The sequence below is a fragment of the Chenopodium album genome, chromosome 5 (genome assembly GCF_948465745.1).
Source record: "Chenopodium album chromosome 5, dcCheAlbu1.1, whole genome shotgun sequence".
NCBI lineage: Eukaryota > Viridiplantae > Streptophyta > Magnoliopsida > Caryophyllales > Amaranthaceae > Chenopodium > Chenopodium album.
This window is the reverse complement of record NC_137838.1, coordinates 64,724,851-64,796,939: the sequence shown is the minus strand read 5'-3', so window position 1 is coordinate 64,796,939 and position 72,089 is coordinate 64,724,851. Positions and strand designations below refer to the sequence as shown.

Here is a 72,089-nt window from a genome sequence, read left to right as displayed (position 1 = left end):
TCATAGACAGTGTGAGCAATTGTATATCTTCTTTACTTTCTGGTTCTGGAAGGCTATCCATGGCGTCGAAGAAGGTCTCCTCGTTTTCTTCAATGACATGGATTTCTTTGACAGTTTTAATGAGAGACGATGGGTCAACCTCGTTTTCCTCATCAGAGATAGCCAAGGTATGAGCGAGAGGTGCATTATCAATACTTGGCTTCTTACTGGCAGGGGGCAATGGCAGCTTGTTGTTGTCGATTAAGTCTTTGATAGCTTCCTTAAGCTTCCAACAGTTTTCGGTGAGATGGCCCCTACCTTGGTGATACTAACAGTGTGTATTGCGGTTCCAATTATCCGACCTCTTTTCAACTGGTGGGTCCCCAAATGGTCCAATAGGAGTTATAAGACATTTTGCATTTAATCGATCGCATGCGGTGTCATAACTCATGCCAATAGGAGTAAAGTTCCTCCTAAATGGTTTCTTTTGTCCTTGGTTATTCATAGCAAGGACTTCACCTATGTTAAAAGTGCTAACGTTGTTTGAGTGGGTGGTTTTGGAAGAAGAAGGGTAGTCATTCTTCTTTCCTTTCCAGCCACTGTTGGAGTTATTGTTGGCAGCTTTTAACTTAGCCAAGTCGTCTTCAATATTGATCCCAATGTCGTAGACAGCCTTGAAGGTATGGATATTGTTTTGATATTTGAGATGCTTGGAATATTTTTCTTGAAGGTTTTTGATGAACAACGTTACAGATTCTTTTTCATTTGGCACCTCGATCATCTTAGCTGAGGTTTCTCTCCATTTATTAAAGAAAGTGGTGAAACCTTCATTTTTTTTCTGCTTGAGGATTTCAAGCTCCCTATGGTCAGTCTCAACTTGAATGTTGCATTTGTACCTATCAACGAAAGCATTTGCTATGGATTCCCAGGTGGAGGTCTTTTCTTTTTTGAGAGAAAAGAACCATTGTTGGCAAACGGTCTCAAGAGATAGTGAGAACAGAGAGGGGAACACCTTCTTATCGTTACCCTTAATACCCATTATTGTTTCGAAGGATCTTAAATGAAAAAAAGGGTTATCAGTTGCTTTGAATTTCGGGATGTCGTTGCCATTGAACTTCTACGGAAGAAGATCTTTGTCCACCGAGACCCCTTGTGAAGTAAGCCCTTGAAACTTGTAGTCGCTAGATAGCTTGCTTAGACTCTCTTGCATGAGGTCCATCTGTTGTTGTTTCACAAGATCATCGATTTTAAGTGTGAGGAGCATCAGTGCCTCAGTCAAGGTAACCAGTTGGTTCCTAAGCTCATTAACTTCTTCTTGTGTTGCCATTATTGTCCTAGCTTTCCTCTTACGAGCTATGGGTTTGTCGAAAAGTTGAACTTGTACGAAAAGGTTGTCTTTGATGAACCGTCCTTCCTTTCTTGACAACGCGCTGCAATTTAAACCAATTTGCGTTTTAATTACTAGACTCTAATCGACTTGACTTTACGGTTTTTTAAAGAGGAAAAATTAAAAAATGGGTGCATATTTTTTAGGCAAAAATAATGTGTATATTTTTAACGAACTAAGTATAGTTTTAAAATTATAGGATTAATATCCGACTTACCCCCTAAAAAAAAGGCTGAAAAAAAAACGCGCATACAAGACTCTCTTAGACATGGTCAAAGTGTGTGTATTGGTGTGTGCGTTGAGTGTAAGTGACATATTTGGACTCTTGTGTAAGACCATGGGACTTAGTACCTAAACTCAATTAATGACTCAACTAAGTACTATTGACAGCGAAAATTAACCAAATTAATTAGCGAACTGGTTAATTAAACACAAAGTGATGACTCGATCAATAATCCGAACTGTCGTCAAAACGACAGGACTGGCTCCTCTCTTTGCAGTGTAGCGCCAGATAACAGAGCTGTCACCAGGCGCCACACTCCACAGAGTGGCGCTACAGTTTAGATTTTGGCGCCAATGCTGGAGCTTCAATCTAAGACTGTTTTCGGTGTTATTAATCAACAGGGCATGCCTAAAGTCGTTCTCCAAAGATCGGGATATGGTTTAGTCAATAGAGGGTCCATAGTTAATTTTTCAGATGCACCACGCGGAAGCCTAACCGTGAAGGGTTGGCGCGAGTGGATTGGACACCGCAAGTTTTAGAAAAACTCGCTTCCATGGTTTGGTGAATTCAACATTCTCGGATGTACCCTTTGTTGCTCAGAGCGTTCAATCAGGTAGATGGAGCATGAATTCCCAGAGGGTTATGTCCATATGTAGAACACATATGGGTTTCAGAAAAGTGAGAAAAATTCAATCAGGAAGTAGGATCGAGCAAACAATACGAAAAACTGATCGAACTTAGAACGCATATTTCTGGTTCGGTATTAGAAGAATTTGGCGCCAGCAAACCGAGATTGGCGCCAAGTTTTAGATGTAGCGCCTTGCAAAAGAACTGGCGTCTGGCGCTAATGCTCTAGTCCTTTACTATAATTCCTACATGCCTCAGTAGCTTTCTGTGCTCAATAAAATTTTCCAGTTTCGCGCAGTGTTATTTCGGTCCTAGTTGTGAAATATATTTCTCAAATTTCCTACGTGTAAAATCCTATGTTTTAACTTATTACGGATGGTCTTTCCAATAAGATCTTTTTTTTAAGCATATGACAATAATGTTAATCAAAATTACGCAGCTGAAATACTTAAAACGTTTCGAGTCTCATCCACTCATTCTAAATCATTGCCGAAACAAATTCAGGAACTAAAATGGAAATCCTCCCCAGCGGAGTCGCCAAAAACTGTAGGGAATATTTCAAGCGTTAATCCCCTAGCTTGAACCCCACTGTGATCATATACTAAAGTACGGTGGCGTCCAAAGGGAAAGAAGATAGAGCAAAAGAGTCCCCAACAAGTTTTTTTAGGAACTTGTAAATCGTTCACGAGGTGAAGGTTACACCCCTTAACGATTTAAGAGATCGTCAACTCCATAAGGTCTAGAACCAAATAGGGTTTTGGGGATGAAGGTACAAATCCAAGCTAAAAGAGATTGAACCTGCCCTAATAATAGGCCTCTACTTTATTCTGACCGTATTCATATGCGCTTTCTGACTAATATGCAATTAATAGGATTACCCTAAACCTGTTTATCTATGTTGGTTTAATATTAATGCACAAATAAAACTATTATTGGCGATCACTTGAATTATAATCATATTAACCCTAAACAAGATTATTAATTATCTTATTAAAAGTGATTACAACTTGTAGGGGTCGTTCGAAGTGCGCCTACGTTAAAAGCATGTGGTGAATATGCTTGGCACTCAAAGGAAGTGGAAATTGACATATATGATTAGGGACAAGGAAAGTAGGGAGCCGCCAACAAGTTTTTAAGGAACTTGTAAACCGTTCACGGATCATAAAAGGCAACCATGATTAAGGAACAACGATAGGAAACAACGATTGACCCGTGAAGGTTACACCCCATTCATAATCCATGAGATTACTAACTCCATAAGGTTCGGAACCACGAAAGGAGGATCGGGGATGATGGTACGAAGTGAGTCATGGAGTCACATTCGCCCGTATTGGCCTCTACTCGATTCTTATATTGAAAAGCATTCCTGTGATCTCAAAGGCATACAAACAATAATTCAATTCGCTCCAAACTATTATTTAACTAAATTGGTTTAAGATTAATGCACACATAATTCTAAAAATTTGGTGATCACTTGATTAAACAACAAGATTAAAAAGGAACCTAAACCGGTTGTCCAAATTATCTTATTAGTCGTGATTTTCAATTACATATTCCCTTTAAACATGCAATATGGTGATCAAAATAAATAATAGAATCAATATTAATATTAAAAGCAATTTAATCACAATTCCAACAACATAAAAAATTGTTAGAAAAATAATAATAATAAAAGAGCATGACCCTTACTTTGAATCTGTTTGTTTGCAATTACAAAATAATAAACGAGTTAGTAACTTCAAGGAAATAATAAAACAACAACTAAATTAAATTAAATAAGATAAGGTTGATTTTGGGGCCAAACCCTCAAACGATTCTACCTTTCACGCCTTGGCTTAAGGACAGAACCTCGAGTAAAATATGGACTCCTTTGAGTGCTTGAAGAAGGAATTTTAAAGTGAAAAGGGTAGGCTAGTGTTTAGGTTAAGAGCATAGAAGAGAGAAAAATAAGAATAATCGATTTCTGGTTGCCCCGTACATCATAAATGAGGGGGTATTTATAGGGAAATGTGCTGAGGGAGCACACGGAACCCTAAAATGATAAAAACCCTAAAAAAGTATCCCGTGACACGGTCAGACAGTACCGTGACACGGTTAGACTATACCGTCAGACGGTACAAGTTCTCGTGACACGGTCAGTTTTGGAGTGACGCGGGAAATTTTCAGAAAACGGGACGGAAAACGCGTTAAGGGTTTACGCGGAAAGGACACGGAACTTCCCGTGTCACGGCAGACCTCCCGTGTCACGGGAAGTCCCACCGTCAGACGGGAACATTTCCCGTGACACGGTCAAGCTGTACCGTGACACGGTCAGTTCCAGTCCATTTTTCCGTCTAAATTCAATTTTAACCCTAATTTCTTTCGGCTTTTTAAGTGTCGATTGATAATTTCGGGCTTTTTTTCTGACTTTTATTATTCGGGCTAAAATAAGAAAATAATAAAATAAAAATAAATAAAATATTTGGGCCAAAAATAAATAATAAAGGTTTGGGCTTAAAATTAATTAACAAGCTTGGGCTAAAATTAAAAATATGCTTTTACCAAACATCAAGACTAATCCATGGACCTTTCAAAGGTATGAATTTAATAAAAGACGATTTTTCAAGCACTCTCGGGATTAAATACTAAACGCGACCAACAGTGGCGGTGAAAGGTTATTTATCATCCGGTTTGGTTTTGGGGAGACATTTTTAGGTGTCTACAGAAGCCCCCACTTTGACTGAGTTTGTAGAAACATTAGTTTCGAAAACGATAGTCAAAGTAGTCGAGAGGGACGGAGAATGATTTAAGACGTTCTGCGATCCTAAATCACTCTGCATACGCCGATACCTGCAGAAAAATGTTAATTCCACAGATAAGAGAGTAAAGGGATAGAAACGTATCTAGCACCAGTGTGTCGGTGACAAACGAGTTTGGCAGCTTCCTAAGCTTGATTGAATCCACCGAGTGACATTTGTTGAAATGCTTCCCATGCTTGAGGAAAGCCGACTGAAGAGTTTGGTACCTTTCTAAGCCTGAAGAAAGCTACCGGATAATACTTTCCATGCCTGAGGAAAGTCGACGAACAAATTTGGTGTCATTCTATGCTTGAAGAAATCCACCGCTAATGCCTTCCATACTTGAGGAAAGCCGACAAAGGAATTTTGTGGTTTTCTATACTTGAAGAAAAATCCACAGATAACGCTTTCCAAGCCTGAGGAAAGCCGACTTGGCGGTTTTCTATACTTGAAGAAAAATCCACCGATAACGCTTTCCAAGCCTGAGGAAAGCCGACTTGGCAGTTTTCTATACTTGAAGAAAAATCCACCGATGATGCCTTCCATGCCTGAGGAAAGCCGACTTGGCGGTTTTCTATACTTGAAGAAAAATCCACCGATAACGCTTTCCAAGCCTGAGGAAAGCCGACTTGGCGGTTTTCTATACATGAAGAAAAATCCACCGATAACGCTTTCCAAGCCTGAGGAAAGCCGACGATTGCTGAAAATTGATAAGTGTATGATAGTTCAATTATCCCCGAACGCGGGCCGCAGATAATTCACAATTTTAAGCCGATTATCCGACCATATTAAATGCTTAAAATGCCGGAAAATAGGCTTTGACGCTTGCCAGGGGTAAAACGGTAATTTTAGCCCCCCTTAAATATCAGTTGGGATTTTCCGCGTAACTGTAGCGAAAAATAATCGCCCGATAAACTCGGAAAGTCAGCCAAACTGGTCAAAAAGCCAAGAATATTCCCTGACCAGACTCAGATTTGCCGCGCCACGTCAACAGATTCCCGTGACACGGTCAGGGATTCCCGTCTGACGGGACTAGTGTCCCGTGTCACGGGACACCTATTTTTTTCTTTTTTCTTTTTTTTCTTTTTCACTATTTGAATCAGTCAACAACGGCTCTTTTTTGTCCTTTTCTGCCTTTAAATCCGCGTGCACCATTTTGTTTTTTTTCATTTCACATTTCTTCTTGCTTTCACACTTGCTTTCACCATTCACCACTTTTGCTTCTCTCTCCCCAAAAGCTGTCGCGCCACGCCTGAGGTTAACCGCCGGCCGTCGAAGCTCGCCGTGACACGGTAACGGCGACCGTGACACGGTAACGGCGATCGTGACACGGTTAGTCTTATTTTTTTTCTTCTCCCTTTTTTTTTTATTTTGCTACGTTTTTTTTGGCTACTGTAATGCGCTGCTGCTGTTTCCGTTGCTGCTTCTGTTTGTGTCCCGGAGCTGCCGCCCAGATTGCCGGAGCTCCGTCGAGCTTGAAGGTTGCCGTGACACGGTTACTCTTGACCGTGAAACGGTTAGTCTTGCCCGTGTCGCGGCAGCTGCGCTGGTGGCCGAAACATGTTTTAAAGTTTTAGAGTTCGAATTTCACCAATCTTGTTGTAATTTCTCGATCTTATCCTCATTTTCGACCCTTTACAAACATTCATGTAAGCTCCCTTTGATTTTTTCTTTGAATTTGCTTCACATTAACAATTTCATGACAAACCCTAAAAAATCAATTTGGGGGTTTTTGATTTTAAAGCTTTATGTTGAAATTCTTGCCATGATTTTACTTGTATATGTGTACATGTATGTTTGTGAGAAATTTGAGACAAAAATTGCATGATTTGATGGAGAATTGAGCAAATCACCATTTTTGGGTGCTACTTTGTGAAATAATGTTCATGCTTTGAAATGGTGAAAAAAGATGGTGGTGAACCTTGTGAAATGATGTGTTGATTCATATTTTGCATATGTACTATATTGTCATGGAGAACATAGTATCATGCGGCTACGAGAACTGTAGTATTAGTTTGTCATGGAGAAACTAAATACCATAATTTTTGCCAATTTTTAGCCTTGAGGTAAAAATTTAGCATATAATTCAATAAACAACTAAATAGCTTAGGAAATGATGCTAAGTATTCAGATTGTTATTGTAAATATGCGACTTGAATTAAATGTTTAGGAAATGATGCTAAACATTTAGATTTTTATAATAGCATGCCTAGACGACGAGATTGCGACCTTTCTACCCGCGGCCGGCGTCGGGCTTTTCGGGAGGACACTCCCACTGTCCCTGAGGGCGTGGACGACGACGTCTTGGAGTCCAAGCCTCGGACTTCTACGAGTAGGGGTAGGTGGGTTCCACCTCCGTGGACCCCAGACCAGTTGGTTTTCTGCCATGAAAACCACATCTCTCACCGCGCACTCTCCGGCATAGTCGATGGCACACTTCGCCAGCATGGTTCCGGGGCCGGTGATTTGATCCCTCGACTTTACCAGATCATTACGGGGGATCCTGCTACGAGCGCCCTATGGGAGTCGTCTGGCTTGGTCGATTTCTACGCGGCGGTTGTAAGGTTTCGCAGCCCCTGGGGTTGTGGCGCGACGGTCGTTCGCGCATTGTTGGAGTATTTTTGGGATACTACCAACACGTTTCACTTTTCTTGGGGGGAGATGACAGTGACCCCCCTGGACTTCAGCATGATCAGCGGGCTGCGCTTTACTGACCGGGCAGTAGGCCAAATGTCTGATCTATCTTGGACATCGGCTGAGGTAGCTGATTTGTTGGGTCCAGTCGTTCAGCTCATCAGGACCCGACCGGTGTCTCGAAGTGGTCCTAGGAGTGGAAGATCGGAGTCAGCTTCAGTTCTTGCTCGCGGCTTCGATGTGGAGGATACGACGGCCGAGCAGCGGGTGCGGATCTTCATCTTGATCCTGATCTCTATGACCCTCTCTCCCGACAGGAGCTCACGCGTGCTCCTCTGCTACCTCCCCTCTTTGGCCAGGATTCCCGAGATAGGATCCTACAGCTGGGCCAGTCTTGGGTACGCGGATCTTCTTCTATCTCTACGTCATGGCTGCCGTCAGCTGAATGACGAGTCCCCTATCACCGTTTACGGCCTGTGGAGAGTCGTAGAGGTGATGATCTTTTCCCTTCTTGTTTCATTTCGGCTTGTTCGATTCGTGTGCTGAATGTTATTTTTGTTGCAGTTATGGTTCTACGAGTACTTCCCAGGCTTGGCTCCTCGTCGGCGTCGGGGAGTGGTCCATGACTTCCCCGTCGGAGCCAGCTGGCGTGACCGAGGAGAGTCACGGGTGGAGTCTGTTCCGGCGCTTCGTGGGCTACTACGCCGAGGCACCTCTTCCGTTGGCGTAAGGATTAGCTTTGTTGCGTTTTATCCTTCTGATGTTGTTTCTGTTGTTTCACGCCTAACTTTTTATGGTTTCCAGGTTCCCATCGATGTCCAGTATCGTCCTTGGGCCGGGATGACTGATTTACCCGAGGCCCTATGTCTTTCAGTGTACCATACCATTTTTGTTGGTATTGGGCACTTCGTCTGGTATTTGGGGGAGCGAGTCGTCCGTCAGCATAGCGGCGATCGCTTTGTGGTGCCTTCTTCCCCGCTAGAGTCGATGCTGGACTCCCGCTTGATCAGAGGGTTGATCAACAGGGGAGAGCGCTACACTATTCCGTGGCAGGAGCTCGTTCACATGGAGAGTGACTACGCGCGGGATTTGCTTCCCTCTCTGGCTCCTCCACCCCGTCTTCCCGAGGTATGATTTCTTTCGAGAATCTTCTTTGCTAGTCTCTGTTTTAAATAGTCGAATAACTTGATTATTCGATCATATTTTCAGATGACCATTCACCCTGTGGGGAAGATTCAGATTCCTCCTCAGTCTGTCCGCTACCCTGGGCCAATCGGTGTCACGGAGGATCATATTGCCGACGCGCCAGAGGGTTATAAACAGGCGCAGGAGTCAGTGCCCGAGGTTTTTGAGCCGGTGAGTTTTCTTTGACGCATTATCCACTCCTTTAATGCTGCTTATTACTGATTTTTCTTTGTTTTTATCCTCAACCTAACCGCCCAGAGGTGATGGGAATCATGAAGCTGGTGGACGCGCTAAAGTATTGCATCATCAAGCTTCGGCGTGGTGCGAGTTGTCGGAGCTCTAGCGACGTCCTTGAGGTATCACTTATTATTTTTTCATTTCTACCATTTGTTTATTTTGCATCATTGACACCTTTTGATTTTGTGTTTTTTCAGGAGCGACGGAGATCCCGCTCGCGCTCGAGGCCCAGAGGCTCGGACGAGGAGGAGCTTGGTCGTGGTAGACGATCTCTCGAGGCTCACCGGCGTTCTCAGCGAGAGCCGCAGACTACTCAGCCGTTCCAGGAGGCTCAGTGGCAATAGGGTCAGTCTTCTCAGTGTCCGTCATTTTCACAGCCTCCAGTTCCTGAGTTTGGGTCTCCTTTGAATCTTGGTTCATTCTCGGCCCCATTATCCGGGATTCCTCCACCACTGTCGGGCTTGTTCTTGGTTCCGCTGTATGGGACGATGCCTTCGCCGACGATTCCATTATCTTTGGGCCAGTCTACTCCGTTCTCCGGCTGGACGGGTCCTGCTTTGAGCTTGACTACTACTGGGCCTACGGGGACTAGTAGGGACACTACTCCCCGTACTCGGATGGTCGAGGGACTCTTCGGTTCGCCATTACCATACACACAGGGAGGTCCACATGCACAGGGTCAAGATGAGACTGATTCTGATTCTAGAGATTTTTGACCGAGGGTTTTTGTGCATACTGTGATGACACTTGACACATTTATGTATTATGACTCTTTGTACATTATTTACAGTTTATATATCTACTATTGTGTGTGTTAGTGTGTGTTTGAGACTCTTTGTGTGTGATTGTGTACTTATTAATGACACGACGAAAAATATAAGTGGAGTAATGGAGGGTACCGACCTTCCCCAAAAGAAAAGAAATAAATACTTAAAATAAAATTTCCCAAAAGAAAAGAATAGAAATAAAATAAAATGATGAGTAAATAAATATAAAAAATATTTTCGTAAAAAAAAAAAAACAAAACAAATATAAAGAAATAAAATAAAAAAAAAAGGTGAGAATTTTATTAGAAATAAAACTCTCGGAAATAAAATTTTAAAATAAAGATAAAAAAGGTGAGAATTTTATTAAAAATAAAACTCTCAGAAAAGACTAAAAAAAAAACGTTAAAGATAAGAAAATATAAAAAAAATCCAGATAGATACGGAAAAGATGAAAAAATCGGGCGCGTAAAGTGCCGTGACACGGCACTGTTCACCGTGTCATGGAAAAACCTGCCGTGTCACGGCAAAGGTTCCCGTGACACGGTGGAATTTCCCGTGTCATGGGAAGCGTATTATTCAGCGGTTAGTTTCACGCGTGCGAAAAGATAAATTCAGGGCAGTTCCGAGCGCTTTTGCTATAAAATAAGACCAGATTATTCATGATATGCATAATTACGAAACACAAAATAATTTAGAATTTCATATTTCAATAATCATGTCTCAGAATTTTGATAATACATTGCGCGACTGGTCTTATTCTTTGACCAATGCTGAAAAAAGAGAGTTAGAATTATTTCATGTCAGGGGTTTGCTAGCCCTGCGACATGTAGCTATTGAACATGATTTTCTTAGAGCAACATTAGACTATTGGAGTCCAGAAACGCATTCTTTCAAATTTGATTATGATGAAATCTGTCCTCTGCCGGAGGAATTTGGTGCAATCTTTGGATTTCCTGCTAGGAATCTTATAGCCATGCCTACCTTACGTGAATATTATTACCAAGACTTTGAACGCCATCTGAATCTAACAGATCCAGATTTAAATAGAATTGTTTGTGGTAATGAAGTAGACTTAGAAAAACTTGCTAACTTATATTTTAATCGCCCTGTCTCTGAGTCTTATCATGTGTATCGTAGAAGGGCATATATTTTTTGCATGTTTAGCAAGCTAATTTTTGCAAATGGTAGGGTAGGACATGCTTGTCTAGCGTCTATGCTTGACCATGTAGAATCCGGAAGATCTCCTATGCCAACGTGCTTTGGAGAAACATTTCGTGGCCTTGACGAGGCAAAATCTGATCGGAAAGCCATCAGGAAGGGCTCTCTGGTACTATTACAGGTAAAAATACGCTCTAAATAGCCCCCGTGACACAAAACAGTCACCGTGTCACGGTTAGGATCTGCCGTGACACGGTCAAAACTGCCGTGTCACGGGAATCTACAGTTTTTTTTTTTTTTTTTTTGGATTAATATTCCTTTTGTTTTCTTGTTTTGCAGATTTGGTTGATGGAGCGTTTGGAATTATTTGAAGCCCTCGACGATATTGAAAAATATGGCCCTTACGACTTAGTCCGTAGGAAGAAGAATTATTCTGCGAACATGTCGTATGAAGATTGGAAAAATTTCTTTGCAAAGAGAGAATTTACCATTCGTTGGGTGGTGCCTTGGTGGAGGCTTACTAGGATGGTTGGCACAAATGAAACTCCATATTGCCGTGTTCCTAGTATCTCCAAGCTGACCTTTTACTGTCCCTCTCGACTGATGCGGCAGTATGGACTTGAACAAGTAATTCCACGCTATAACGATAGTCCTCGTGAAGTATCGTTGCATGAAAGTAACGTTCACAAGTACGAGGCTTATTGGATTGGAAGACCTTTGTGGACCGTTTCTGCAAGTGACCAAGCTCTCCCTCCATTATCTAGTGCATACAAGGCGTGGTTGAATCCTAGAAGTAGGAGGGAACGATTCGGATCGCGCAAGTCTGATGTAAAGAGTCATCTTGGAGATAAGAAAACTCCTCTTAAAGATCGCCTAGGTCCCAGAACACGAGGAATTGAGTTTAAGACTCCTAAGATGCCAAGAAAGAAGACCTATGTAAAAGGAAAGGGTAAAGAAAAGATGGTGTATAGGGAGAAGCAACCGAAAAAGTTCAAGAAAGGTGAAAGGGGCGAAAGTTCGACTAGGGGTGTGACGGTTCGGGCTACAAAAGACACACTAATGGTGAAGGCCGACCTAATTGAACAAGAGAAGGATGTTCCTAAAGAGAAGAGAGATTAGATCAATAGTGCTTTGCATTTTATTATTTATAATTTTTTTTTAAAATAAGGCATATGATGCCGATATTATAGTCGCATTTATTTTAATAATAATAGCGCATTTATTTCTTAAATAAAAATTACAATGACTTTTATTTATTATCCAAGTCAAGGAGTCGGACGCAATGGAAGAACGAAAACAAAACACGAACAGGAAATTCGCAACGAATGCGCCAATAAATAAAACGGGAAACTGAAAATCTGCCGTGTCACGGTCAGAGGGTCCCGTGACACGGTTCAAATTCCCGCGTCACGGCAAATTTTTTTTTTTTTTTTTTTTTTTGGCAGACAGGGTGACGTGGCACGGAACAGTTCTCCCGTCAGACGGGAACAAATCCCGTCAGACGAGAATATCTCTCGTGTCGCAATGCTGAACCGACGCGCATATTAGATCAATAGAGGGAGGATTTTTTTTTATTTTAAAGTGGCCGGGCCCCCTCATGGGGTTGCCTACGTATCCTAAAAAGGAATCAGGCCAGACGTAGCTCTATTGGGTCATGAACCCATGCGACTAGGCGTAGAATTTCTTGAGTTGATCCAAGTTGGTTAAATTATGGAAGCCGTTACCGTCCATGTCTACTAATTGTGCCGCTCCGCCAGACAGGATGGCTTTAACAATATACGGGCCTGACCAGTTTGGTCTGAACTTTCCTCTTGGATCTAGCACATTTTTACGAAGTGCCTTAAGCACTAGGTCACCCTCTTTGATATTCCTGGTCTTGACTTTTTTATTAAAATGTCGTGCCATACGCTGTTGGTAGGTTTGGACATGATGCAAAGCTGCCAAGCGTTTTTCATCAAGTAAGACCAGTTCGTCGTATCTTGCTCTAATCCAGTCGACTTCATCTAGTTGGCTTTCCAATGCGATTCGGAGAGAAGGTATCTCGAGCTCGATTGGTTGTACAGCTTCGACGCCATAGACTAAAGAAAAAGGGGTAGCCCCTGTCGATGTACGAACAGAGATTCGATAACCCCAAAGGGCGAAATGTAGCTTACTTGGCCAATCCTTATAATTTTTCGTCATCTTTTTGATGATGGTCTTCACATTTTTGTTGGCCGATTCGACTGCTCCGTTCGTTTGTGGTCTGTAAGGTGATGATCGGTGATGTTTGATATGATATTTCTGCAACAATTCTGCGCATTCGGCTTGGAAATGTGTTCCATTGTCACTGATCATCTCATGTAGTACCCCATAGTGGCATATAATATTTTTCTCAATGAATTAAGCTACGTGTTTTGCCGTCAGCTTGGCATATGAGGCTGCCTCAACCCATTTGGTGAAGTAGTCGATTGCTACGAGAATGAATTCATGCCCCCCTTGTCCTGGTGGTGTGATTTTCCCAATGATGTCAATGCCCCAAGTGGAGAAAGGCCATGGAGAAGTATACGTGTAGAGAAGCGAAGGTTGAACATGCTGTAAGTTTGCGTAGATTTGACACTTCATACATTTCTTGACGTACTCGTGACAATCTCGCTCCATAGTAGTCCAATAGTAACCTTGTCGTTGAATCTTTTGGACTAACATCTTTGCATTCATGTGAGTTCCGCATATACCAGCATGAAGGTTTTCCATGGTTTTATGTGTTTCTTTCTTGGTTATACATAAGAGATTCCTTCTTGTTGCGGTTCTCTTGTGGAGTTCTCCCCTGATGAGCACATACTGTGAGGCAAGGAGCCTCAAAGCACGGCGTGCCCTTTTATCAGTATTAGGAGGATATTCTGCTCTTGTCACATAATTAAGGATGTCTGTATACCATGGTTCTTCATCTTCTTCCTGTAATTTTTGTTCATCATCGAGTGCATGAACATAAGCTGGTTCATATCTCCTCTCTATGGTCAGTGGCATCCTGATCGTGTCAGCTGGAATTCGCACCATTGATGCTAACTTAGCTAGTGCATCGACGAACTGGTTTTCTTCTCTTGGAAAATACGTATATTCCACTTCATCTAGTTGCTTCGTGAGAGTTTCCAGATGAGCTTGATACGTAGCGAGACTTTCACTCCTCACTTTCCATCTCTTAGAGATTTGGTTAATGATTAGTGAAGAGTCACCGTAGATTCTGAATTTCTTGATTCCCAAGGCGACAGCAGTTTCTAATCCCAAAATGCATGCTTCATATTCTGCGGCATTATTGGTGACATCAAAGTCGAGCTTCATGGAAATTGGGATGTGTTCTTCATTGGGCGATACGAGCAAGACTCCTACGCCACATCCTTTTTGGTTTGAAGCTCCATCGAAGTAGAGCGTCCAACTATCGTCTTCGGTCATGAGTAAATCTTCGTCAGGGAAATCGTACTCATCTTCTTCTTTTTCAGCTTCTTCTAGCGGAAAGTCTGCTAAGAAGTCAGAAACTGCAGAACCTTTGATGGCCTTTTGTGGCACAAATCTAAAGTCAAATTGAGCTAGATTGACTATCCACCTTGATAATTTGCCGTTGAGTGTTGCTTTCTCGAAGAGGTATTTGAGAGGATCCATCTTAGACACGACATGCACTGTATGAGTGAGCATGTAATGTCTCAGTTTCTGTGCGGCCCATACAAGTGCGAGACACAATTTCTCGAGTGGCGTGTATCGCGTCTCATATCCTTGGAGTTTCTTGCTCAAGTAATAGATTGCATTCTCCTTGCTTTCGATCTCTAGTGCTAGCATTGCCCCCATCATTTCTCTTGTGACCGTAAGGTAGAGTCGAAGAGGAAAGTCAGGTATTGCTGGCGCTAGCACGGGTGGGTTTGCCAAATACTCTTTGATTTTGTCGAAAGCCTTTTGGCAGTCATCATCCCATGTGACTGGGACATTCTTCTTAAGCTTCTTGAATATAGGTTCACATATCGCTGTGAGCTTTGATATGAACCTACTTATATACTGCAACCTTCCAATAAAGCCTTGAATCTCCTTCTCATTTTTGGGTGGAGGCATGGCCATGATCGCTTTTACTTTTGAAGGATCTATATCAATCCCTCGGGAATTGATCACATATCCAAGTAATTTGCCTGACGTGACTCCGAATGCACATTTTGCTGGATTTAATCTCATGTTGTACTTACGGAGTCTTTCAAAAAACTTGCGAAGTGCGGCGATATGGCCTGGGCGATTCTTAGACTTGACAATCATATCATCGACATAGACCTCCACCTCTTTGTGCATCATATCATGTAACAATGCTGTAGCTGCTCTTTGGTATGTGGCACCCGCGTTTTTCAACCCGAATGGCATTACCGTATAGCAATATGTACCCCACTGTGTGATGAATGTGGTTTTTTCCATGTCTTCTTCGGCCATCAATACCTGATTATATCCGGCGTAATCATCCATGAATGACAGGAGTGCATGGTTTGTTGTATTATCGACCAGAATGTCAATGTGAGGTAGAGGGAACCCATCTTTTGGGCTTGCTTTATTGAGATCCCTGTAATTAACACACATTCTGACCCTTCCATCCTTCTTTGGAACTAGAACCACATTTTCTATCCATTCCGGATACTTGGATACTTTGATGAAACCTGCGGCCAATTGCTTTCTGATTTCTTCCTTGATTTTAAGAGCCACATCTGGTTTCATTTGGCGCAGCTTTTGTTTGACATGCTTCAAACCTGGAATGAGTGGTATCGTATGCTGAGCTATATCCCTATCAATTCCTGGCATATCTTGGTATGACCAAGCAAATACATCGACAAATTCACTAAGCAAGTTAATTAGCTCTTTGCGTTCATCTTGACTTAGTGTTAATCCAATTTTTACTTCTTTAACAGTCATATCATTGGAAATATTAACTGTTTCTGTATCTTCAATAACTGCTGTTTTATTTTCGTGTTCTTCCATTGCTTTTATTATTTCTTTGTCATTTTTATCATTAGCAAAGCAATATTGATCAGGGCTAGGGGAATGACACGCATCGTAAGCAAAGGTATTCATTTCATTGAATTTATTGGCTAATACATCAAGAGAGGCAAGGTCGGCTGCGACCTCACCAGAATTATTAGGACTAGGAAGAGAGGATTCAACAAGAGACTCAGGGCTGAACTCTATAGCAGAAAGAGGGTCGGCCTCAAACTCTAAGGACTCATCTACAGACTTAGACTCAGACTCAGACTCGGACCCAGACGATTCAGACTCATCAAACATAGGACCCTCGCCAGCGGTTATTTCCAACTTCTCTCCACTCGGCGTAGTGATCCTCAATGTCTTGCGCCATCCCCTTGAAATGTTGTCAGCTTGGACGATTAACTCGGAGGGGTCGAAATCCTTGTTTGCTATGACGGCTTGAACGAGCTCAGAGTTATCATCGCAGACCGGCTTGGATTCATTCTTCTCCATTCCAAAAAGAAGGTTGATTCCCAGATCATCAGAGTTCAGGCTAGCTGACTTCTCGATTGTGGAGAGCTCTTCATCGATGAAGTCACAACCAAGGAACACCTCGAATCCCGGTTCACGGATCCCATTATGGACAAATGGTTCAGGGAATTCATAGCATGGGAAGTCTTCCCCTTCTCTGATGTACTGGCCATTGAGAGTGAACGGATATGGATCCATGGTCATTTCCGTCTTCGTGATTCGAGCGTTGTTGCGAGCTTTCATTTTCAATGCAGCTTGTTTGAGATCTTCTTTTGTTGGCGTGAATCCCAAGCCGAAAGTATCCTTCTTGAGCGCACCAGGATGGCCCCAAGATTTAGCAATTTTCTTCTTGAGCCCAAGGGTCATTCCAGGGAAATGACCTTGCTTCTTCATAATGGTGTTGATACTGGTGTTTGAATAGGGATTGAAGTCGAGATGACACTTTCCTCTTCTTTGATCACAAGAACATCATCTAGTGAAAACCCCCAAAGATCTTCATCTTCTTCATCATGTTCAACATGGACGATAGGAGTATCAATAACTTGAATGCGCATAGGAGAAGCATCGATAGTAATCGGAACCCCTCCAACTATGGCTTTCACTTTCTGGTGGAGCGATGATGGAATCGCCTTTAGCTCATGAAGCCAAGGGCGTCCTAACAACAGATTGAAAGAGGCCTTAATGTCCACCACCTGAAACTTGGTGCGACGTTCAATGGCCCCAGTAGTTATATTCAATATGATAGTACTCACGGCTTGACGGCGAGTATTATCGTAAGTTCGAATCCCTTGAGTGGAGGGAGTCAACTCTTCATTCTTTATACCCAACTTCCTTGCAGTACGGAGTGGGCACACATTGATTGCAGAGCCATTATCAACCAGGCTCATAGGAACATTCATATGCCTACACACTATAGTGAGGTGTAAGGCCTTATTATGTTGGTCCCCTTCCGGGGGTAGATCCTTATCAGAAAAGGAAATCAGATTACTGGTACTTGGCAGCTCAGTAGTGAGAAAGTTGACCAGTCCTTGGGGAGTCATGTCGTCATCGACTCCTATCTTCACCAGAGCATTCATTACAGCCTTTCGATGCTCGTGGGAAGTGGCCAAAAGCTTCCATACATTCATCTCCACCTTGGTCATTTGTAGTTGTTTGACCACATCGCTATTCACCGGGTCGATGGGATCAACTATCGGGTTTTATTGTGGTGAAGGTGGGTTAGGTTGTTGCAACCATCCACTTCTAGTGCGAACCTTGACCTCAAGGTCTCCCCAAACATCTTTACTGGTGCCGAGAGATGAACAGGCTATATCTTTGAGATATACATCTTCATCATCACTATCCCAAATCCCATTCACTTCTTCAGTGCTTGAGATAAATACAACTTCTGGCAGAGGTTCATTCACAGGTTGAATGAGTATTGACGGATCAAAGGAGACTTCATCTCCCATGATAGCCAAAGCATAAGAAAGAGGACCTGTTTGAATGTTAGGCTTCTTGCCCCCTGGAAGGACGGGAAGTTGGTTAGCATCTATCAGGTATTGGATTGCGTCTTTCAGCCTCCAACACTTCTCAGTGTTATGATCCTTGCCTTGATGATACTTGCAATAAGCATTGGGGTCATAGTTGGCGGTCCTATTCTCAGGTCGAGGTTCTGGAAATGGTCCAATTGGCATAATCAGTCCCTGACCATGAAGACGGTCATAAGCAGCATCATAAGTCATTCCCAAAGGCGTATAAACCCTCCTTTGCCTTTGGAATCTTTGAGGAGGAGCATTAAGGGCCAGCACATCATTGATGTTGATATTGTTGGTAGCATTATTGGGCTTAGAAGACGAAGAAGAAGGAGTGTCGTTCTTCTTGTTTTTCCAAGTACTGTTGTTATTGTTGCTACCAACAGATTTCATCAGTTCGTCTTCGATATTGATTCCAATATCGTATACAGCATCAAAGGTACTTAAGGGCAGAAACTTCAGGTGTTGCTTGTACTTATGAGTCAGGTTGGCAATGAACAAGCAAACCATTTCCTTCTCCTTGGGAGGATCCACCAAGAGCGCAGCTGTTTCTCTCCACCTACTTAGGTAAGTGGTGAAGCCTTCATTCTCTTTCTGTTTGAGAATGGAGAGTTCACGTTCAGAAGTCTTGGCCTGGATGTTACACTTGTACCGATTCATAAAGCTTTCAGTAACATCCTCCCAGGTCGCAACATGCTTGGATTCTAGAGAATAGAACCACTGTTGACAGGCATGCTCTAAGGAAAGAGGAAACACCGTAGGGAAGAGTGTCACATCTACTCCCTTAAGAGCCATAGTTGCAGAAAAAGCCTTCAAATGGAAAAGCGGGTTATCAGTAGGCTTGAACTTGGGAATATCAGCAGTAGAAAACTTCTCAGGAAGCTTCTCCCTTATGGACGAGGAGGTGATAGGCTGTTCCACATAAGTGAACTCTTCGGAAATCTTGCTCATCTGTTCCTTGATCTTGTCCATCGCAGCAGTAGTGACACTGTTTTGCTTGTCTTGCTCTACAGTGCTGACTCTAGTAGTGAGTATCTACATACTAATAGTAACATCTATCTGTCCTTTTCAGTGATTCAAATAGTTTCGGTTCAAGAGGTTTGATCTCGCCTCTCTTAAAGAGCATTTCGAACATTTGTGCATATAAGATCCCAATTGGAGTGTAAATTCTATTACTCTTCTTGGGTTTTTCAGTGACTTTTAAAGTAAAACACTTTGCCTCATAAGTCGTTCTCATGGGTGTGAATTCTCTCTTAGGTACATCTTTCGGGAGTGGAATCTCATCATATTTCTACTGAAGTTCTTTTATAGCCTTGAGAGCTTCACGTAGCAAACACGATCCTTCCATCATAGACAGTGTGAGCAATTGTATATCTTCTTTACTTTCTGGTTCTGGAAGGCTATCCATGGCGTCGAAGAAGATCTCCTCGTTTTCTTCAATGACATGGATTTCTTTGACAGGTTTAATGAGAGACGATGGGTCAACCTCGTTTTCCTCATCAGAGATAGCCAAGATATGAGCGAGAGGTGCATTATCAATACTTGGCTTCTTACTGGCAGGGGGCAATGGCAGCTTGTTGTTGTCGATTAAGTCTTTGATAGCTTCCTTAAGCTTCCAACAGTTTTCGGTGAGATGGCCTCTACCTTGGTGATACTAACAGTGTGCATTGCGGTTCCAATTATCCGACCTCTTTTCAACTGGTGGGTCCCCAAATGGTCCAATAGAAGTTATAAGACATTTTGCATTTAATCGATCGCATGCGGTGTAATAACTCATGCCAATAGGAGTAAAGTTCCTCCTAAATGGTTTCTTTTGTCCTTGGTTATTCATAGCGAGGACTTCACCTATGTTAAAAGTGCTAACGTTGTTTGAGTGGGTGGTTTTGGAAGAAGAAGGGTAGTCATTCTTCTTTCCTTTCCAGCCACTGTTGGAGTTATTGTTGGCAGCTTTTAACTTAGCCAAGTCGTCTTCAATATTGATCCCAATGTCGTAGACAGCCTTGAAGGTATGGATATTGTTTTGATATTTGAGATGCTTGGAATATTTTTCTTGAAGGTTTTTGATGAACAACGTTACAGATTCTTTTTCATTTGGCACCTCGATCATCTTAGCTGAGGTTTCTCTCCATTTATTAAAGAAAGTGGTGAAACCTTCATTTTTTTTCTGCTTGAGGATTTCAAGCTCCCTATGGTCAGTCTCAACTTGAATGTTGCATTTGTACCTATCAACGAAAGCATTTGCTATGGATTCCCAGGTGGAGGTCTTTTCTTTTTTGAGAGAAAAGAACCATTGTTGGCAAACAGTCTCAAGAGATAGTGAGAACAGAGAGGGGAACACCTTCTTATCGTTACCCTTAATACCCATTATTGTTTCGAAGGATCTTAAATGAAAAAAAGGGTTATCAGTTGCTTTGAATTTCGGGATGTCGTTGCCATTGAACTTCTACGGAAGAAGATCTTTGTCCACCGAGACCCCTTGTGAAGTAAGCCCTTGAAAATTGTAGTCGCTAGATAGCTTGCTTAGACTCTCTTGCATGAGGTCCATCTGTTGTTGTTTCACAGGATCATCGATTTTAAGTGTGAGGAGCATCAGTGCCTCAGTCAAGGTAACCAGTTGGTTCCTAAGCTCATTGACTTCTTCTTGTGTTGCCATTATTGTCCTAGCTTTCCTCTTACGAGCTATGGGTTTGTCGAAAAGTTGAACTTGTACGAAAAGGTTGTCTTTGATGAACCGTCCTTCCTTTCTTGACAACGCGCTGCAATTTAAACCAATTTGCGTTTTAATTACTAGACTCTAATCGACTTGACTTTACGGTTTTTTAAAGAGGAAAAAATTAAAAAATGGGTGCATATTTTTTAGGCAAAAATAATGTGTATATTTTTAACGAACTAAGTATAGTTTTAAAATTATAGGATTAATATCCGACTTATCCCCTAAAAAAATGACTGAAAAAAAAAACGCGCATACAAGACTCTCTTAGACATGGTCAAAGTGTGTGTATTGGTGTGTGCGTTGAGTGTAAGTGACATATTTGGACTCTTGTGTAAGACCATGGGACTTAGTACCTAAACTCAATTAATGACTCAACTAAGTACTATTGACAGCGAAAATTAACCAAATTAATTAGCGAACTGTTTAATTAAACACAAAGTGATGACTCGATCAATAATCCGAACTGTCGTCAAAACGACAGGACTGGCTCCTCTCTTTGCAGTGTAGCGCCAGATAACAGAGCTGTCACCAGGCGCCACACTCCACAGAGTGGCGCTACAGTTCAGATTTTGGCGCCAATGCTGGAGCTTCAATCTGAGACTGTTTTCGGTGTTATTAATCAACAGGGCATGCCTAAAGTCGTACTAGGTCAATTCTGATTAAAATATTAGACTTTATTTATCCAAATTAATTAATTAATTAATTAATTAGGCAAAGTTCTTTAAGTCATTAATGTATTTAATCTCAACACAAGTCAAACAAAAGGTTAAGAAAACATAGTATATGCACAACAAGTAATGCACAATTAGTCAAGTAGGCACAATATGATGCAATGAGTTTGCAACCTAACCATAGCTCTGGTTCTCCAAAGATCGGGATATGGTTTAGTCAATAGAGGGTCCATAGTTAATTTTTCAGATGCACCACGCGGAAGCCTAACCGTGAAGGGTTGGCGCGAGTGGATTGGACACCGCAAGTTTTAGAAAAACTCGCTTCCATGGTTTGGTGAATTCAACATTCTCGGATGTACCCTTTGTTTCTTAGAGCGTTCAATCAGGTAGATGGAGCATGAATTCCCAGAGGGTTATGTCCAAATGTAGAACACATATGGGTTTCAGAAAAGTGAGAAAAATTTAATCAGGAAGTAGGATCGAGCAAACAATACGAATAACTGATCGAACTTAGAACGCATATTTCTGGTTCGGTATTGGAAGAATTTGGCGCCAGCAAACCGAGATTGGCGCCAAGTTTTAGATGTAGCGCCTTGCGAAAGAACTGGCGTCTGGCGCTAATGCTCTAGTCCTTTACTATAATTCCTACATGCCTCAGTAGCTTTCTGTGCTCAATAAAATTTTCCAGTTTCGCGCAGTGTTATTTCGGTCCTAGTTGTGAAATATATTTCTCAAATTTCCTACGTGTAAAATCCTATGTTTTAACTTATTACGGATGGTCTTTCCAATGAGATCTTTTTTTTAATCATATGACAATAATGTTAATCAAAATTACGCACCTGAAATACTTAGAACGTTTCGAGTCTCATCCACTCATTCTAAATCATTGCCGAAACAAATTCAGGAACTAAAATGGAAATCCTCCCCAGCGGAGTCGCCAAAAACTGTAGGGAATATTTCAAGCGTTAATCCCCTAGCTTGAACCCCACTGTGATCATATACTAAAGTACGGTGGCGTCCAAAGGGAAAGAAGATAGAGCAAAAGATTCCCCAACAAGTTTTTTTAGGAACTTGTAAATCGTTCACGAGGTGAAGGTTACACCCCTTAACGATCCAAGAGATCGTCAACTCCATAAGGTCTAGAACCAAATAGGGTTTTGGGGATGAAGGTACAAATCCAAGCTAAAAGAGATTGAACCTGCCCTAATAATAGGCCTCTACTTTATTCTGACCGTATTCATATGCGCTTTCTGACTAACATGCAATTAATAGGATTACCCTTAACCTATTTATCTATGTTGGTTGAATATTAATGCACAAATAAAACTATTATTGGCGATCACTTGAATTATAATAATATTAACCCTTAACAAGATTATTAATTATCTTATTAAAAGTGATTACAACTTGTAGGCGTCGTTCGAAGTGCGCCTACGTTAAAAGCATGTGGTGAATATGCTTGGCACTCATAGGAAGTGGAAATTGACATATACGATTAGGGACAAGGAAAGTAGGGAGCCGCCAACAAGTTTTTAAGGAACTTGTAAACCGTTCACGGATCATAAAAGGCAACCATGATTAAGGGACAACGATAGGCAACAACGATTGATCCGTGAAGGTTACACCCCATTCATAATCCATGAGATTACTAACTCCATATGGTTCGGAACCACGAAAGGAGGATCGGGGATGATGGTACGAAGTGAGTCATGGAGTCACATTCGCCCGTATTGGCCTCTACTCGATTCTTATATTGAAAAGCATTCCTGTGATCTCAAAGGCATACAAACAATAATTCAATTCGCTCCAAACTATTATTTAACTAAATTGGTTTAAGATTAATGCACACATAATTCTAAAAATTTGGTGATCACTTGATTAAACAACAAGATTAAAAAGGAACCTAAACCGATTGTCCAAATTATCTTATTAGTCGTGATTTTCAATTACATATTCCCTTTAAACATGCAATATGGTGATCAAAATAAATAATAGAATCAATATTAATATTAAAACGAATTCAATCACAATTCCAACAACATAAAAAATCGTTAGAAAAATAATAATAAAAAAAGAGCATGACCCTTACTTTGAATCTGTTTGTTTGCAACTACAAAATAATAAACGAGTTAGTAACTTCAAGGAAATAATAAAACAACAACTAAATTAAATTAAATAAGATAAGGTTGATTTTGGGGCCAAACCCTCAAACGATTCTACCTTTCACGCCTTGGCTTAAGGACAGAACCTCGAGTAAAATATGGACTCCTTTGAGTGCTTGAAGAAGGAATTTTGAAGTGAAAAGGGTAGGCTAGTGTTTAGGTTAAGAGCATAGAAGAGAGAAAAATAAGAATAATCGAATTCTCGTTGCCCCGTTCATCAGAAATGAGGGGGTATTTATAGGGAAATGTGCTGAGGGAGCACACGGAACCCTAAAATGATAAAAACCCTAAAAAAGTATCCCGTGACACGGTCAGACTGTACCGTGACACGGTTAGACTGTACCGTCAGACGGTACAAGTTCCCGTGACACGGTCAGTTTTGGAGTACCGCGGGAAATTTTAAGAAAACGGGACGGAAAACGCGTTAAGGGTTTACGCGGAAAGGACACGGAACTTCCCGTGTCACGGCAGACCTCCCGTGTCACGGGAAGTCCCACCGTCAGAAGGGAACATTTCCCGTGACACGGTCAAGCTGTACCGTGACACGGTCAATTCCAGTCCATTTTTCCGTCTAAATTCATTTTTAACCCTAATTTCTTTCGGCTTTTTAAGTGCCGATTGATAATTTCGGGCTTTTTTTCTAACTTTTATTATTCGGGCTAAAATAAGAAAATAATAAAATAAAAATAAATAAAATATTTGGGCCAAAAATAAATAATAAAGGTTTGGGCTTAAAATTAATTAACAAGCTTGGGCTAAAATTAAAAATATGCTTTTACCAAACATCAAGACTAATCCATGGACCTTTCAAAGGTATGAATTTAATAAAATACGTTTTTTCAAGCACTCTCGGGATTAAATACTAAACGCGACCAACAGTGGCGGTGAAAGGTTATTTATCATTGGGTTTGGTTTTGGGGAGACATTTTTAGGTGTCTACACAACTACAAATTCCCTTTAAACATGCATAAAAGGCGTGATCAAGCAATAACAATAAATATAAAGCAACATAATAAATCATAATAATCATCATAATAATTATAATCATAAAATCATAATCATAAATCATAATCATATCACCGTTAAAGCATAATACTAGCAAGATACTAGGCATGATACTAACAAGATTAATAACAAACCCTAACATGTCACTAAACAATAAAAATCAAAGCTTTAGCCCTAACATGATACTAACATGAAAAAATATTAGGAAGAACATAAAAGGCATCATAACAATCATACTTGGTATTAAAATTACCCTAGACATGATACTAGGAATATCATAATAACAGCCTAAATATGATTTCTACATCATAACATCAATAAAAACCATTAAAATACTTACTTCGATGCCTCGTACCTCTTTCTAATAACAAAATACACACGTTAGTAATTTCAAGGAAATTAATAATTAAAACAATTAAATTAAATAATAATTGAAAGAGAGATTTGGCACCAAACCCTTAGAAATTCAACCTTTCACGTCTAGGGCGAAGGCAACTTCGAATATGGCTAAGTGTATCTAAATCTAATGAATGCGGAATTTTTATATTTGTGAGAAAGCTAGTTTAATTAGAAAAGAGAGAGAGAGAGTAATCAAGAAAATCTTGATGAGAGTTGGTGAAAATTCGTGATTGTGAATGAATGAAAACGGAGTTTTTACGACGTTATTTATAAAGAAAATCAGCCAAAAAGATAAATTATCAAAAATAGAGTTCTGACGCGTAAAACAGGAATTAGCGCCAAACGCTGACCTTGGCGCCAGACGCCAAGGCTAGCGTCAGGCGCTACAGCTGGCGTTTGGCGCTGACTTAGAAATTCAAGCGTTTTCTTAAAATCAGATAGAAATTGCCGTACAGGAGGATAAAATCGTATTTTTCCTCAAAAATACACTTTGATTCTAATTAAAACTCAGAAAAGTCAATAAAAGTCAATTTATCAATGCTAATTGAATTAGGAATGAAAAGAACCTTCTAGAAGAATCTGGAAGGTTAAAACAATTCCTAATTGCATTAGGAATAATATTCCATATTAGGCCTTCCTCTAGATCATTGGGCCGCATATGAGGCTCAAATCGGGCCCAGTTAAGTAATTTGGCCATAACTTCCTCAATATTCATCGGAATAGGGCTTATAATATATCGTTGGAAAGCTCTTGTCAAGCCCTATCCAACTACACTACTATTGGACCGATATCATGGACCAACCAAACTGGATTGGCTATTTTCTTAAAATAATTTTTCAAAAACAGAGAGAAGAGAAAAGAAATTAAAACTATCCGCAACTCTAAACTTTTCACACTTTCACTTCATTCGATTATGATTCGGCGCGAAAGGTACTCATCATCGAGTTTAGTTTTGGGGAGATACAAATGGGTGTCTACATCATCCCACTTTGGGAAGGGTCCTTGACAGGTGGATGGCTCCTCGCCCTCGCCAACGGGCTCGTGCTCTCGACGAGTGTCCCTAGACCGTGATCTAGAGTCGCGTTGTCTATCCCTACTATATTATTCGGAAAAACAAATATTAAGGCCCTATGGTATCTATGGTTTGCCTAGCCACATGATACTATGTTCGCAAAAACAAAGTACGCAGTACTAAAACAGAGCATGATTTCAATTCAAGCATAAATAGCATTATAAAGCAATCAAACAATTTCCTTGCAATACTTTGACAATTATTGTGACAAATTTTACAAGAATAGCTATCAAAAACGCGAAGAACGGGTAACATTTTTCTCACGACCTCAAGAGGTTCAACAATGGTAAATTGTTCGTTTCACCACCAAATTGTGTCAAACAAGTTTCAAAACTATTCCAATGCAATATACAAAAATAAACAAGCAATTTTGTGGCAAAAAATCTAACAAATAAATCAAATTAAGCAAAAATAAGTTTTGAATTTTCAAAAAAATTCTGAATTAACACGAGCAAAATTCAGCAAAATTCGAGTGAGTTTGAAGAAAACTTACATATATCAAGAAACTAGATGAAATAAGCTTCAATTTGCATGAAGTTTGAGCGAACTTAGTTGAGAAATGAGCGAGAACGAGTGAATTTTTGTTTAGAGTAAAACATGAGCAAACAGCAGCAGCAACGGCAAAATGAAGAAGAAAAGGAGTTTTATTAAAAAATCCCGGACGCAGTGCCAAACGACAAAATTGTCGCCTGGCGCCAAGCAAAATGCGCGGAGACAGTGTTTTCCAGTAGGTGCTGGTGCGGAGACATAGTAGGTGGCCCTATAATATGGTTATGTGGACCTCATGAAGCAGTTTGGGTTCCTTGGTACGCCAGTTAGCCATTATAAGCAATTTAACATGATTTAGTAATCGGCTTGATTACAATCACAAAAAGTGATCGACCTGATAATTGACCATCTCACTTAGCTTAAAGCGCCTAAACATTGGCCCATCACAAAGGCACCGACATAATGGTTCACAAGGAGCAGAAAGCACCGACATAATGGTTCACAAGCAGCAGAAAGCACCAACGTAATGGTTCACAAGCAGCAAAATGTGCCGACGTACTGGTACCACGGAAATTTCGGTAAATATCAGGGCAACAAAGTTCAAGAGAGCTTTAAGGATAAAAAATCATTGGTCTTCAGTAATTTTCTTCGGAATATTATCGCAACAACTTAGGATGACTTCAAGCAAAGATATCTTTGACAGCGTTCCCTAGCTTGCGGAGGGTTGTCACAATACCTTGGGGGAACTTGAGGTCTTCTTAACTCAATTGTATCATACCAAGTTCCATGCGCATCTTTTCAAATTTATCCCTGCTCAAAGGCTTAGTAAGAATGTCAGCAATTTGATTTTCAGTTTTGCAAAAATCTAACTTAATTAAGCCTTTTTCCACATTATCCTTAAGGAAATGATGCCTTATGTGAATATGTTTCACACGAGAATGATGAACTGGATCTTTTGAAATGCATATGGCACTAGTATTATCACAATAGATAGGAATGCAATTATATTTCATACCATAATCTCTTAGTTGTTGTTTTATCCAAAGTACTTGAGAACAACAGGCTGCAGCTGCCACATATTCAGCTTCAGCAGTTAACAAGGCCACTGTGTTCTGTTACTTGGATCCCCAAGAAACTAGGCATGGCCCGAGAAACTGAACCATTCCTGAAGTACTCTTCCTATTCACCAAATCTCTTGCATAGTCAGCATCTGCAAAACCTTTTAAATCAAAAGTATCACTTCTAGGATAGAAGAGACAAAGATGGTCAGTTCCTTTGAGATATCGTAGGATCCTTTTTACTTCCTTTCAATCTCCCACTTGTCCTTCCGGACAAGTGTGCATTTAGTGTATAGCCCTTATCCTATGTCTCTTCATGTCTCTTCATGAACTACAGAGTAAGATTACTAGTCATCTCTGTTACGTCCATAAGTGTTTCTCGAAATCTGAGTTTGATTGTTAATAAGCAAATGATTTCTAAAATCCATCTAAGCACGGCCATGCATTTTTCACAGTCTCGCTCTTCGAGAGGCCTTGTAAACAACAAGACATGTTCCCTATTGTTAGTAGGGGGACATTTCCAGTCTTGTAATGTAGCTTCTCTTACTAAGAGGACTCACCCGCACGATATCTGTCTTTATAATCCCCAGTTACGGCAGACGTTTGGCGGATACCAAAGCGGACCATTACTCAAACAAGAGATCTCCCACTACTCATGGTCAAAGGAAAAGAGTTCCGATAGTAATAATGAGAAAATACTTATGATAATTTTTAAATCTCTTAAAGTATCCTCATAGGTCAATCCAGTATGGTTCTAAACCAATACCTGTGCAAATGATTTATATCCTCATAGCACAAGAAACGGTGCTACAAATCATACTACACACTAATCTCTGATGATCATCAATCGTCCACAAAATATGACCTTGATTAGGGATAATTTTCGATTAAAATATTCAATGTTCACTTAATAGGTGTTTCTTTATCCAAGCCATTGACTTAATACCCTATTTTGAATATTTATTAAAATCGAATGGACTCATTATTTAATTCTAAACCACAATTAAATAGTTTTGTGGAATATTTAGAAATATTTTATTCCACTATGAAACTTCACAATGTTTCATCTTATGATAAATGGTTTTTCCCAAATGTTTAAAGAGTAATACTCTTCATAAAACATTCATAGAAATCACACCCATATTTGATATGCTTGATTTCTTTCATGCAATTATGAATGTTGTCGTTCACTTATTGCAAAGGTTTAGTTAAAATTACTTTGCAAACCTTAGCATCTTCATTATCCACCATTTACATAATAAGATGATAAAATTTTGAGAGTGTTAATGGATTACATGTGATTCAGGATTTATTGTCCAAGCAATGGCTCCCACTCATTTTCATGATTTGAGACCTTCTACTTGACAACCTACAATCATTAATGTTCAACAACGAACCTTTCCATTTAACATCTATCTTATTATTGCCTTTAAGGCAACAATATTCTCAACATATATTTTAGTAGACTCCCCGATGATGCCTTGCTTGGGTTTTACTCCAAGCGACTCACAACGATTTGGGATACCCTAATCACTTGTGATCATGGAAATTTTCCTTAAATTCCCGCACATTATACATGGATGCACATCCATGTTACCATTCTCAAGCCACGACACTTCTTGCCTCGTGCTTATAAATGGCTTCCTTGCTAAGGATCTAATCCTTGTTAAGGTTTGTGCTTGCAACATCAAAACTCAAATTATATTTGTTTCCATGCGTCAAGATCTCATCCAACTACTTATCTAAGTTCTTTGGATGTTCTTGACTATAATCTAATGATCTAATACTTAGATTAATGTCGATTGGTATTATATACGTACTTCACATGCTCTAAGCATGTAAGTCATCTGACGATTCCATATCATAGCCTTACATGATGGATTTAATTCTAGAATGATTCTCAATTTTATTCCATCCATGTGACATTTAGCTCATACAGTTACACTGAGTCTTGCCAAATTATTCGCTATATGATATGATTGAAAGTCTCTTACTAGAGTCTTTATTGTTTGATTTAGTACTTAGCCTAGCTTATACATAGTTCAAACAATTACTTAGCTTCATACATATGGGTCGAAAGCCTTTCAAAGTCTTTCATGTTTAACATGGTAATTTCTTTTACTCATTTAAACATTTAATTAAGTCTATACCATAGAACTCAATTCCCAACATGTACTAAGTATCGTCTTTAGCTCGGTCCATTGTCGAAAATACTTTCAAATCTAAACATTTAGCATTTTATGGTTGTTTCACAATAGAGTTCGTAAACTTCTTGTTGGACCATTACTTTTGCTCCCACTAAACTTCTTGTTCATCAGAATTTTTTTTTATGTTTCTCCATAAGTCAATCCTCTTATTAACTTTATGAGAAAACACGTTCCAATTCCTTCATGCAATGCTTCCTTTAATCCCATGACGGATTCCATGTGCTTGCTTTCAAATCTAGCATTATTTAGATTTTCAAAACCCTTAGACTATTCCATAGTAACTTCCAAAATTCCATTTTGGGAAGGCGGTTTTGGTATCTATTTTGCCATATTTCATATGCGTAATTTTGCTAGATCAATCACGAAAAGACTTGAGCATTCCGATTGGTGAATGGGATTTTATTAAAATCAACTCCTTGAAATTAATTATATCCTTTACAACCAATCTAGCTATGTATGCATATACATTTCCACATTTGTTAGTTTTCTCCTTGAAAACTTATTTGCAATCGATGGGTCTTTCACCTTTCATGCAAATTAATCAAGTTTCAAACATGATTTTCAAACATGGAGTCTATTTCGGATTTTCATGGCTTTTAACCATTATTCGGAATTTGGATTTGTCGTAGCTATCTTACAAGACATTATTCCTTTACTATCTAATAGTAAATAGTATGCTTGTAAGTCTTAGGTTTGTTTCTATTTTAATAGAAAATTTATAGGATTCAATCCAAGCCTTTGGTGAATTCTATACCTATACGGGGCATCAAACACTGAGTTTTAAAGCGCTTTCAAAGCCCTTTTATTATGTTGATCTTACTCCAACATCTTTAATGTTTTGTGAGTAATGAATTCTCTTTTAAGGCACTTGTAAAGTCCTTTTGAGTATTCTTGATCAAGCATTATCACGAAGTCCTTTAAGGTCTTCCGAGATTCTCAGTTCTAGTTTTGTTGCTAAGATCGATGGTCATCGAGTTCATTTTCCTCCCACTTGTCGTTTTGGAAACGTGTTACTTTCCAGAAAGACACTACTTAGAGCAACAAACAATTTTTTTTTCTCAATTAGGATGTGGAGGTAATACCCGTAGTCTCACTTGAATGCTTACAAAGAGACATGTATATTGTCTTTGGGTAAAAGTTCGTTGTGAAACAAACAGTTAGCTCCTACTTGAGCTATCTTAGTCTTTATTGAGCCATTCAGCTCCCACTGAGTCACCTAGCTCCCACTGAGCTAGTGAACTCCCACTGAGACTAAGAGCCTTAGACATGTACTTGAAAAGACTTTTAGAAGTTATTTCTATCCATAACTGAATATGGCGTCCTTTCTTAGCTTCGACATATTGTTTAGTGTAACATTAGTCATTTGTGCAAATCTTAAAGAACTTTATAGGAAGGGTTGTGAACCATCATCGTTCGAGTCATTTTCAAATGACACCGAGGTCTCCGTGAAGACACACCATGTTCTTTGTGGAGTTATTTATGAAAATTTCCATTCATAACTTTGAGATAGTCACGCTTGGCTCAAGCAAACATCGCTCGATCTAATCTAGACATTTTGATATCTTGCCAAGTCGATTTTGTACTTCACCGAACTCTTGAGCTACTCAAGTCAAGTTTGTTCACATTTGATGAATATAGCCATATCCTTTCAAATTCTTTGTGAAACGTTGAAGTAATTGAATCCTCTTTAGCCTTCGGAGTCAATTGTCTATACCAAGAACAATAGCTCTCTGCTTTGTCGGTTTCAACAAGTAAGACTTTCTTGTCTTAGAACGATTCCAAATCGAGCAACTATCAAGAGTCTATCTAATAGAGCTTTTGAGTAAGTTCTTGTCGATGTGACATTGCTAAAGATGTTTGGAACGCAAATCAAGCCCATGACTTGAACTTAGTGAGTTTATCATGTTAGAGAAATGTTTGTTTATAATCAAGCATTCTTAACTCAACGCTTGGATAACCATTCCATTCAAATAAATCTCGCAACTATTGCTCATTACTTTGAATGTGAGTCTTTCCGTGTGTAAACGGATCAGTTGCTGATTATGGAACATAATAACCATTACTTGTTCCAGCCTTTGGCTTAAAAGGTCTTTAAACAAAACATACGACCTTACAACTGATGTAGCTCTTCTTGCTTCATTCTAAGCTTGTAAGTCGATAACTTAGCTTAACTTCAATAGTTTGAGGTCACTATCATAGTGGAACACTCAAGCAGTATCCGATACTTGTGAAGATAACGAATTGCTAAGTAAACTACAATAACATGAACTCATGAGTTGAAATGAAATCTAATTCCTTTTCTTCGTTCTTTCTTTCCTATATTTCTTATCATACAATATCTCATAATCTTACTTTAAGAATCATTTCTTTAAGTACCTTGACTCTTATACTTTGTTAGGCATAATCAAGCACCTAGTGCGCCGTTAAACAAAATTTCATCTTTTCCATTAATTCTTACTCGAATTACTACATCAATGAGTCCTACTCAATTGTGATGCGAAAAGATACGTTGGTTGTCAAACATTGACAATCTTGAGTTTGCAACTCAATACCTCATGTTTTATTAAAACTACCTAGTATTTTGAATACATGATGTCCAACCGTCCTTTCGGACTTAATTATAAAAGTCATTTATGAGAATTGTATTTTAGAAATGCTTTTCCTTTCTTTGAGAACTATTCTCAAGGATTTCCTTTACCAATTATGGAAACAATATTATTTGATTTAGAATACTATAAATATAAGTGCAAAGTATAACCATTTATCAAGAACATAATAAGTTTGAAATTTAATAGCATTCATGCAAACTTCAATCTTATTAAACGTCTTATTTACGCATAATAATTGTCCCTATTTGGCGAAAATAAGGCGATTCCAAGATCCGAAGAAACAAAGAGTGGTTAAGCATGCTTTGGCTTGTCTTAAACACTCAATCTTCTTGGGTAAGCATTGCCTTGCTAATGGATCTAAGCCACTCTTGGTTAGACAATCGTCGCATCTAATGCATCTTTGACGATGTATCTCTTTTGCCACGGTATGTGAGGACTCCTCACTCATACCGATGAGTTAAACCAAAACCAACGTGCACACCCGGTGTGCCTTATGCCCCTTGGAGAAGTGATGGCACCTCGCTTTGGCGTAGCCTACCATCACTCTCGTTCGGTTAGTAAGTGTTGTTTTGGAAAGGCAAGTTTGACTCAATATTATTAGGGACCTAGGATTTCTATGTTGGTTGATTTAAGTGAACTTAACTAATCATCGCAACATCAAGAAAACCTAAACATACATCTAACGAATAATTCACACATATATATAAGCATGAAATATAAAGCGAAATTATAGATGCATATTGGCAACTAGCATGACCCCTTGAGATCTTCATATCTTCAAAAGGTCTTCATTTGCAATTCAAGGCTTTGTCTTCCAAGATACGCCGTCTTCAAAACTTAACCAAACTATGCAAAAAACTAGTGTCTACAACTAGGAATAATCTAAATATTAAAGTACAAAATACTTAACGGTGCGTAGACCGTATTTAGATTTACAAAAATACATACGGCACGTAGTCCGTATTTTCTATCCTAGTCGGGTCCCACTAGTTGCCATTTCATAAAACCTGTGAGAGAGAATATATGTATTCCATTCATCCATTCACTATTTGTGAATGGCCCATGCAATTTACAAATTAAAACAAAGTAAAATGCATTTAAACAATGCGCGCACTAGTAACTAATCTAGGTGGTTAATCCGATTAACACGCCTAATTAAAACTAGTCAAAGTTGTTTAACCGATTATATAATTTACGTCATTAATAATTGAAGCTCCCACTAAATTCCGCATTTCCTTAATTAATCTAATTAATTAAGTCGGTAGCACCCAAACTTGTCAAAATGAAATTTTGCCAATGCCGCTCAAAACCGAGGCCTAGCCTCCCAAAATTTTAATTAAAATAAACAAAATTAATTCAAATAAATAAAACGAAAAAATAAGCAACATCAAGCCTACTACGGCTAGCCACTTGACCGCACCAAGCATGCATACACGCCAAGACCACGAACACACGGCCCACGGCACACGGCCGCGAGCTGCTGCCGTGCGTGGCTGCTGCCGCGCGTGTGGCTGTTAGTAAGGCGGCGCTGCCACCTTGGCAGCCACATATGGGCTGCTATGCAGCCCGGCTCGCCAAGGTGATGCAATGCCTCGTTTTGCGTGCCACGGCCTCGGGATTTGATCCCTTTTCGCGAGACAACAATAATTAATTCTAAATTAATTTTAGAACTAATTTAGAGAGCAAAATAAAATTTTAAACAAGTCTAACTTAATAAAATTTTCAAAGTGCAAATAACCAAAATAATTCCAAGAACCATTCTTAATTAAATTGGTTTAGCTTGGTGCAACATAAAATTGAGGCAATTTCTCACTTTCAATTTAATCAATTTAAATTAAACTTGAGAATTTGACAAGGTAAAGGGAAGTTGGAAAAATATGAACTTTGATGTTCAAATGAAAATTCCAACATCTAAATTTTGTGAATCCTTGAAAATTATATCTTCCAACATGAAGATAACCAAATTTCTATCACAAAAATCGAAACTTTATGTTTCCAATCAACTCAAAAAGATTAAAACATCAAAGTTTAACACAAAATAACATGGAATTTAGTGGTTTTTAAAGTTTCAATCACTTATCACAAATAAAGATTGAATCTTTAACACTTAGGAAGCCTCAAAAATAAAACTTTCACACTAAAAAGCAATTAGTTTGCAATTATGTGAAAATAAATTAACCTTTAAGCATCAAATACTACCAAGTAAGTGTGCTTTAAGGGGACATAAAAATGCAGAAAATAATGCAAATAATCAACCATATAATCAACTATTTATGCCATTAATTTCAAGGTTAGAAAAGACTTAAAATTTTTCGTCAAAAACGAAAAACCCCTCGAAAAAGGCATTTTTGGTCAGAACTTGGCTAAAATCACAGGCCCCTTGGGGGTAAAAACCTTTCCAGAACACGTTTTCCACCCAAAATTCACTAGTCTTGGGCGAAAATCTGGGTTCTGGGCCAAAATCGACATTAAAACGGGATTAAAATAAATAAAACCGAGCTACTAATCTAATTAGCAACTTAAACCAGAAAATTAAGCCAAAATAAACCTTGAAAAACATGATTATAAAAATAAACGAGCGGGGCTCCGATACCGCTGTTGGGGTTTGGTGAGTCCGATTCACCGCGGAAACAAACCCCGACCCAAGGAACCACTCGCAATAATTAAAATCATAAAGCATAAATAAATAATCACAAAGAAAAGAAAACGAATATTACCCTCGAAGCGAGCTTCGCCCAAAAACCGGGGCTCTTACATGAAAGCTACAAGCACGTCAAGCGCCGCGCCTCCGACGGTATCCACCCACAAAAAGGCGAACACAACTTTAAGATCTACTACCTGGGGGTTAGCGCGGTCCGACCAAAACCCGAGTGTTATATGAGTTTAAGAGTTTTCCCAATATTATGGAATGTTCTTTTTAACTCCCACTCAAGCATCATTTCCAATGCCCAAAGTTGGGTATTTATAGGGAATGATGGGAGTATGAAAATCTCTCCCATCAATGTGGGACAATGAGATTTTCACATTTTATTTTAAAGCTAAAATAAAAATTATTAAGCAAACTAGTAATAAATCAACAAGTGTCAAGCATACATGAGAGAGTAGGTGAGGACCACTTGGAGATGGGGACCAAACTTGCTCCCCACTCTCTCCCTCACCTTGTGCCACATGGCAACCCCACTTACTCCCATATTCCAACCTTCCCCTTATTCACGGCCCTATGGCCCGAGCCAAGCCACGAGCCAAGCCTGAGCCCGGCTTGAGCCCAGCCCGCACCTGGCCCAAGCCCAGCCCGCACCAGCTGCTGCTGTGCCTAGCCGCGGCTGGCCGTGGCTGCCAGCACGGTGTGCCAGCTCGTCTTGCCCCTAGCATTCGGATGCTCGGGGCACTCCGATGCTAGGGGTATTTTCGGGAATATTGTTGATTTATTATTATTTTGCGCGTCTCGTCTTTTATCATTTAGACTCGACTTCCGACGATCGGTTTCGATGCTCTAAGCTCGAATTACCGACGTCTAATTATTTAACACTCGGGCGACGAATTAATTCTTTCCGAATTAATTCGTCGAGTTGGTTCGCATATATTTGCTTGGGTGTGACCCGAAGGGTTCAGTCAAGATTAAGCTGTAATATTAATTATATTAATATTACTAATCGGAAGCGGCCTCCACCCAGGCATTCCGATCACTTGAACTTACTGAATATATTAGCTTTCTAATAATTTTGAATCCGCTATCAGAATAATACACTTGTTCGAAGGACGCTATTCCTTTCACTAATGAATGCGGAATTTCTATTTGAGAAAAGGCTAGTTTAGAAAATAGAGAAAGAGAAAGTAATCAAGAAAATCTTGATGAGAGTTGGTGAATTGTAGATGATAGATAAATTGTAGATGAGAATTGGTGAGAATTTATGATTGTTGAAGAATGAAAACGGAGTTTTTACGATGTTATTTATAAAGAAAATCAGCCACAAAGATAAAATATCAAAACAGAGTTCTGGCGCAGATTAAAATTAATTAGCGCCAACGCCGGCCATTGGCGCCAGACGCCAACATTAGCGTAAGGCGCCAATGCTAGCGCCAGGCGCCAAGGGTAGCGCCAGGCGCTAGAGCTGGCGTTTGGTGCTGACTTAAAGTCAGATAAAAATTACCGTACAGGAGGATAAAATCGTATTTCCCTCAAAAAATGTTCTTTGATTCTAATTAAAACTCTAAAAAGTCAACAAAAGTCAATTTATCAATGCTAATTGAATTAGGAATGAAAAGAACCTTCTATAAGAATCTAGAAAACTAAAACCATTCCTAATTGCATTAGGAATGATAAATCTATATTAGGCCCTCCTCTAGATCATTGGGCCGCACATAAGGCTCAGTTCAGTAAATTGGCCATAACTTCCTCAATATTCATCGGAATTGGGCTTATAATATATCGTTGGAAAGCTCTTGTCAAGCCCTATCCAACTACACTACTATTTGACCCATATCATGGACCAACCAAATTGGATTGGCTGTTTTCTTAAAATAAGTTTTCAAAAACAGAGAGAAGAGAAAAGAAATTAAAACTATCCGCATCACTAGGCTTTCCACACTTTCACTTCATTCCATTATGATTCGACGCGAAAGGTACTCATCACTGGGTTTGGTTTTGGGGAGACACAAATGGGTGTCTACAAAACCTAAAGTCAAGTTCTATGTTCCACTATGGTCAAGCTTATTTGGGTGTCAAAGGGTACCATGGTTAAGAGTTTGGACGCGTTAGCAAGGAAGCATCCCTTGAGGGTGTATGCCAATGAGTGGCTCCACGAGTTCGTGATGAAATCGAACTCGGCTCTATTGTATGGGTGGATTTAAAAACTCGGATGAACCCTTATTGTCATGAACGTATTCGGGTTGTTATAGCTTAAATCCCCCGAGCTAGCCACATACGTAGAACACGTACTATTGTGGCAAAATAGGTAAGCTAAAATGCATATGCATATGTGACAATGCAAATTAAATCTTAGGAATACAATTCAAGAATCTTTCAAGTCGCATCCACTCATCTCCATTAAATACCGATCACTCAAATCGATAAATAACAAAAAATCCTCCCCGGTGGAGTCGCCAAATCGTAGGTGTTGTTCGAAGCGCGCCTACATTAAAGCATGTGGTGAATATGCTTGGCACACATGATACTAGCAACAAAAATAATATTAATAATAAGAGTAATTAAGTAAATTAATTGCTCACGTTGCGCGCTTCTTGAAATTGCAAATAACTTAAATAAAAGTAGAGTTGAATATAGATTTAAGCAATCTAAAGATTAAATACTCAACTTGACCAATAATGGCGGTGAAAGGATGTTCATCATTGGGTTTGGTTTTGGGGAGACATTTTCAGGTGTATACAGTCGTGCTACGGCATTGTTGTCGTGGTAAAGTATATTTGTCTTGGCAAGGTAGTTAATTCTATCATTTCTGAAAGTCAAAACGCATTAACAGATAAAATTGAATCAAAAGAATTGACGTGTCATGGTAGGAATTGTCGTGGCGCAGAATTTTTGTGTTCTGGAAACTTCCTTAAAATTCTTTTTTATTATGTTTGAAACAAAATATGGGATAATTACACGCCGTTTTAGCTATCTCGAACTCAATTTTTGGTTTTGGGATTTATTATTTCTTAATTTGGCTTAATTAATTAATAAATAAAATGGATTAAAATTGGTTTGGGCTAAAATGAGGTTTAAACAAAGCTTGACTAAATACTTTGACTAAAAATCAGGACCAATTTATAAACTATGTTTGACTGAAAAAGAATTTTAAGCACTCCCGATATTAAATACTTGACCCAACTAATAATGACGATTAAAGGTTGTTCATCATTGGATTTGGTTTTGGGGAGTCATTTTTAGATGTCTATAATTATTAAATTGCTCCCTATTATTCTCTTTTATATCCTCCATCAAACTCTTCACGATTTTCACATTTTCAGCGTAAATTGTGTTGATTAAGTGTCTAGTAGGAGGCTGGCCTTTGACTCTTTCCAAAACCGATTCATCTTGATTTTGTGTATAAGGCTCGCTTGAATGGTTCGAAAGAATGTGCCATGTGTTATGTTGGCAGTTGAATTTCTAGATTGAGTTGATCCACTAAAATAGTTTCAGGATTGCGTTCAGGTGAATCAACATCTTCCTAAGTGTTTTCTTCTTAACACTTAGGAGTCATGGGAAACAACTTCCAAATTAACAACGTTAAATGGACTCAAAGTGTTCTCGCACTATGGTCGCCAAAAACTTGTTGAGGTAAAGATTGTTTTTTACCAACAAGTTAAATACACTATCTTGTTCTAGAGTATTAGGGCGCTGCCCCTCAAGTTACCGATTTCAAATATTGATAACCTTGCTAACGTTAAAGCAAAACAATAAGGAAGCTTTCTCATAAGAAGTAAAACAATTTAGATTGCTCAAAGAAAAAAATAGAAAAAACAAGAAAAAAATTAAAATTAAAAAATTTGATTTTTATTAATTAAAGGATAGGGTCAGATGTACAATTTTAGAAGTTGAAGGAAAGATTTCCTCCATGATCATACACTTGGAAAAAACAAACAATCTTCAATTCATGCTACATGATAAATCACACTACGAAAGCTAAGAAGAAGGCTTAAAATAAATGAAATGTTTGTTGTTAATTGAATTGATGATTTCTTCTTTCGATCCTTGCATCTTTATTTATATTAGCAAAATGGAGAGATTAAGACTGACTCCAATAACTATTGTAGGGTTATACTTCTTGGCGCCAACACATCTTTGAAAATTATAATCAATCCATTAGCCTCATAATCCGGCCTATATGTTATTAGGTCTTTGCGCAACATTGTTCTTATGTTCGATCAGATTACCCCAAAGACCTTTTACTAACTTTAGAAACCTCTTAACTCGATCAAAGTCAAGAAAGTTAAAACAAAAAAAAAAAAAAAATCAAATCTAATCTAATTTTTGGGTGTAACAGACCTCTAACTCTAATAATCTCCCCTCCTAAAAAAACCATCATCGACCGAGGGCAAGATCAACGTACACATCAACGTAGTTAAAGTCATTTTTTTGTTGCGTGGAGGCCAAACGCCTAATTTTTCCAAAACTCTAGGGCGAAACACTTATAATTTTCAAAAGTCCCTATAAGATTCGAAAATTCTTAGCGTCTCCACCCTAAGAATTTTCCAGTTTTTTTTTACCTTTTTTGTTAACATCATAACTTTTGATCCCGACTCGAATCAAAACAAATATTTCCTCCGTTTTTTTTTAGTTGACACCCTTGGGTTTGGCACACAATTTAAGACAAGGAGAGAGAGTGTAATAAGAGAGGGGTATTGCATGTCTTTTTAAGCTAATTGAATAAGTGAGTGGGGTTCCTTTTTAAGCTAATTGGAAAAGTGATTGGGTTCCCTTTGTCCTATTTTCTAGCGGTGATACTACTTTCTGAGAAAGGAGCTAAATATTTTTAGTTTCCCTCCAAACTTTTTCATGAAAATTTAAATTTTCACATTTACTTTACAACTTTTCAATTCAAAATTGAGGGGATATTTTTACCTACTATAAAAGCAGTACAATAACATTAAATTTCCACCCCAAAAACTACTCCAAAAAAAATTACACAAACCCTTTGCAATTAATCACTACTTCACAGCACACACATGCACACATTCATGTCCAATCTTCGTGAAGATGTTGATACTACAAATGTCATGGGGGAGGAATTTTCAATTAAAGAACTGCAAGAACTTGAAGCTGCTACAAACTGGCCAGAAGGGGATGCTGATGCACATGAGTCCCAGAGTGATGATGATGAGGTATGGTTTTGTAGTGAAGCTGAAACTGATAGTGACACTACAAGAATCAGGTCAAATAACGACGGACCAGTTCCGACGGACCTGAAAATCCGTCAGAAAACTCGATATTTCCGATGGATTTAATTTCCGTCGGACAATTCCGACGAATTAAAAAATTCCGTCGGAAATCCGTCGGAAATTTCCGACGGAAAATAAATCCGTCGGAAAAATTGGACATTCCGACGGAATATTCCGTCGGAAAAGATCATTTCCGACGGAAAAATATTCCGTCGTAAATTTCCGACGGAAATTTCCGTCGGAACATATACTAAAAAAAAATTAAAAAAAAATATTTATTTACCACCTAACCCTAAACTTCTTCTATCTAGCCGCCACTTTTTTTTCCCTCACTTCTCTTTCCTCTTCTTTCTCTCTCCTTAACCCTCCTCCTTTCCTTTCTTCTCTTTCTCTCTCCTCATCACCTCCGTCCTCCCCTTCTCTCTCCATCCGCCCCTTCTCTTTCCTCCTCCTTTCCTCTCCTCTTTCACCCCCTACCACCACCAACAACAAAACGACGACTACAACAACAACACCATAAAACACCAAGCAAGCAACAAAACGGCGACTACAACAACAACACCGTAAACACCAAACAACAACACCGGCGACTACAACAACACCGGCGACCAAACCAACAACGGCGACCAAAACAAGAACGACGACCACGTACATGCGCATAGATCTAGTTAATTTTTTATGAAATTGTAATGTTAATTTATATATTTTATTAGATGATTGTATAATTATATATTTCCTTTAATTTTGTGGTTTAATTATCGTTTTTTTTTTATTTTCTTTATGAAATTCTTGCTAAATTTGTAGATCTATTGGTTTTGATTTATTTGTGTGGTGTTTTTCGATTTTATTGTCTCAATTTTCTTATTTTTGGGTTGATTTTCGATTATGGGTTATTTTCGGTTTTTTTTTTTTGCTAAATTTTGTGTTTTTGGGGGTTTATTTTTGGAGTGGTGGTGTTTGAAGGTGGGAAGGGGCTAGGGTGGGTGTCGGTGGCGGTGTTTGAAGGTGGATTGGTGGCTGGTGTGGGTGTTGGTGGTGTCAGTGGCGGTGTTTGAAGGTGGATTGGTGGCTGGTGTGGGTGTCGGTGGTGGTGTTTGAAGGTGGGAAAACGGTTGTTGTGGGTGTTGGTGGTGATGTTTGAAGGTGGGAAAAGGGTGTGCAGTGGGGTCTAGCCGTCTGGTGGTGCAAGGTGGTTGCTGGTGATGTGGGCTAGTGGTGGGGTGGTGCGAGGCGTTTCTTTTTTTTTTTTAAAATAATTTTCCGACGGAATTTTCGTCGCAACATACCGACAGAACTCAGTCCGTCGGAAACTTGCGACGGACTTTCTCGGGCCTGAAAATATTTTCCGGCGGACTGAATTCCGTCGGAAAAGCCCATTTTCCTACAAATAGTTTTCCGACAACTAGTTCCGACGGAAAACAGGGTGTTTCCGACGGAAAATTTTTGTCGCTATTTAGCTGTTTTCTAGTAGTGTGATGATGATAATAATCTGACTATAAATGAAACAGAGTTGCATGTTAATGAAGGTAATCCCAACTTAGCTAATAAAAAACCAGAAATGGCCAACAAAAAAAGAACTCATTTAGCACAGAGACTTTTGGCATTATCTACTGATTGGGATATAAAAAGAGGTGGACTTAAGCAATGTCAAAATGAGTTCAATCTAAGTAGATCAACTGTATGTAGAATGTGGAGAGTTGTTAAAGAACAAGGAAAAAATGGTATTGACCTGATTAATGTTCAACATAAACAAAACTGGTAGAGTCGGTAGAAAACAAAGAGACTTTGATACTGAAATTTTACTTGCAATCAGCCAAAAACAAAGAACTACCCTTAGAATCTTTGTTGTAGCATTAGAATGTTGTGTTTCCATTGTCTATAAGCTACTCAAAAAGGGGATAATCAGGTCACATACCAACTCTATTAGGCCTACAGTTTCAGCTGCACACAAAATACAGAGACCGTAATGGATATTGGGTCTCACTCTTCCTAGATCAGTCACTCAGCAATCAACATTTCATGCACGCGGATCAGTGGGAGGAGAAGTAGTATGCTCATCACTGTCCCCTTTAATTTGGGTTTTAGGTGACTCAGAACTCATTAGATTGTTGATATACTCTAAATCAAGGTTCGAAACAGAATAAGGTAGGATCGAAATATTTTTGTACCAGGTTTCATTCTCCCAAGGTTTAATCTTAGGCAACATTCTGCTAGTGAAGAAGCCGCAATTATCTTCTTCTGCTGCTTTGTAAGAGTATACTCCTTTACCTTCTTTGAAACAATAATCGCTTTCCCCTTTTCCATTACAGGGAAAATTTGATTTTTTTTTTTTTTTTTTTTTTTTTGTTTAATTTTGAAAGGAGGAAAAATTTGAGTTAGATTACCTCAAATTAAGGATAAATAATTGAAGAGAGTAAGAATCGCATATAGATCTGCAGGTTTTCATAGATATTTGAGGAGAGAGAAAGTGGTAGAATTTTCTAAATGAAGTTGAAGAACACAATTAAGAACTCTAGTACGAGTCCCCTCAAACAAAAAAAAAAAAAAAAAAAAAAAAAAAAAAGCTCTCGGAGGAAGACGTGGGTAAGTGGGTTTATTGCCTACAATCAAAGTGGAGTAGTTAGGTAGGTGGGGTTAGGGGTGTTCATAAATCGTTTCGGACCGAAAAAATGGACTAGACCACCTCGGACCGAACCCGAACTGGACCGAATTAATCGGTCCGGTCTTCGGGTCTTAAAATTCATTTCCCGGTCTTTGGTCCAAAATCGGGTTTTATACGGTTTTGGACCAGACCGGTTTTTTTTATAAAAAATATGTGTGAAACCTTAAATTATGGTTAAAATTATACTTAATAAGCTTAGTAAACTTTAACTTTATAAGTTTTTTTGCACTAAACATACAAAAAAAAGACGTAAAAATGACGTTACAATATAGTTTTTCCAATACTTTTATTGTGTTTTCCTTAACTTTATTAAAAATTTAGTATTATTTTTAAAAAAATTCTTAAATCGGTCCAAAGCGGTCCAGTCCGGGTTTTGGACCGATTCTTTCGGTCCGTTCCGGGTTCGGTCCTAACTTAATCGGTCCGGTCTTCGGTTCTTAAAATTCTAATTTTCGATCTTCGGTCCGGTCTTGGACCGATGAACAACCCTAGGTGGGGTGTCATAAAAGAGTAGGGAGTGATTAGTTATAATCAACAATTATATGTTTAAACTAGGATGTTTAGGATAAAATCTGTTTTTTTATTAAGGGTAAAATAGGAAATTCAGCCTAAAAAACTTAACCAAAAAGGAAGTGTATCAACTAAATATAACCTTCTCAAAAAAGAATAGGTGTCAACTAAAAAAAACGGAGGAAGTAATATATTGTTAGAAAGCTCTGAAAGTCTACAATCCAATTAGAATTAGATCAATATTTTTTTTTAGATCTTAAGATATGACTAACAAATACCAAGTTTGGTTCAAAACCAATGCCCTCACACAATTTCGATGATATCTCAAGATATAAAAATGATATTTAGTTGATTCCAATTGGGTAGAAAAGTACACTTTCATAGCTTCTTAATGATATATTATTTGTCTTAACCCGAGATTGGGATCAAATTTCATGATAAAAAAAAAATAACTGGAATATTCTTAAGGGGAAATGATAACCCATTTACTTATCAGGTTCAATCTCAGTTCACCTCATTATCTACTTATCTCAACAAGAAAGAGCAGGACGAATTACGGCCAATGATAACCCATATACATACGTCTTTTAAGTCATAAATCGGATACAGCATAACATAACGATAGGCTTACAACTCTGGGAGGCCAACGAGACCAAAAGTTAATGGGGGATAAAAGTCCAGCATTACCAACAGTACAACTGAAATCAAAAGAAACAACAAAGGATAGTTCATAGATAAGCAAGTTAACTAAGATTGCCGAGATTCCTGTGAAGGGCCTTCTAGGTGCTTGCTGGTAGCTTAGTTTACTTAGCACACCTACTTGATAATCCTCTTGACAATCCGACGTAGAGGCGCATGAACTCTTGCTAATGTGAAAACACTACGCAATGATGACATCTGTGTGGTTTTAGACATCTGATTTTCCACTGACTTGACGATGTCAAGGTTAACAGCTAGCTGATTAGGAGATGGATGTGTTGGAGGAACTGACATTTGAAGCGAAAATTGAAACCCAGTACCAAATGCAGGCTTCTGCACCTAAAAAGATATTGCAACCCCAACAGATCAGTGTACAATACATAAACCTCCCATTTGAGGTGAAGTTATTTTCACCAACCAGTGAATAAGTGATGGGAAGAACATCATCAGACCACTAAAACAAAATTGAATTTCAAAAACTTATTTACTAGAAGTTAAATTAATTAGTCCTTTAAAGGTTAGCAACATTGTGAGGTAAGCCATAAGCAGCAAGTGTTAAATTCAAAGAAAAGAGGAAAATCAACTAAATTCCCAAATACATAACCCAGGATGATAGGGAGTGATTTAAAAAAAAAAAAAAAAAAAAAAAACCATGCTATTTGATGAGCCAATTTGGAATCTTTACCCCAACATAAGAGTATGAAGTTGATCCAGAAAGCATTTGCTTCTTAGAAAATATCTTCCTTGACAACACTGACAAAACAGAAGCTATTGCATTAGATGACATGTCAGTAACAACTACAGAAATGCATTTGTTCAATAATTTATAAATCAATACTGTTAGTGTAAAACAGGAAAGTTTAAAAGAAATCTAGAGTGCCACGTGATCCTTTTTGTTTTTGTATTTTTTGTTTTGTTTTTTTTTTTTTTTTTTTTTGCTTTTCCTTTTTAATTTTCATTTTTTTTAATATGGCCTTCAAATTTCAGTGAAGCGTCTTTTCAAAAATATTATCTAAGTGAAACGTTACAATTATCTTTTCCCTTTTGGCTGTTACGGAGTATTTCTTTTCCTCTGTTATCTTCATTTGTTTCTTACATGCGGAATGCTCAATTTATAATTCCCATCTCCTATTAAGCCTAAATTCCCTAATCATTTTCGCATTTGCTCTGCATATAAGGTTATAAATTTCACTCTTCTTTTTTTTTAAATTCTTAAATGCGAAATTGTACTGTTTTTTTTTTTTTTAAGTAGTGGGTTTTTTTTTATTATTTATTTATTTATTTTAGGAACAGTTATCTTGCATAGCATAGATTATGGGGAGGTGTTCAATCACCAGAAGACCAAATACTGAGTTTTTCTTAAAAAATTTGGGTTATTATGATATGTTTCGTCAAATTTCTAGCAATATTTCTACCAGTTTTAATTTTTTGTTTCAAATCTGAATTCGGGTTGCAGTTTGATTTCACTTATATAATTTGTGACAAAATCATCGCTTCACAATCTTGCTAGCCATGCCGTCTTTTCTTTAGCTTAGTCTTCTTTTGGGCCGAGGCTTTGCCGGTAATGGAAAAACAAGTTGTTCTTGACTAAAACCACACGTAAGTGTTAAATTTGTAATAAATTTCACCAACCGGATGTTTTTATTTGAAGTCTATAAATTTTTCTGGTCGTTTTTAAATTTTTAATTGGGTTTCTTGCTTTTGAAGTGCTGAAGGTATTAAAACTGTGTTAGATTCTTACTTATAGGATTTTAAGGTTAAAGTTATTGTCTTTTTCCCCCTTCTTTTTCACAATTCAATTTCTCTTCCCCGTTGAAAAAATAGTTCTTTATCACAAATTGTTCTCATAAATCGATTGATTCCTCATTTGTTCAATCCTATTTCATTCTCCTCTACATGATCTCTCTTATTTTTTAAAGGTTAGTTGTTATTTTCCTTCCCTTTAATTTCTCAAATGTTAAGTAAATTTTAATGTTGATGGCGAATCGAATTTTCAATTTCTATGTTTATCTATACTAATTTTGTCATTTTTCACTTGATGGTTCTTTTTTTGGTATTTGATATTTTGTAAATTTTACTCATTGGAACTAATTATTTCTCTTAATCTTCAATCAAATTTCCTCATGCAAGCATTGATGTACTATTTCCAGATTGCCGATTATATTAGTAAAAGTTAGTAAGACTATAAATTCACAACCAATTTTTTAAAAAGTAAGGGTAATTTTATGATCTCATAAATATTAGTATTTTCGAGATTTTATTAATCTTTAATTTTGAGTGTTTTGTTTGGTGATGGGTGATCTTATTATCTTTTATAAATAGGTTCTTCAGTTCTAGAATACATTTGGGTGACATAGAATTTTGCTTTATAGTTTGATATAATTTTGTTTTGTTTTGGTTTTTTTTTTTTGGATATTAAAGATTAAATATTATGGGCACTTGAATTTCCACGTATAAATATTACGAGTAATTGAATAATAATTCAGGTGGATTATTTGTTTTCGTTATTATGCTATAATTTAGGTCTGCAATCCATACCTCTTAAAGGGTAAAATTTTAGTATTCTGATTCATCCATACCTCTCAATACTATCTATACCAATTAAGGAGTAAATTGATAATGCCATATTTTGTGTGTTTTCATAGTTGAGTAATAGGAGCAGGTTGATTGAGCTTTAGATTTTTAAATTAAAAAAATTACAATACAATAAACAGATTGCACGGGTTTAAGACTAGTTTTATTTCATATCTCAACTTTTAACAAATTGTTTGCAAAAAAGGTAGTGGACAAAGGGCACGTACCTTCAGACTCAGACGTGAGCTTGAGAAGCAAACTTGATCAATCCACAATGGAGCATCATATTCACACACAAAGTGCACAAATTACCCACTAAGTCAGATTGGCTCATCAAATTAAATTATAAGCATGCAAAATCTGTAGTATTGCTCCCCATATACAGCTTATGTCCTAATTATATATATTTTGGATCAAAAGAGTGACTAAAATACTTTTGTTCTTGACATTTAGCATTATACGCGATTTTAAAGAAATTGGGTCAAATTGAGGTAAATTGACATAAATTCAATCATTTAAGGCACAATTTAGTTAAAAAGGAATATTGTACATGTAGGGTAAAAAAAAATAGGCAAAAAGTAAAAAGAGATGAGAGAGAAAGTAATAATGAGTATTGAAAACCCATTAAAATATTATAAAAGGTACATTTACACATGAAAAGTGGAGGGCAATTGAGTATTTAAATTGTAAGCAATGGTAATTTTGTCTAAAATCAATGACTTAAAAAGGAAAGATCCCAATGTAAAAATTTGATAGGATCACTGTAGACACCCAAATGTGTCTCCCCAAAACCAAACTCAGTAATGAATACCTTTCACGTCATTAGATTATCGAATAAAGCAAAAGTGTGAAAAGCTTAGTGATGAGGATGTTTTTATTAAAATTCTCTTCTTTCTGTTTTTGAAAATATTTTTTTTCTTACCTTATTTTTTAAAAACGTGCATTCCAGTTTAGTTTGGTCCATGATATGGGTCCAATAACGGTGTAGTTAGATGGGGCTTGAAAAGACCTTTCCAACGATATATTATAAGCCCAATTCCGATGAATAATGAGGAAGTTATGGCCAAAATACTAAACTGGGCTCGAACCAGATTTTACCTACGACCCAATGATCATGTGGAGGGTCCAAAGGTTTAATCCTATTCTTAAACTAATTAGGATTAATTAGAACCTTCCATAAGTTTTTAAAAGATCTTAATTCATTTTTGAAAAGATAAGATCAAAGAATTTGAGTTAAATAAAAACTTTCCCTTTTTAAAACTTTCCTTTTTTTTAATCCTAATTCTATTCGAATTTAAAGATGTTCAAAGACAGTAATATTTTATTTTCGTACCTCGTAATCTTTATCCAAATTTTATATGCTTGGATATATCTTGAAATTATCTTTCCAATGATATATTATAATATTAAATTCGAGCTATAACGAAAAAGATATGAATGAGATATGAAACTCTATCCAAAACTGACACCGTTCTACTATTTCGGCCATATCTTTTTATATACAAAATATTTTAATCTGATTCTAATTGGGTTGGAAAGTAAACTTCAAGAGCTTTCCAACGACATATTATATGCTTTATTTGGACTTCTGGATCAAAAGATATGATAAAAACAAAATCCGCAAAAACTGTTGTCCATCGAGTTCTATTTCGATTCGAATTCGGATTCTTTTCTTATTCTTCGACCCTCTTTTTTCTCTATAAATAGAGGTCATATCTTTCCTTTTTCAATCATCAATTCTTATTCTTTTTAATTCTCACCAATTCTCATCAAGAATCTCTTGATTACTCTCTCTCTCTCTTATTCTAAACCAACCTTTTTACAAACAAAATTCCGCATTCACAAGATCTAGACACACCTAGCATAATTCGAAGTTGCCTTCGCCCTATACGTGAAAGGTTTTAATTTCAGAGGATTTAGTCCCAAATCTCTCTTTCAATTATTATTTAATTTAAATGTTTTATATTTTTCTTGAAATTATTAACGCGTGTATTTTGTTATTAGAAAGAGGTACGAGGCATCCAAGTAAGTGTTTTAATTGTTTGCATTGATATTATAATATAGTAATCATGTCTAAGTTGTTATTATGATTCCTAGTATCATGTTAGGATGCTTGATGTTTCGAATGACAACAATGATTCTTAGTATTAGGTTTAGGGAAAAGGTTATAATATCAAATATGCTTATTATGATTCCTGCGATGCTTCCTATTTTCATCCTAATATTCATTTTTTTGTGTATGTATCCTAATATTCATGTTAGTATCATGTTATAGCTATATATTTGATCTTTACTGTTTAGTGACATACTAGGGTTTGTTATTAATCTTGTTAGTATCATGCCTAAGATCTTGCTATTATTATTCTTTAACATGATTATGATAAATATGATTATTTTATGATGATGATGATGATTATTATTATTATTATTATTATTATTATTATTATTATTATTATTATTATTATTATTATGTTGCTTGATTATATTTATTGTTATTGCTTGATCACACCTTTTATGCATGTTTAAAGTGAATTGGTACTTGTAATCACGCTTAATAAGATAATTAATAATCTTGTTTAGGGTTAATTTGATTATAATTCAAGTAATCGCCAATAATAGATTTATTTGTGCATTAATATTAAACCAACATAGATAAAAAGGTTTAGGGTTAATTCTATTGATTGCATGTTAGTCAAAGCGCACATGAATACGATCAGAATAAAGTAGAGACCTATTGTTAGGGCAGGTTCAATCTCTTTTAGGTTGGATTTATACCTACATCCCCGAACTACCAGTCTTGTTTCCAGACCTATTGGAGTTGACGATTTCATGAACTGTTAAAGGGTGTAACATTCACCTCGAGAACGGTTTACAAGTTCTTAAAACTTGTTGGCGACTCTTTTGTTCTATCTTCTTTCCCTTTAGATGCCACTGTACTTTAGTGTATGATCATAGTGGGGTTCAAGCTAGGGATAATGCTTGAAATATTCCCTACAAACACCATAAATGGAAACATAAAAAACAAATAGGAATGGAGGGAGTACCTTTTATTACTCAGGATTGAACAGGACAACTACCATGTAAATAAGCAATATTTACAAGGGTAAGTTTCCCTCAAATTCAAATTCCTTCGTAGTAAGGCTAATGCAACTAAGTTTATTGAATAAAACAATTTTCATTTCGATGAGTAGTTGTTAGTCAAATGTGTGGAATGTAATATGGCAAAGAGAAACACACATGTCCAAAATTCAGACCCCCGTCCTAAAAGCAGTAAAGGGGTCATTAGGATCGAGTTTGGTTCGAGTTATGGCTCACATGAGTAATATTAGAGTTTTACAATTATGTATAAACTCCATAATATATCAAATAAGCTACATACTCCCTCTTATTTATTTACCCATTTATCTTAAACAATTAAGGGAAAATCGTTGGTTTGGACATGTAAGATAGAGAGACCCCGAGGGTGCACCGGTGCGAAGTGTGGAAGAGTGGGACCACGGAGAGATTAAACGAGGGAGAGGGAGACAAAAAATGACTTGGTTGGAAGGAGTGATGAAGGATATGAAGTGCATGGATTTACATGAGGATGAAGCTTTGGATCGTAAGGGATGGAGGAGAAAAATTTATGTTCATGACTATATGGAATAATCATTTTGGTTCATGTTAGCCGACCCCACTTTTGGGATTAAGGCTTTGATTGATTGATTGATCTTAAACTACTACACCCACTGTCCCCTCCCCTTTTGTTTTTTTTTCACAATCGAGGTAGAGTTACCTTTATAAAATTTTTGTTTTAAGTGAAGTTTTTTTTTTTTTTTTTTTTTTTTTTTTGACACAAACCGAGCAAAGCAATTCATTAATCAAACAAAAGTTTCAGATCATCCATTACAAAGTTAGAGATTCCCAAGGGGACCTCTTCCATCCAAACTCTAAGATCATCAAAAGAAAAACTTAATTTTGCTAGCTCGTGAGCAACCCGGTTGCCTGCCCTCTTCACGAAAGAAAATGAACAAACTTGACATCTAAGAGTAAGGTGTAGAATATCATTGACCACAAGGCCAAATTCAGTAGGAGGAGCTCTACCCTTGACTAGATGATTGTGAAGCTTCAGACAATCTGTCTCAAGGCATACCATATTGAACCCCGAGTCAAGAGTAATTGCCAAGGCGTGCCACATTGCTAAGGCTTCAGCAACATCAGCCTCAACCTTTCCACTCCATCTTAAGCACGTTGAGACCACAACATCACCCTCCGTATCGCGCATCACACCCCCCAAACCCACTCCAAGAGTGCTGGAAACCGCTGCATCAGTATTGATCTTGATCGTGCCATGAGGTGGAGGCAGCCACCTGGATTCCAAATGTTGCGGGTTGGAGTTAGTGTTTGTATCATCCTTCGCATTTTCATAGTCCCCAATGATGCCCACCGCCTTGTGAATGATATCATCCACATCTCTTTTCCTACCTTCAAACACCCACGCATTCCTTCTCAACCAAACTCCCCATAAAATACTCCAAAACAAATTCCACCATGAGGGATCTTTGTGGCTTTTGCGTACAGAACAACACCACTCCCTGAAAGAATCCCCTTCATAATTGTCCACCAACAACCTCAAGGGAGATAGATACCATATTCTCTTGGCATCCTCACACGAAATCAACATATGGAAAATACTCTCAACTAAGTTACCACAAAGAGGACAGATTGTATCCAATTGCATACCTCGTTGAGCTAGACTACCTAGAGCAGCCACATCATTCATTAAAGCGCGCCACGCAAAAAATTTTATTTTGGGAGGGATCTCAGCATCAAAACTACTTGACACATTCGCAGTCGAGGCCGAATTATTTTTTTGCTCCATGGTGAGTAAATTGTAGCACTTCTAACAGTGAAAGTTCCATCTTTTGTAAAGTGCCACACCCAAGTGTCCTTCCTCTCAAACATAGGAATAGGGATATTGCAAATATCATTAATCTCCCCAGAGGAGAATCTGCCAGTAAGCACATCTACATTCCAGGCATTATTAAGCCACAAATCACGCACAAACACATGCTCACCATCATCGTTTCTTTGTTCCGAACCTACCTTAAAGTGGGGCAGGTTGGGAACCCATGGGTCTTTCCATATGTGGATAGTAGACCCATTGCCTATAGACTTCCTTGCACCTCTTGCAATGACATCTCGTACTCCCATAAGAGACCTCCAAGTGTAACTCGAGTTCGAATATACCTTGGCATCCATTAGAGTCGTATGGGGAAAATACTTCCCCTTAAGAACTCTAGCAACAAGAGAATCTTCATTCACTATTATACGCCAAACCTGCTTAGCAAGGAGAGCAAAGTTGATAAGACAAAAGTGTCGGGAAAAATTGACTTTATGTGAGAGTAAAGTTGTGTTCCCAATAGGAAAGTAGGTACATTTTAAAAAAAAATACAGAAATATTAGTTAGTTGGCCATAATTGGTCAAAATAAAATACGAGAATATTAGATAACTCATCAAATCAATTTTGAAAACATCGAGTTTGGGTTAGACATTTCAGAAAATTTAGTTTGGGTAACACAAACTGTTTTGATATTCACTACCATTATTCGACACCATTCAGTTCGCCTCATAGCTTCGGTGAGTTAAATCAGAGGATATCACCATGCTAGTCTCGCAACTCCCACACCAGCTTTCAAGCAAGAGAGGGAGAAACGGGATATTGACAAAAGGGGGGCAAATTTCAAGCATTTTTGTATGATATGCCATGTTTCCGATTATGATTTTCACTAAAATAAAGGGTTTTACTAGCTAAAACAACCAAACTATTTAAGGCAACCAAATAGTTGCGAGGAATATATCAAAGACCATCAAAACTCAAAAACAATAATAATCAGAATCTCTCTTTACCAGTCTGTGTTAGGGCCTATATTTAGTGTTTATATTGTATAGCTAACGGGCCTATTTCATGAGCCCTAATCTCTTGTATAAATACACTACTCTACACTCTAATGATATAAAGAAAAATTCTATTCACTCTATTTTGACATGGTATCGGAGCCTCTATACTCTAAACCCTAATCTACTCTCTCTAAATTTTTTTCTTTTTCTCTAATCTCTACCTCTCTACTCTCTGATTACTACTCTATAATCACTATTCTTCTCTACTGTTTGTTTATTAATGACGGACGACGGCAAAATTGATCCTTCGTCCCCTTTCTATCTTGGAGCAGGAGATCAACCCGGCAATTTAATCACTCATGTGGTATTGAAGGGTGACAATTTTCTTGCGTGGTCTAGGGCTATTACCCTGTCTTTGAAGTCTCGGAGGAAGTATGGGTTTGTTGATGGCACCATCTCCAAACCGACAGAGATGAAGAAGCTCCTCGATTGGGACACCGTCAACTCCATGCTTGTTTCATGGATACTACGAGCTATTGACCCAAAGCTTGCGGCCTCTATCCCATACTTTGAGGAAGCACGAAAATTATGGGATTATTTGGAGAAGCGTTTTTGCGAGGCTAGTGGTGTTCGCCTCCAACAATTGCGTTCTTCTATTACTAATTGCAAACAAACCAAATCTATGACTGTGGAAGAATACTACAATACTTTGATGGGTTTTTATGATGATTTGATAAGCCTCAAGCCTCCCCATGGATGTGAGTGCGGGAAGTGTGAGTGTAATGTTGCTGCTAAGTATGAAATTGACAGAGAAGAGGAGAAATTACATCAATTTCTCATTGGCATTGATGATGAGAAATATGCAGCCGTGAGGACAAACTTGTTGTCCCAACAACCACCGGCGATGCTAGACCGTGCATACCACGCTTTTCTTCAGGAAGAGCGCTCTCGTGGCATCGCACAAAACAAGACTAAGGATGAGGCACATGTTTTTGCTCTTTCCTCTGATCGAAGGACTTTTCAGCCGCCAAATAGGGTCGATAAGAGCAGATTATATTGCACACATTGCAAGCGTTCGGGCCATGACAATTCCGGCTGTTTTATGCTTCACGGTTACCCGGATTGGTGGGTAGAGAAATATGGGAAGAAAGGGGGAGGGGCGAATTCTGGTCCGTCCCCTGCTTCTGGCAGCAGGGCTGCTCTGTCATCCCACGCATCTGCTGCCCCTGTTGCTGCCGCAACTGCTTCTGTCGCACCTGCTACTGTTCACAGCAAGCCCACGGCTCGTGCTAATGCCGTGGGCAGCCCTATTGGTGCTGGTCCTTCACAAGCTACTCTTTCGGCCTTATCTGAGTTCAAGCCTGAGCATGTTCGCCTTTTGTTGAATATGGTTAATAATAGTCAGCAAGACAAAATGATTGGTGAGTATTTTTCATCGTCTTGGATTATCGACACTGGCGCCTCTCATCATGTTACCGGTGATGCCTCTTGCTTAGTGGCTGAACGTTCTATTTTATCATGCCCCGTTGGTCTTCCGGATGGTACACAAACTCTAGCTACAAAGGAAGGGCGTGTGTATTTGGCCGACGGAATTACTCTAGAGAATGTTTTATTTGTGCCTAAATTAAATTGCAATTTAATTTCGGTGTCTAAAATGATAAATGATTCTGCTTGTTATGTCCGATTCACTGACTCTTTATGTGCTATACAGGACCAACACTCGGGGAGCCTGATTGGAGGCGGTGAACGAATAGATGGACTCTATTATTTCCGGCGAATCCCAAAAGTATGTGCGGTGACGAATTCGGGAGTTTCTACATTCGAGCTATGGCATCGTCGTCTGGGTCATCCGTCGGATCAAATAGTCAAGTTAGTGCCTGCTATTAGTGCTAGTTCTAGTAGCAAATCTTTGAATAAACCATGTGAAATTTGTCCACAAGCTAAGCAGTCACGGGGTAGTTTCCCGGATAGTGATAGTCGGGCTAGCCGATTTTTTGAAATGATTCATTGTGATTTATGGGGGCCATATAAGACTCCCTCTACTTGTGGTGCTCATTATTTTTTGACTATTGTTGACGATTTCTCAAGAGGTGTTTGGGTTTATTTGTTAAATGATAAAACCGAATTTTATTCTTCGTTCTCTTCTTTCTTTGCTATGGTTAAATGTGAATTTGATGTTCATGTTAAATGTGTGCGGAGTGATAATGGTACGGAATTCAAACCCATGATTCCGTATGTTATTGATAATGGCATTTTATTCCAAACATCTTGTGCCGGTACCCCACAACAAAATGGTAGAGTGGAGCGTAAACACCAACATATTTTGAATGTTAGTCGTGCTTTAATGTTTGAAGGCAATCTTCCGGTTGATTTTTGGGGAGAATGTGTCCTAGGTGCGGTCTACTTGATTAACCGTACTCCCTCTCGTCTACTTGATAATAAGACTCCATTTGAATTGCTTTTTAGTAAGGAGCCTAATTTTGATGAATTGAAAGTTTTTGGGTGTCTTTGTTTTGCTCATAATCAAAAGGCTAAGGGGGATAAATTTGCTCCTAGGAGTAGGAAATGTGTGTTTGTGGGCTACCCTCATGGTAAAAAAGTGTGGAAGTTGTATGATTTGGAGACGGGTGATATTTTTGTTTCCCGTGATGTCATTTTTTATGAGAATGAATTTCCGTATGCCACAAAGGGTGATAGTCATGTTGGGTATGAGAATGCGGTTGAACATAATTTGGGTGTGGATACCGATTTTCTAGATGATTTGGAGTGTGTTCTTGAGGCGAGTGAGGCTACTCTTGACCTCGGAACTCCGGACAACAGTGCAGGCAGCCCACACACCGCACCTGCCACTGCTTCCCAGCCCGCAGCTGCTGCTGGTAGCCTAGTCCGCGACCAGCCTGCGGTTTCTAGTGTTGCCCGCAGCCAGCCCGCGGCTCTTACTGCTGCATCAAGTGACAGCAGCTCGGGCAGCTCCTCCCATGCTGACCCGAGCTCTTCTACCTCCTCTACGCTTGATTTGGGTCGTGGTCTTCGGCCAAAGCATGCACCGGGTTGGCACCGTGATTACGTCGCACATACTTTATCTATCCCGAGTCCATCTACTTCTACTAGTTCACCGTCTACTCCGAGCTCCTCAGGTACTCCTTACCCTTTAGCACATTTTGTGAATTGTGATAAATTTTCTTTGCGACACCGTGCTTTTATTGCAGCTATTGATACGATGGTTGAGCCTCGTAATTTCAAGGAGGCAATGCAAGATGAGGGATGGAAAGAGGCAATGCAAAAAGAAATTGATGCATTGGAAAATAATGGCACTTGGGTGATGGAAAAATTACCTCCGGGCAAGAAGGCTCTTGGGTGTCGTTGGGTTTACAAGGTCAAGCTTAACTCTGATGGCACACTAGAGCGATTGAAGGCTCGTCTTGTTATTTTTGGTAATCATCAAGTTGAAGGTATCGATTATAACGAGACGTTTGCTCCCGTTGCTAAAATGGTCACTGTCCGTGCTTTTCTTGCTGTGGCTGTTGCGAAGAACTGGGAATTGCATCAGATGGATGTCCACAATGCATTTCTTCACGGTGATCTTGATGAGGAGGTTTATATGAAACCTCCCCCTGGTTTTCATGGCGCTCAACCTGGTATGGTGTGTCGTCTTCTGAAGTCGTTGTATGGTCTTCGGCAGGCACCTCGTTGTTGGTTCTCTAAATTGGCCTCATCTTTGAAAAGGTACGGATTTCGGCAATCGTACTCTAATTACTCTCTTTTTACTGTGCAATCTAAGTCTATTCAACTGAGTGTTCTGGTATATGTTGATGATTTGATAATTTCTGGTAATGATTCCTCTGCGATTTCAACATTCAAGTCATACTTGAGTGACTGTTTTCATATGAAGGATTTGGGTGTTCTGAAGTATTTTCTTGGTGTTGAGGTTGCCGTAGTCCGGATGGCATATTTTTATGTCAACGGAAATATACACTTGACATTATTGCAGAGTCTGGTTTGCTAGGTTCTCGTCCAGCAGGTACTCCTATTGAGCAGAATCATACTCTAGCGAAATCAGAGTCCTCTTTATTTTCTGATCCAGAGCAGTATCGACGGCTTGTTGGTCGTCTGATTTATTTGTCTTTTACTAGACCGGACTTAGCATACGCGGTGCATATTTTGTCTCAATTTATGCAACAACCGCGACAGGATCATTGGGAAGCTGCTCTTCGTACAGTCCGGTACTTGAAGGGATGTCCGGGTCAGGGAATCCTTTTGAGTTCCGATTGTGATTTACAGATTACAGGTTGGTGTGACTCAGATTGGGCAGGTTGTCCCTTGTCGCGTCGTTCTATTTCAGGCTGGTTAGTGTTCCTTGGTTCTTCTCCTGTGTCTTGGAAGACTAAGAAACAGGACACTGTGGCTAAGTCTTCTTCAGAGGCCGAATTCCGCTCAATGTCTAAAACTACTGATGAGTTGAAATGGTTAAAGGCTCTTCTTCTGAGTTTGGGTGTCTCACATCCCCGTGCTATGGGTTTATTTTGTGATAATCAATCTGCCTTGTATATTGCGCAGAATCCGGTATTCCATGAGCGTACTAAGCACATTGAGGTGGATTGTTATTATCTTCGTGATGCGATTCAGGATGGTATCATTAGCCCGTCTTATGTGAAGACTACAGACCAATTAGCGGATATTTTCACCAAGGCTTTGAGTAAAAGTCAGTTCATGCATTTACTCGGCAAGTTGGGCATTTGTGATTTGCATGCTCCAACTTGAGGGGGGGGTGTTAGGGCCTATATTTAGTGTTTATATTGTATAGCTAACGGGCCTATTTCATGAGCCCTAATCTCTTGTATAAATACACTACTCTACACTCTAACGATATACAGAAAAATTCTATTCACTCTATTTTGACAGTCTGTAATGTCACTGCTCACATCACAAGCTCCCGCATACGTAACGTCATGTGGCGGCTCATGCTTCAACATACTCTGCAGAACAGGCATAAATGCAAAATATATAAAAATTTAGGTTGAGAATCCATTTGTATAAATAAAATATATATAACAGTTTCTACTAGACATAATTTCAAAATATAAATTTAAAGACATGTCAAGTACACATCTCTTTTTTAAAAGGAAAATCAAATACAGTACATATAACACAACTCACTTGTACGCACTACAAGAAAAAAGATCAAAGAGGGTGACATAACTAGATCAAGGAGGACGAGTTGTTTTTTGCCTTGTTGGTTTAAATCAAGGAGGGAGAAATTATAATCACCCCTTTATTACAGAGCAAAGAGGGCAACTTTTACTTTCGTCTTTCTATTTCAAAGCAAAGAGGGTGAATTTAATTTTTGCCCTCTATTTTAATAGCAAAGAGGGCGAATTCCAGTTTTGCCCTCCTTGGTCAATAGCAAAGAGGACGAATTCCATTTTCGCCCTCGTTGATCAATAAACATTGTAATAAAATAAAACAAAGGTAAAACAATTAAACGTTTTCTCTATAACAAAAAAAAAAAAAAAAAATCATCGTGCTCTCTTCTTATTCACCAGCAAAAATGTATGAACCCTAATTTTTTTCCTACTCGAATTGCTACTCTAGTTCTTCACTCTGACTCTCACAAATTGCTACTCTAATTCTTCGCTCCAAATAGACGTTCAGATTTCACACATTGTTGCTCAAAATCATTGCTCGAAGTCAGTCAAATCGCAAGTCGTTCAGGTATTAATTTTGTTAATTTTTTGCAATTCTACTAATTTTGTCTCAATATTATGTTATTAAGCTTTTGATTTTGTAAGAATTTGTTGATTCTCGAAATCCTTGCTCTAAATTTGTTGATTTTTTTATCATTTTGTTGTTGCATGTTAGTATTGCTATATTTGCAAGTTTTTAGGAGTTTTTATTTATGCAAGTAATGTCAGATAGATTATAGATATCCTACTAGTTGCTATCTCTAAATTTGTTGTTTTTTTTGTCCATTTGTTGCTGCATTGCTAGTATTACTACATGTACAAGTTTCTAATGGAGTTTTTTATGATGAATTTTTAAAAAATCTGGTAGTGATTGGATGAACAACGAGCTGATGAATGAGCAGATCAAGGTAGCATTAGCATACTGTAGTTTTAAGTACTTTCAGAAATATATGTCTTAATTTCTTTCTTGAGTTGTCTGACAATATATAATCTAATTTTAAGTGATGGCTAATTTTGCAAAGCTTAATTCCAAATGACACTTGAATTATTATGCTGACCATGTATAACAATAAGCTTGAAATTGTCTAATTTGGATCATTTTGAGTAACACCTACTATTAATTTAGGAAAGGAGTAAGAAGAATCGAGAAAGTGCTCTTGAAAGAAAGTCGACATGTGGTGCAAAATCAATAGCTCACATAATTTCTGATTTGGTGAGTATAAATGTGAAAATTAATTTCTAAATCCTTGGGGAAACTGATATGGGAAGCCATGCCTTCAGCCTTTTATTTTTAAGATATGATAGCATTTTCTAATCCCGGATGAAAATGAAATGAGGTCACTTCTAATCAAGGTGTACCATCCCCTGTCTGCTCATGCTTTTCTTTCCTCTATAACAAACTGTCTCCTCACTTCTAATCAAGGTCACTTCTAGCAGATTTCTTATTGATCTTTTTGAAATTAATAAGCGTATGTATGCGATTTGATAGGAACTTAAGGCACAAGCTTGTGAAAATGAGAATGAGGTCACTGAAATCAATGGTTCTAGTTCAAATGTAACCACCTCATCCCAAGCTAATGATGATCCCATGTACTCCCTCCAGTGTCAATTATCTGCAACATTTGCCATAATTGGATGCTTCTTATTATCTGCAACAAATTTTTTTATTTCTATTTTTAGTAAAAAATTTTGTGTTAAAAGACATATTTGCCCTTACTTTTTTGTTTTAATGTTGTTTAACATTTGTTAATTATACACAATTATATCTACAACATTCTAATGATTCCCACCAAAAATTAACCCCCTTACACCTTCTGATTTCTAAACCCTTTCAACTCCCAACCACCTCATTGATTGATCTTCATTGAAGATGTATCGATTTTGCTGCCGAGAATTCTCCAGAAATTATTCATAACCCTTCCCCCTTCTTTCATTTTCGTCACTCTCTCTCCTGTTTTCTCTCGTCTCTCTCTTATGTGAAACCCTAATTCCATTTTTTTTTTCTTCTCTCTCTGTAACTATGGACGGAAACGGCGATGAGTCCCCTAAAAACACCACCCCAGAACGTAGATTTGAGGGTTCTACGGTGTACAAGTTACAGCGAGGCACTGGTATTGTGAAGCTTGTTCGCCGTTGCCCAGCTTTTTTTCGCCTTTACACTCGAGGGAAGATCGGAGCAAAATTGAGCGAATACAGTTCGAGTGATGAGGAAGAGGAGAAGGCGGGTCAGGGTGGAGGAGTTCCAGATTTGGCCGAAAAACAAGGTACTGATCTAGAAATGGGTCCCGTTGTTACTGCGGAGGGTGTTGCTGGGCCTTCAAACGCTCTTGCTGTGGTGTCGAAGTCCTCTGGTGACTCTGAGGTGGTAGAGGTTGTAGTTCCTAACCCCCTATTGAGGTGGTGGTCATTCCAGACTCTGCCTGGGGGGGGGGGGGTTTGGTTTTGCCTGAGTCCCTCAAGTCTCCTGCCTCTTCCAACAGCTCCAGTGGGAGGAAAAGGGTCAAATCTGTCTTCACTCTGGACTACAACGATTGGGACCCCTACTATATGGCTTACCTTAGGGACAAGTATCCTAATGACTTCCCCCCCCCCCCCCCAACAACTGATATGGGCAGCGTAACTATTCCTTAACCCTTATTTAATTTTTTTGATTTTTCAAAAGTTGCTGGTTGATGTTGAAATGGAAGTAACTACTTGTGCTGCCTTCTTCTGTTGATGTTTATGGTTGATGTTAAAAATGGTTGAATTTCCCTCCTGGTTTATTTTTGGATGGGTAATTTTGTGTTTGGTTGATGTTGAACTGGGTTTACTGTCCTTGTTTGTTGTCCTTGTTTACACTACTTGTTGGTGATTCATATGCTGCCTGTATACTAAATTCTTGTTCCTTGTGTATGCATGTTGTCATGTTGGTGATTAATATGCCTAATAATAAGGATTTGAGATTGAGTCCCTCATTCACTATTGTATGATTGAGTCCCTCAGTCAATGCTATTTGATTTGTGACATTCCAAATGATGAAGGGACTCAGTTTGAGTGGGATTTGTAGGTTAGTTTAGCTCCAACAACTGTCTTGTACAGATGTTGTTGAGGTAACAACCCACAACATCTCACTGAAAATAAACTTACCTGTCTAATGGAATATAAATTAAACCTGATATTTCATACATAATTGACAGCAACACAAACATTTCATGGCAACTATTCTGTACTAATCATTCAATACATGATTGCCTAATAAAAAAAACAGGTGATCTACCAAAATACACATAACCAAACCATAATAAGCATGAAAAAACAAAAAGTTGCTTACTTTGACAAAAACAAAGGTTTGAGTACTTGTGTGGTTATGTGTGGAAGTCATGCCTGGTTTGAATGATTTTCTTGTTTTGTCCCTAGTCTGCATCCACCTCATACTGAGTGTTTTCAGGGATATCTTGGTATCTTGGTTGACAGGGATGAATAGAGTGTTTAGGTGGTCAACTGCTTGTTGAATGAGACCCCTTTCACATTCCAATATTTCTTGAAGTAGATCTACACTGTCTAATCTATACTTGCCCATATGAGGTGGGTTGAAGTTGTTACCCCCTTCCTTTTCTAGAATTTTCATCATGACCCCTTGCAAAGTGATCCATGTATACTTGTTTAGTATATGATCAAACCACTCATATGCCTCATACACTTTGTCTATGAGTTCATCCAGGGTAGTAGGAAATGATAATATAGTAGTGATTGTATGACCTTGAAAAGACCCAAATCCAGCACATTTAGGTCTAGGGATTGTGCAGGCTGAAACACCATTTGAATGTTGAAACCATCTGATGTGCATGCTTCAATGAATTCCTCATCCATACGAATCTGATGTGGCCTAGCATTGTCCCACTGGATGAAAATGTCTTTAAGAAGACTAGGATGCCATTGTCTTTTTATTGCTGGAATGATTTTGTGCAGTAGCATTTTCCTGATTTCATCCTTGTTCACACTCTCCACAACCTTTGTTTCCATAACCCCTGCATCTCTGTTTTTGCTTTTCTTTTTAGCCCTCTGTTGGTAAGTGAATGGGAAGATACCAAACTTTCCATCATGTAACATCTGTCCATTGCAGTCATACAAGGGTTTCCCAATGACCCCCATAAACATGGCTTTAACTTTGTATCTCTTTGATTGTTGGCATCTATAGGGGTTTTCTTCCTTTGGTAAGAGGTAAAACCTCCTTGTCTCAGGGTTCATATAGAACCACTTCTCATCAATGTGTATGTGTTGTTGCATATCCGTGAATGTTGGGTTACCAACTGCTGGAATTGGGTGTAGATGCTGTAATGCCTACTTCAGTCTTGCCACTTTGTGGTTAGATGTAAGGGTTGGATGATTTGATGTTGTATGTGTTCTTAACCTGCCTTTTTTTTTTCAATTTATGGAGAAAGGAGTGAAATTTTGAGGGCTGAAGCATAATCCCTTTCTGTTGTCCTTTTATACAATGGCACAGACTGCAAGAACTCATCAGTGATGTCCTTTGGTTTTGGACCTGTTTTACCAATTTTTTGCTTCCGACCACTACTAGAAAACAGGCTAATTCCGACGGATTGGTTACGACGGACTCGAAATTCCGTCGGAAAAAGCTAATTTTCCGACGGATTTTTGTTTCGTCGGATATTTCCGACGAATTAAAAAATTCCGTCGGAAATCCGTCGGAATAAATGTTCATTGCGACGGAATTTTCCGTCGTAAATTACAATTTCCGACGGAATTATAGTCCGTCGGAAATTTACGACGGAATTTTCCGTCGTAAAATAATTTAAAAAAAAAATTAAAACTGATTTTTCTCCTTACCCTAAAACGCACCCCTTCTCCTCATTTCCCCCTTCTCTTGTTTCCGCCTCCCTTTCTCTTATTTCCCCCTTCTTTGTTTCTCTCTCATCTTCTCTCCTTCATTCCTCCTCTCTGCCAATTCTCTTTGTTTTTTCCTCTTCTTCGTCCCCTCTTCTTTGCTCCTCTTTCCTCTTCTTTACTTCTCGTTCTCCTTCTCACTCCTTTCTCTTTCCACCGCCGGCGACACTACCACCCGTCGCCACAAGATCGAACACCAACGTAAACAACACCAGGTCGAATATCCGGACCCAACCCCCCAAACGCAATCTCCAATGGTGCAAATGAAGGTTTTTAGGCCAAATTCGACCACAAAAACTCTAGATCTAGAGTTTTCGTGGTCGAATTTGGCCTCTTAAACCTAATTTCGAGGTTTTTGTGGTCGAATTAAGGTAAGTGTATTTTTAAATTTTTTTTTTTTTTTGTTGTTTAATCCGATTTTTTTTTTTTTTTTTTTTTTTGTGGTAGCTGTTGGGAATTCGAATTTTTCTTAATATTTTTGTTGTGAAGGTCTTTTCGGAGGCAGTAGTGATGGTTTTAGGTGGGTGGTTTGGTGGTTTTGCGGCAGTAATGATTAGGGTTGTAGATCTGGTTTTGTTTGGGTGGAAGATATGTATTTGGGTGAGTTAAGGTTAGGCGGGTCGGTAGGGGTTTTGGTTTTGATTTTGGTGGTTGAGTTAGGGGGCTGGTGGTGTAGGCTGGTGTGGGGGTGTTACGGGCTGTTGTGGGGGGTGGTACATACGGACTAGTGTGGGGGTGGTACATACGGACTAGTGTGGGGGTGGTACGGGCTGGTGTGGGCTCGGGGGTCGGTACGGTGGCGTAGGGGGTGGTGGTGGGTCGTCTGGGAGGCTTTTTTTTTTTGTTTTTTTAAAAGCATTTTTCGACGGATTTTCCGTCGTAAATTTCCGACGGAATACAGTCCGTCATACATTTACGACGGACTATTTTGGGCCCAAATTTAACTTCCGGCGGACTGAATTCCGTCGGAAAATCCGTCGGAATAGTGGTTCCGACGGAAATTCCGTCGGAAAAGGCCCATTTTCCTACAACAGTTTTTCCGACAACTAGTTCCGACGGAATTCCGTCGGAAACCCCGTTTCCGACGGAAAACGGGATGTTTTCGACGGAAAATTTCCGTCGTTATTTGCCTATTTTCTAGTAGTGGACATCTATAACATTCCCTTCTGTTATACTTTGCTTGACAAATTTCCAGACCCTAAGGGCTGTACTTCTGTGTACCCCATATTTTCTGGCCATGTATGACAGAAATCCTCTCTTGAGTTCCCCTTCATGCATGTTGAGTAAAATATCAATTACCATTTGTCTTTTTGTGTGGACTGTTAGGTGTTTTCTGCTAGTTGGTTCCTGCTGTTGTGGTACATCCTCTTCACTGTTGTTTTGTTCTTCATCACTGCTGTGAGAATCAGAATCATAATCCATGTACTCATCCTCACTTATGTACTGAAATGGTCCCTCATTCAGTATTTGTTCAATATCAAAAAATTCCTGATCAAGTACTCTTCCATTTGCTTGGATTCCCTTTTTTTTTTTCCTTTTCCTTTTCTGCAGGTGTGAAGGAAGGTGATGAAGTTTTTTGTGGCTGCTGAAGTTTTTGTGAAGTGCGGAAGCGGAACCCTAATGTTGCCCTTAGTTTAGGACTAATTTTAGTGTAGGCAGTAAATATTTTGGACTAATCGAATATGTAATTAATGGGGTTTGTTTTTTTTTGGAACAAACTTAATTTTCAGAATTTGAAGGCTATAGTGGCTAATGGTTTGTAATGAATGCACATTCAATGCTTGCTGCCTTTTATAAGGAGCATTTCTAGGTTTAATGTGTAGGTATAAATTTGAAACATGTTAAAATTTGAAAATTTTGAATTTTGGGTGGAAATGTGAAAATTTCAAATTTTCACACAAAAAAAAGAGAGGGAGAATAACTTCCCCTCTTATTTTTGGTGACAAATTTCCATCAAAAAGTAAAGGGGACCACATTACCCCCTCTTTTTCCCACTCAAATTTACCCACATGCAACACTAAGTCCCATGCACTCCTTTCTCTCTCCTATTTCCCTCCTTTTTTCCATCTTAATTAAATACCCTAAGTTGTCATTAAAATTCCCTAAAAGTTTTGCCTAGGAGTTCGTAAAACTCCTCTTTGTTGCAGATAATTGAAACCGGAGGGAGTATTTGAAGTTATGGGAGAAGTCAAAGAGGTACATTGAATATTTGTCTAATGCACGAACACTTTGTTTTTCTTTATTTTAAAATTCTGATTTTGTTTTATCTTGTAAGGCACAAAAATCTCCACTTTTGGGATTAAAGCTTTGATTAATTGATTGTAGGCACAAAAATGGGAAGTTTGACGATGAGGTTGAGGAGAAGTTCAAGGAATTTAGGGAATACCATGAGAAAGAAATTGGTGAAAAAGGGGTAGATAATCTTACTCGTGAAGAAGCTTATGTGAAGGTTCTTGGACATCGTTCAGGTTATGCCCGAGGTTTAGGCAAAGGGCACCCGGTGTTGTCTAAAGACGGAAAGATAGGAAGAGCTTATGTTGAACAACTACAAAATGAAAATAATATGATGCAAGCTGAATTAGAAGCGTCTAAGAAGAAACAAGAAGACCTAGAACAAAAGCTTCAGTTAGTCATGGAAAAGATTAGCCTTGATGCTTGATTGAGGTAATATTTTCTAGCTCACTCTTTGCAAAAAATTGCCTTGTGGATGCATTTTCAAGCCATGGCTGTATTAGCTGGTTATGTTAGAGGGATCTTGGACAAGTTCCTATATAATTGAGTAGGTATAAGACACGGTGCTCACTGGCTCAGGATTGAGTTTGCATGTTCTGTTGTTTAGTTGTTGAGTGTTTGTTTATTATGCATTAATCTTGAACTCAGAACTGATGCTTTTCTGCATATGGTTATTTTGGCAGTAGCCCATCAGTCCATCAAACAATCCATTTAAGTCTCTTATTCTTGAACTTGACTTTTGTGAATTGTGACTTCCTGATCCTATATTCCCCGACACTAGGACTTGATCTATGCCTATCATTCTAAATACTGTACATCCTAAACAAGTAGGATTGATGATTTACGTATCAACTTTTACCAGCCAAGCTGTGGCTATGTAATGACTATTCACCCAGAGATAGCTGCCACATTTTTTTGCAAGTTTTTTGCAAAGAATCAGTATTTGAGAGAGGGGCACATTAGTCATAGCCTATTAGTAGTGTCTTAGAGGAATAAGTTAGAGTTAATTGTGAGACTTTTGTATAAATAGGACTCATTAGGAGGGTTAAGAATCATCCAGAAAATTATTGTTAAGCTTGGCTTAGTTTTGGAGAGCTGCTCTTCCTCTCGAATGAAGAGCGATTGTATTGTTCGATTACTTTGATCATCAATACAAATATCGATTACTTAGCTAATTTTCTGCTTAATCATCCTCCTAATATCTCTAATCTGAGTTAATTCCTAGCAAATGGTATCAGAGCAGTTCGGTCTCCGGTGACCTTGCTGGAAGTCCGGCGAACATGGAGTTCTCTGATGTGTTCTCACAGTCAAAGCTCGAGGCAGAAATTGATGAAATTACAGATCGATTGTGCCATAACATAGAGAAGATTTTTGAGGATGCCATTTCTCGAATCAAATTAGGGTCAGGAGTACTTCACGAAGACTTTGAGGAAGATGAACATCAGGTTGGTAAGTTAGCCAGCTCCGAGTGGTCATGTGGCGAGGAGGAACCTCCATCACAGGAGGACAAGAAGGTGGAGGTACTGGAAATTTCCAGATCTAATCGGTACTTTTACTCTGTGGTTCGCACCTTCTCCAGTGGCGCGATGGTGGAGCACTCAGGCGGTGGACTTATAAGTCCAGAAGCTTGGTCTAGTGGTGCTGAGACAAATGGATCTGGAAAATTTTTGAGTGTTTTACCAGGAGGTCTCAGCGGTGGTGAAGATGGTTTCGCCACCGGAAGATTTGGAGGACGGAATGGCAGTGCTCAAGGGGGTGTCGCCGGCAATAGATCGAGTGAGCAATGTAATTGTCTTGAAAGGAAATCGCTAGGAGGAGTGTTTGAGCGAGGTGGTGCTGGAGGAAGCGGGTCTGGTGGTGGCCCTGGTTTTTATACCGGCGAGACAGGTGGTGTGGTAGGTTGTTGGAGCAGTGAGTGTGGGACAGAAAGTATGAACGTTGTTTCGAGTAGTGGGGTGAGGAATGGTGATTTCTCTGGCAGGTTTTCCGGCGGTGGTGTTCTGGCCAGAGGTGGCTTGGTCGGTAGAAGGCCCTTTGTGAGCGGCGGATTCGCTGGTGGAAAACTTCAAGGGTGGTTGCTTGGTGGTTCCCAGAAATCTTTAGAAAGAGAAGAGTATGGGGAAATCTTGAGTGGATCTTTTGTTGGCTTGGAGAGGAAGTAAAAAATGAAGAGTTCTAGTAAGGGTATTATAGTAATACACCCTGAAGATATTGCAAAATTTATCAGCCAGCTCTCACGTGCTTCAGACAGAATAGATTGCCATAGTGGGTTTCTGAGAATGAATGGGCTTACTCATTTAAAGCCCAACCTATCATCTTTTGGAGTGACTCACAAATTAAAGTCTTCCAATGTTGGGTTTGGTAAATTTAGGCCCATCCATCCAACATCAGTTTTAAAACCCAAATTCATCACCCAAATTGTACATTGCAATTTCCCCTTCCCACAGCCAACAAATCCCAAGTCCACGAAGACCAACTCTACCCAAAATTCAATGCTCTGCTCTCATGACATGCTGATAAAGTATTCAGATTTTCCTGCCATAGAAGGTTCTCAAGAGGGAGCACGAATTTTCAACAATGATCAGGAATTCTTAGTGCAGTTTTCTCTCGCCTTTGTCTTATTTAAGAGCTGGGTCAGAGGCCGGGAATCCAGTTCTGATTATAAACCACCTTGAGGACAAGGTGAATGTTTAGGCGGCGGGTATTGCAAGGAATCAGTATGTGAGGGAGGGGCACATTAGTCATAGCCTATTAGTAGTGTCTTGAGGAATAAGTTAGAGTTAATTGTGAGACTTTTTCTATAAATAGACCTCATTAGGAGGAATAATCATCATGTTGAATATTGTTGAGGTTATGCCATTGGGAGAGAGTGAGCCTCTCGAAAGCTCATATTAGGAGAGAATCCACCTCTCAAAAGTGGAATTATCCTTCTATTAGTGTAATTTCTTCCATATTTAGAGCTGTAATCTGGTTAGAAACCATGCTAATTCCTAGCAAATACTGATGACTAATGTGCCCCTCCCTTAAATACTGATTCCATATGTAGGCTATGACTAATGTGCCCCTCCCTCAAATACTTGCAATACCCGCCGCCCAAACATTCACCTTGTCCTCAAGGTGGATAGTAGTCGGCACTTGATTCCCGGCAGTGACAATGATATGCTGAGTCCAACTTCTTGTGATAATTGTAACTAAGCTCCTTCTTCAGTGAGGTGTTGAACTCAGTGGAGAATTGATCCTGTTCTAAAGCCTTGTAGCAGTCATCAGGTAGTACATTTTGAAATATATGCACAGGGACTAAGTAATGGGGGTCAGGCAATTAATTTGAGGATATAAACCTTTTGTTTTTAAAGTTGGATAGCAATCTCCCATCATATGTCTTACGTGGGCTGGAAGGACATGAACGAGGACTTTCTTTTAAGAGTTGGGTGGGGCTGAGAAAAATTGGAGTGGGCTGAAAAGTTAAAGGAGAGGAGTAAGATTGACTAGCTGGGTTTGAAAGAATGGGTTGGGAGCTAGCAGTTTCAGAAATGGGCCTTTTTCCATGTACAAAAATTTGGCCCATATCCTTTCTTTCCCCTCGTTGGTAGGAAAAGAAGGACCCAGATACTCCCTCAGCCATTATGTCATTAATTTGGGAAATGACACAAATACCCTTACTAACTTTTTCCAGAATCATCCTTCTCTTCAATCCAACAAAAGATCCATTGTAGCTTCTTCCATACTCCATTGTTTCTGGATCATTCTGCAGGAAGACCCACGAAGCTTCACCACCCAAGAAATCACCACCACAAGCACGCTTACCCGGTCCACCACCGGATCCACTGGCTCCAGATCCGCCCCTCACGAAGACCTCTTCCCTGTTCAGACCACCACCAACAGTGGTCTTCCCTCCACGCTCAGCTTTTCCAGCGAACACCCCTTCTAAATGGCTGTGAAACAGCACCAGCAAGCCCACAATATCCACCACCAGATCGCCCACTATGTCACCCAGACCTCCACCGGTAAATCCACCTGCAAAATCACCTCGCCTTCCACCCATCCATGGTAGTGGAAAGTCGGTCTTGCCACCAGTAGCTTTGTATTCTCCGCCATAAAAGCCACCCCAGCCAATCGGACCACCGTGTAAGCCTCCTCCGAAATTACTGAGAGTGTAACTAACTATTGTATTTTTCAGATCTTCCAGTTCCTCCTTTGATGTCTCTGCCCTTAGTGAGGTTGCCTCCATGTGAGGGTTGAAGATGCCTCCCTCACCTATGGAAAAGGTGCCTGGCAGCAACTTTTCTCCGGCATGGATTTCCTCTGGCAGTTCCCCCTCCATTAAATCTGCTTGGTTCTCTTCTTCCTCAAGCTCTTCTTCCATTTCCTCCAACTCCAATTTCATGGAAGAGAAAATCGGAGAGAAAACACCATCAATGTATTTCTCCAGATTTCTTTGAAGGTTATCAACAATTCTCTTCGTGGATTCCTCCATCCTTTCGGAGAATTGCTCAAGTGAATGTGACCATATCGGAGCTCCGGCGACCTCCATTCCCTTTTTTTTTTTTTTTTTTGAAAGGCTGAAAACAGAATTTTAGAGGCTGAATCTACCAGGACAGACCAACTCTGATACCATTTGCTAGGAATTAACTCAGATTAGAGAGATTAGGAGGATGATTAAGCAGAAAATTAGCTAAGTAATCGATATTTGTATTGATGATCAAAGTAATCGAACAATACAATCACTCTTCATTCGAGAGGAAGAGCAGCTCTCCAAAACTAAGCCAAGCTTAACAATAATTTTCTGGATGATTCTTAACCCTCCTAATGAGTCCTATTTATAGAAAAGTCTCACAATTAACTCTAACTTATTCCTCTAAGACACTACTAATAGGCTATGACTAATGTGCCCCTCCCTTAAATACTGATTCCTTGCATTTTTATGCTTACTTTTTGCTGTTTCTTAATCTTAGGAGTAGTTTATATTTATGTTACTTATTCCAACTATACTAGAAGTATATATAACCCAAGTACAAATAAAATAAAAAGGTTAATAAAAGTAATATAGGAACCCAAAATTGGAGCAAACCAACCAACAATAGTGTCAGTTTAAGTAGGGATTGAAGCCGAAGGTAAATGCTATACTTTGTGATCTTCTTTCTCCAAATGTTTTGATTGTGGTATCTTTATGATGTTGAAAGCGGAGTAGTAGTGGTCTAGTGGATAGTATAGAGTAAGATGTTTGGTTAATAAGGGTTAATTAGGAATAAGAAAACTTATATCTATACCTCCATGATCTGACAAAATAGGATTTTTTTGTGTAGTTGTTGTTCATGTACACATGCATGAGTCTAATGGGAGGACTCGGCTTACCTTTTTAATCTCTTGAGAAGGGTACAAGAAATTGCAAATTCAAGATAGACAAGATGCAGGAAGTAGGATAGAAAATTTTGCTGGCAGAAGGAACATACATTATTAAATTTTAGTACTTTTTGGCCAAGTTATATTTGCTATGATACTTTTGTATATATAATGACAAAATTAGAAGTTATGCCTATTAACACCTTTTCTTTTCCTAAAAGTAATCCCTAATAGAGTTTTTCTTTTTTTGCCCTTCAAAATTTGATCAAGTAGGGCGAATTTTGAGCAAGGAGGGCGATATGAACGGACTTGATTGAGTTGTTCACAGAGGGCGAAAAAACTTATCGTCTTGCTTGATTCAATCAAAGAAGGCAAAAATTTGTCCCCTTTGATTTTGATCAAAAAGGGCGAAAAATTTTGCCCTCTTTAATATTTAACAAAGAAGGCGAAAGAATGTAGTTGCCCTTTGAAGCTCATAGGACGAAGCTAATAGGGCGACTTGTGGGTGATTTTAAAATGGCGCTCTTCGCCTATTAGGGCGAAATTAACCTTTTTGATCTAATATCTTGTTGTGACGCTAACTTACTATTGACTACATGGGTCCCACACAAATAAATATGGACCATTCAACATTTTATCTTGGGCCAAACTTATGGAACTTTTTACAAATTGGCCGACCCAAACACTTGGAATATACCTGTGCTAGATATAAGTATTAGAATCCAAAACATCATTACCCGTGTCAAACTATGTCTACAATTTAGTTGTTTCACTTCCTCAAGGTACGCTTATTAAGAATTATGGTCTAGTGGGTTATGGAGTGCTTTCGACTATGCTAATAACAAAGTCCCATTTATGTTAACCACCGGTTATTTACCCATAAACATTTCCCACCCACAAACCACCCTTGGTACCCACCACTATTTCACATCATTACCCGTGTCAAACATACGTTGTTGGATTAGTCACAATGTATAACTTTTTTTTTCAATAATTTTTAGTAATATACAATTACAGATATAAATGGTCAAAGCGCAAATGTGTCGGTTAAGAAGTTGTACCTGATGCCTTAAAATTCCAATGACATTGAATGCATTCACAAAATTCTCCTCATACATGTAAAGCTCTAAATGTGGTGCCCACTCCCTCAATATAAACTGCACAATTGGGGTATTCTCTAGATTAGAAGACGGAACCAACAGCTTATCCCAAGCTTATCCCAAGAAACCGAGAGTAAGGCGCCTAGCTCAATGATATTTCCCATTTCAATATACTTTAGGCAAAGTTTAGATATCCTCAGTTGTTCAGTATGCGAAGCCAACAATTTGATAACATCAAGGGGTTCTCCCTGTCAAAACAATTAACATAAATCCGTTTTCAAAAGCCATTAAAATGTACAGTAGTGAGTAGAGCTGTTTAGAGTGCGGTCTAGACCGCACCAAACCACAAAGGTTTGCACTTTGAAATTTGCGGTACGGTTTTCAAAAATGACCAAACCGCTGTATTGCATTTTGGTACGGTTTCCAAAAATATTTAGACCAAACCGCACCGCAAACCTTTAAACCATTTTTATCAAAAAAATGTATAAAATAATTTTAAAAATTAATGCGATCTTTGACTAATAAGCAATTAAAGGTTCAAAAAAGAATTTTATATTCAAATTATAGGTTTATAATAAAAAAGTAAAGTAAAAGTTTTCTTAAAATAAATATTTATAATTTTACAAAAATGTGGTTAATCCGCAAACCGCACGGTTTGGTGCGATTTAGCTACAAGTGCAGTTTGGAAAAACTGCAAATGTGCACTCCAAACTACAAATCGCGGTTTGGATCCAAACCGCACCACAATAGCCCTAGTAGTCAGTATGGGAAAATAATCAT

General features: G+C 38.8%; 1 protein-coding gene across 1 annotated transcript; it reads right to left on the bottom strand.

The window, feature by feature from the left end:
• Nucleotides 1-43,894: 43,894 nt before the first annotated feature.
• LOC145630863 (uncharacterized) lies at nucleotides 43,895-71,403 on the bottom strand. The gene is made up of 5 exons (XM_081682999.1): nucleotides 71,271-71,403; nucleotides 57,471-57,546; nucleotides 46,917-46,949; nucleotides 44,801-44,868; nucleotides 43,895-44,454 (listed from the first exon to the last, which is right to left on the bottom strand). Exons 1-5 carry the CDS (start codon nucleotides 71,325-71,327, stop codon nucleotides 44,233-44,235), a joined length of 456 nt encoding a protein of 151 aa, XP_081539125.1. The 5' UTR covers nucleotides 71,328-71,403; the 3' UTR covers nucleotides 43,895-44,232.
• Between the last annotated feature and the right edge of the window lie 686 nt (nucleotides 71,404-72,089).

Coding starts and splice junctions, on each gene's coding strand:
- LOC145630863 (XM_081682999.1), bottom strand. CDS start 71,327: ATGTATGAGGAGAATTTTGTGAATGCATTCAATGTCATTGGAATTTTA. Junction 46,950..57,470: donor GAGCAGTGACATTACAGACT/GTCAAAATAGAG, acceptor TGGATTGATCAA/GTTTGCTTCTCAAGCTCACG. Junction 44,869..46,916: donor GCTCACGTCTGAGTCTGAAG/GTACGTGCCCTT, acceptor CTGTTTTGTCAG/TGTTGTCAAGGAAGATATTT.